This window comes from Zalophus californianus, chromosome 5 (assembly GCF_009762305.2).
Source record: "Zalophus californianus isolate mZalCal1 chromosome 5, mZalCal1.pri.v2, whole genome shotgun sequence".
Lineage (NCBI taxonomy): Eukaryota > Metazoa > Chordata > Mammalia > Carnivora > Otariidae > Zalophus > Zalophus californianus.
The window spans coordinates 108,991,754-109,063,842 of record NC_045599.1 but is presented as its reverse complement, the minus strand read 5'-3'; the positions used below and the strand labels follow the sequence as shown (position 1 = coordinate 109,063,842).

Genomic DNA, 72,089 nt, shown 5'->3' with positions numbered 1-72,089 from the left:
GAAGTCCTAGCCACAATAATCAGACAACAAAAAGAAATCAAAGGCATCCAAATCGGCAAAGAGGATGTCAAACTCTCACTCTTTGCAGATGATATGATACTGTATGTGGAAAACCCAAAAGACTCCACCCCAAAACTGCTAGAACTCATACAGGAATTCAGTCAAGTAGCAGGCTATAAAATCAATGCACAGAAATCAGTGGCATTCCTATACACCAACAACAAGACAGAAGAGAGACAAATCAAGGAGTCGATCCCATTTACAATTGCACCCAAAACCATAAGATACCTAGGAATAAATCTAACCAAAGAGGCAAAGGATCTGTACTCAGAAAACTATAAAATACTCAGGAAAGAAATTGAAGAAGACACAAAGAAATGGAAAAACGTTCCATGCTCATGGATTGGAAGAACAAACATTGTGAAGATGTCAATGCTACCTAGAGCAATCTACACATTCAATGCAATCCCTATCAAAATACCATCCACTTTTTTCAAAGAAATGGAACAAATAATCCTAAAATTTGTATGGAACCAGAAGAGACCCCGAATAGCCAGAGGAATATTGAAAAGGAAAAGCAAAGCTGGCGGCATCACAATTCCGGACTTCCAGCTCTATTACAAAGCTGTCATCATCAAGACAGTATGGTACTGGCACAAAAACAGACACATAGATCAATGGAACAGAATAGAGAGCCCAGAAATGGACCCTCAACTCTATGGTCAACTCATGTTTGACAAAGCAGGAAAGAATGTCCAATGGCAAAAAGACAGTCTCTTCAACGAATGGTGTTGGGAAAATTGGACAGCCACATGCAGAAGAATGAAACTGGACCATTTCCTTACAGCACACACAAAAATAGACTCCAAATGGTTGAAAGACCTAAACCTGAGACAGGAGTCCATCAAAATCCTAAAGGAGAACACAGGCAGCAACCTCTTCGACCTCAGCCACAGCAACTTCTTCCTAGAAACATCGCCAAAGGCAAGGGAAGCAAGGGCAAAAATGAACTCTTGGGATTTCATCAAGATAAAAAGCTTTTGCACAACAAAGGAAACAGTCCACAAAACCAAAAGACAACCGACAGAATGGGAGAAAATATTTGCAAATGACATCTCAGATAAAGGGCTAGTATCCAAAATCTATAAAGAACTTATCAAACTCAACACCCAAAGAACAAATAATCCAATCAAGAAACGGGCAGAAGACATGAACAGACATTTTTCCAAAGAAGACATCCAAATGACCAACAGACACATGAAAAAGTGCTCAACATCGCTCGGCATCAGGGAAATCCAAATCAAAACCTCAATGAGATACCACCTCACACCAGTCAGAATGGCTAAAATTAACAAGTCAGGAAACGACAGATGTTGGCGGGGATGCGGAGAAAGGGGAACCCTCCTATGCTGTTGGTGGGAATGCAAGCTGGTGCAACCACTCTGGAAAACAGTAGGGAGGTTCCTCAAACAGTTGAAAATAGAGCTACCATCCGATCCAGCAATTGCACTACTGGGTATTTACCACAAAGATACAAATGTAGGGATCCGAAGGGGTACGTGCACCCCGATGTTTATAGCAGCAATGTCCACAATAGCCAAACTGTGCAAAGAGCCAAGATGTCCATCGACAGATGAATGGATAAAGAAGAGGTGGTATATATACACAATGGAATATTATGCAGCCATAAAAAGGAATGAGATCTTGCCATTTGCAACGACGTGGGTGGAACTGGAGGGTGTTATGCTGAGTGAAATAAGTCAATCAGAGAAAGACATGTATCCTATGACCTCACTGATATGAGGAATTGTTAATCTCAGGAAACAAACTGAGGGTTGCTGGAGTGGTGGGGGTGGGAGGGATGGGGTGGCTGGGTGAGAGACACTGGGGAGGGTATGTGCTATGGTGAGCGCTGTGAATTGTGCAAGACTGCTGAATCACAGATCTGTACTTCTGAAACAAATAATGCAATATATGTTAAGGAAAAAAAGAAGAAGAAGAAGATAGCAGGAGGGGAAGAATGAAGGGGAGTAAGTCAGAGGGGGAGACGAACCATGAGAGACGATGGACTCTGAAAAACAAACTGAGGGTTCTAGAGGGGAGGAGGGTGGGGGTTAGCCTGGTGATGGGTATTAAAGAGGGCACATTCTGCATGGAGCACTGGGTGTTATGCACAAACAATGAATCGTGGAACACTACATCAAAAACTAATGATGTAATGTATGGTGATTAACATAACAATTAAAAAATTTAAAAAAAGAAAGGCCAGCCACACTACTCTGGATGATCCCAGATGACCACCTCCTGTTTCTCCAACCCTCAGAAATTCAAACAGAATCATGACTGCCCTGGGAGCTCAAGACCCAAGCAAGGAAGGGTTGCAGCCTCTTCAAGCTGCTTCTCTGGGCCTCACTCATTCCACGAGAGGCCATGGATCTGATGTCCACACAAGGAAAGAGAAGACACAGGGGCAAAATGATCCTCCTCTGCCTCCCCCATTACATGTCCTAGGTGTTTAAAGGCTGGATTCTGGATCAGCAGGAGAGCCTCCAAGATATTCTCTCAGATTTGTACTCACTCATCTTCCAGAAAAGAGTGGGATCTGGGTAAGAGGAGAGAGTTCACCTCTAGACTCTGCCAAGAGGCCCCAGATACCGAAGGCAGAAGATTAGAAGAATGGCCACCTCAGGTCCTCCCTAGGCGGGGCTGGAAGATTAAGTATTGCCTCTGTATCTACACCTTTCAAATTTCTCCAGCTCTCCACTCATCTCCCTCAGCCTTCGGGCTAACTGGGTTCCAGTCAACACGTGGGAACCTATGTGGCTTGAGGAGGACACAGACACATCTGGAAATGTAATACTTTAACAGAGGGCTCAAGAATTCACAATGCACCTGCATACCACCTACCTGTTTCATCTTTTCAACCATCTTGCCGGTGGAGGGGGTGGGTGGCACTGATTGGTTGTGTATCAGTTGGGGAAACTGAGGTGCAGAAGGCTGGGCTGGAGGAGAATGCATGTCTCCACCTCCCTCTTCCTTCCATGTCCCCAGTCCCTCAGGAAAGCCCAGGCTCAGAGAAGTGGAGGGACCACCCCACGTAGTCAGGGCTGGAGCTCGGACCAGGAGAGAGTGGGGCGTCTTGGCAGCAGGTGACAGGGCAGCGCACTTATTAAGCAGGTGGCTCCATCTCAGGAGGAAGGGGAGAAGTGACCAGCTGGGATGGACATCTTGGCAATAGGGGAGCAGCTGGGCAGAGGGGAGGCCAGGGAATGTGGGTGTCAGGAGATCTGGAACCTACGTGTGTGGCCTGGAGTGGGTCCCTGCCTCTTCCCAGGCTTTAGTTTCCCCTTCTGTACTTTGCTGGGGTAAGACTCCAGGGCCTCTAACATCCCACCTCTACTCTGCTCTACTCTGCCCTCAGCCCCCACAGTGCCCAGAAGTTTCCCAGAGGCCTCAAAATTACCTGTTGTCCATGGTGGATCCCAACCCTGCAAAAAGCTGCAGTGGTAAGAACTGACCAGAAGATGGAGCCAAACACCCTGGAAATCAAAACCGTTCTATTTCATGCGTTTCAACGGGTGCAGAAACTAAACCACAGAGGCAGTAAGAGATGTGCTCAAGGTCTCCCACCTGCTCCGTGTCAAGGCTGGGAACCAATCCCCATCTCCTGCCCCTGGGGCCAGCAAGTATCTTTCTATACCACTCTCCTCCCTGCTTATGCCTCAGGATTCTGGTCAAGCCGAGTTCACTCCAAGACGCCCTGATCTAGTTATAGCTCGTTCGTGTTAGGTTGATGGGGCTGTGGAGCACCCTGAGGGCGATTCAGGGAACTTTTAAGTGGATGAGGTCAGGGCTTTCACGTGTTTCACCTGTGGAAAGGCACTACTGTCAAAGACTTGCCTTTGAACCCCTCCTCCCGCCCCACCCACCCCACAGCTATGTTGACTCTGGGCAAGATTCTTAAAATTCTCTAGACCTGGGTCCTTGTCAGTAATTTAGAATGATAATGCTACGGACCTATTGGGTTGTTTGGAGGATTACATTAAATAATTGAGAAGAGCACCGAGCACCATGACTCTGGTATGGTAGGTGCTCAATAAATATTAGGATTTTATTGCTGTGAAGACACTTAATGTCAAAAATGATCTAAATGAAATGACAAAGACGAACATGAAAGGCTTTACTGGTCTAAGCGGACAATTCCATTTTGTGACATTCTTCCTTTGCTGCCCTTCCTCGCATCTCTCCTGGGCTCCAGCTCCTGGCTCCCCTGTCAGCCAGTTCCCGCAGTTAATTGACGCATTTCTTCTTTTTCATGGCGATCCCCTGCTGGTTCTGTGTGACAGGAGAAGACAAGTCAGACCTTGCCAAGGAGATGACACAGAAGGCAAGTAGCGGGAGCTGTGTGGACAGAGCATGTGGGAACTCCGGGGCAGGTCAGAGGGGTCCCCAGCCCTGACCTCAGACCCTGCTTCTTTCATACCTTGAATTTCTCCGGAATTCAATTGCTAATCCCTCTTTCCACTTCCCTCTCCACTCCAGGTGAAACACCCTCATCCTTCCACGCCTGTGACCCTCTCTTGCAGATTTTTCAGGACTCAGAACTTTCCATCTCCTCACAGCCCATGCTAATCCCTGCCTTCTCATGCAGGCTTCTTTTTATTTTATTTATTTGAGAGAGAGAGAGAACACAAGTTGTGGGGAGGGACAAAGGAGAGGGAGAAGCAGACTCCCCACTGAGTAAGGAGCCGACATGGGGCTCCATCCCAGGACCCCAAGATCATGACCCCAGCTGAAGGCAGCTGCTTAACTGACTGAGCCACCCAGGCGCCCCCTCACGTAGAGTCCTATAGCTTCTGCGTCACACAACTGAAGCTTCCTTCTGGAGACAGGGGGCACTTTCTTTTCTTGTCTCCTGCATAATGCTTGGGGCTCAAGGCCAGGAACTCGAACTCATCTGTTTAGGGCAGTAGAGGGAGCACTGTGCTAGAAGTCCAGAGACCCTGTCCGAGGTCTAGCCCCGCTCTGACACCTGTCTGACATTGGGCACCCTCTCTGGCACTCTGGGCTGACATCAGCCCTCAGTCAGAACCTCCCCAGTGAGTTCATTTCTGCCCTGGGATTTAGCAGCCTTGAGGACCAACCCTGCCCTCTTTGACTCTCAGTGTGACCTCTGGCAAGTCCCTTCCCCTTCAGGACTGTTTCCCTGGTGCTTTGGGTGCTTGAGTCCAAGACGACAGTCTGGTTGGTGCCTCTGACAGGCATTTTGTGTGGGGTCCGCATCACTGTTGCTGCCGTCACGCTCACTGCCTTTGTCCTCCTGCCAGGGAGACACGATGTCAATGTGGGGGTCCTGCGGCTGGGCCAGGGGTCCCACTGTGTCTGGAGCCCTCACTGCCCTCAGAGGATCTCCCCCTCCTCCAGACCCTCAGCTAGGTGTGGAATATGCGCCGGGCGCCAAACGAGATGAGTCATGAGGTGCGCTGAGGAGCCGGGATGGGCAAACAAATTCAACCTTGTGCAGCAAAGACCAGCGAAGAGGACATCGCAAGGGGGAGACAGAGATTTTCGTCCAAATTCTGACTAGCTTCTAAAAGTCTCTGACCTTAAACTGTAAATGGTTGCTATCAGATTCTTTCCAGCAAGCGTGGGAAAGGGAAAGATCGCTGGGCGCTGAGAGGCTACGAGGCGGAGGGGAGGGGAGAGAAGCCACAGAGAAATGATGGTTTAGCCTCTAACATTTCCTATTTTAGGACTTCTCCAAGAGCTGCCCGAGGAGGAAGGCAGCTGCATCAATTTATCTCTTCTTCACCAACTTCAAAGAGAAGTTTGTTTCAGAAGGTCAATTTCAGGGGAAAGGGGGATATTAAGCGGGAATGCTGTTGCTCAGACGCAAGATTTAGACACAGGACTTAGACAAATGACTTTGTTTCCCTGACCAGCTAAAGTGAGGCTGGAGTGGAATCAGGAGCAGAGTTGCTCAGTCCAGGGAGAGGAACAGTGTCACCCTATGAAGCCCATACAGTCCCTTTCCCCAGGCCTCTCAGCCCTCCTCAGTAATTTATATAGGTGGGTTTTGAACCCACGTATACGGCCCCTTGACCCCTTGATGTTGATTGGTCCATTCACACAGCACGGAAGTCTCTTCACAGTTGGTCAACAGCTTCATCCCCGGGTCCTCTTCTCCCTGAGCAGACCAAGACCTGACACATGCCTGCCAGGAGCAGCTTAAATCTGGACAGGAGTCACCCCAGAGAGAGCCTCCACCTGGTCTGGCGGCTGTGACCTGGGCAGGCTCTGACTCAGTGAGGGTACCGCGCCTCACCATCCTGCTCCACCTTTTGCTGCTAACCCTCACGTGGCTTACTCTTCACAGTCCCCTTCCCCTTCTGCTGTCCCTTCTCCCTGTCAGCATCTTTGCCAACCCTGGAGGGGATGGTGGAGAGAAAACAGGCTCCAGAGGGAGGCTAGCTTGCCAGTGTGACCTGAAAGTGTCTGAGTCGGCTTCTCCCCGTGTCCTCCTTTCCCGGCCCCACTCCCCCTTCCTGCACACGCAGTTTGTTCAGCTTTCTCAAAGCACGTTCACATCTATTCTTCCACTTGAACCCTGCTGCCATTTTCAGAACCGGGTGGGGAAGGGGTGATGGACCCATTGTACAGAGAAGGAAACCGAGATCCACAGAAGGAAAGGGCATCTCTATAAAGATACGTGGAAGTCGGTGCTGTGGTGGGGGTAGAATCTCAGATCGCTTCCTCCGGATCCAGGGTCCTTCCCCAGCCAAGTAGGGCATGACTGTCCATGAAGGAACTGTCCCAGCTCCCCCCTCACACTGGCTGGTGGCCCTATATGTATGCACTTCCCCAGGAAAGACCTGGAGCCCCTATGAAGCACTGCATAGGCTGGGGTCAGCCACTGGGGCTCCCGTGGGCTATGGGAAGGCACACATGGCGAGTGTCCCTGAGTGAGCTCCGTGCATACGGCACTGAGCGCGGAAGCTCCCCCAGGGCCATCTCTGCCGGCAGCTGGTGTGGCCTCTGGCCCCTGTACTGCTGGTCTGTGCGACCAGGTTTCCTGACAGTTGTTTCCTCTCTCCTCAAAGACTAGTCAGACCTCTCGCGACTCTGGGGAGAGTTTCCTGCCGAGCTGGCCCCTTTCCCTGTCACACCCCCAAGCCCGGTCTCCTTAACCAGGTGACCAGGATACAGAGAAAAAAATCCCAAGTAAGCAGGAGGCGAGACACTCACACGTTAGCACAGAAACCATCCTGACGGAGATCTCATGCTTATGTCACACCAACCTGAAAACAAATAGAAGAGAAGCCAGCCTCCGCCCGGCATGTAACAGTTCACAGAGGGTGATGAGGGACATCACCTTCCAGGATGAGCACATCAGCCCCGCGAGGTCAGCACAGTTAGCCCAGTGGACAGATGAGGAAACGGAGGCCCAGAGAAGTGAGAGCCATGCCCCAAGAACGCACAGAGTCCGTGCTCACAGGCATAGCGTTCTCTTTGCCTCAACTCTCAGATCACTCCTGACAAAAGAAGGAGATGGGGTCAGGTGAAGACCCAGGGTGTGTGCAGAAGAGGGATCCTTTGACAATCCATAGACCTTCCTTGTTTTCCTACTGTCTGTCTCCCTCGGCAAGGCCCACAGCCCCGGCTCGGGGACCCACAGCCCTCGACACCGGTAGCAGAGCAGGGACACCCGCCGGTGAGGCCCAGCCCTCAGGCTTCATGCCCCTAGCCCTGCCCTGCGCCAACCAGAGCCAGTCGGCTGCATGAGCCTGGTGCGCCCCTTCTCAGCCTACGTCTTGTCATTCTCTCCTAAGAACACGAGCCACACTCCTCCTGCTGCCCCAGCCAGAAAACTGGCGAGAGCAGCAAAGAGGAGGCCAGATTGGAGTGAGCCAGGCTTTGACAATGGGACCTCAGAATGGGAAGACGGGAAAGGGTGGTTGTGCAGATGTGAAAACCGTGCCTCCCCCGCAGGGAGGAGTTGGGGGCGACAAGGACTTGCTCAGAATCCACTGGGAGGTTAGAGGCAGAGCCGGGCAGGAGCCAGGTCCTGGAACTGCCGGCACCACCTCTGGCCAGGCCTCTGCTCAGCCCTCACCACCCCCCAACCGCAGGAATTGCTTTCACAGCCCTTGACCCGCCCAATGATGCCCTTCCTCCTCCCTCCCCAGGGAGTCTGCTGGTTGATTTGAAAGCTGCTCCTGAATTTGGAAGGAGGCATCCACCCCAGCAAGAAGGGGAAATGAGTTCTCAAAGCCCAGCCAACTCAGAAGCATAGGTGCTCTCTGCCAACACGACCTTGACTCACAGACTCTCAGGGACGCAGAATTATCAAGTCTGCCCACCCAAGGAAGGCTAGAGGAATTGGACTCCCTGCATGGCCCTGGTGGTGTGGGCCAGTGGCTAGAATTCATACAGAGGCGGATTCCAGCTCCACATAGCAGAACTTTCTTACAGATCTGTTCTAAAACGGAATAGGCTATCTCCTGAGGTGGTAAGCTCCCTAACACTAGAGGCAAACAACTTGCTTGGGATATTATAGAACGAGTTCCTCAAAGTGTAGCTCCCCTGCATCAGCATGAATGACCTGGGGAGGGGAGGGATTCTTAAAGGGGCAGATTCCACTCAAGACGCACTGAATTAAACTCTTGAGTGTGGGCCCGGGAATCTACCTTTTAATAAGCTCCCAGGTAATTCTGATGTAGGATTCTGACTCACAAACGAGTATCTGAGAATTTCTGCTCTAGGGGAATACCAGATGGGATTCATTCCCTTTCATCTCTGGAATCCTGTAATTCTACCATTCCATGAAATGCCTTCTTCCCTGGGTAACTGTGTTGTACAAGGGGCATCCTAAAGACAATTCCTTTTTAAGTTACAAAGCCAGAAACCCATGATGGAAGACAGTTGACAGGAGATATCTGGGGGCAGGCAGACCACCAAGGCAGCTGTTAATCCTCCCTTGCTCCTCTACCCAGTGCTGACCTGAAGTGACAGCCTAATATCACAGATCCCTGGTTACTTAAGACTCAATGGTCCCATCCAATTTCATCTCCACTCCCTTGCATCCAGGGAACCATAGCAGGAACCAAGGAAGAGAACACTGAAAAATATCCACTTAATGTTCTGGAGCTGGAGGGCAAACTTCTCTGTCTGTGCTGGGCTAGCAGAGCCTTTCTGGGTCGGGTTTATACTCCCTACACCTTCCTGTTTTCAGCCCTGAAGTGGACAGACGGGTTGTCTAAATGTCCTCAGGCATCACAGTCAGATCATGACAAATGTTTCCAGCCAAAGCCTGGGGCTCAATCCTACCACCCCCGTTGCCCCTTTGGTCTCCCTGCCAGCTACAGGGCACACCCTCCATAAATCATGGATGCATTCCATGCCAGCCTTGAAACACCCTCCCCTCAGACTCCATAATGCAACTTCTAGGAAATCATCATGTACATGTTCAAGGATGTGTGTAAAATGGTATCAACTCTAGCATTATCAAAGTAATAAAGCTAACAGAATGTTATTAACACATGCATAGTCCTTCTTCGTTTCATTTCTTAAGTGCTATTCCTGTATTTAATCTTCACAATGGCCCACAAGCCAGGTACGATGATTGTCCCCAGTTTAGAACTTCATACATTGCTTTTCAGTAATTGACAAATAATTAGAAACAAACTGAGTGTCTAATAATTGGGGATTGGTCAAATAAATTATGGAGCTTCCTTAAAATGGAGCTATTTTAAATAAGGTTAAAAATATTTAATAAGCCAGAAACATGCTCATAATGTTTGGTAATATTAAAAGCACAGGAAATAAGCTATATTCCATACAATCGAATTTGGGGTGAATGAGCACATGCAAGAAAAAGTCCTATGGGGAGGTCCTTGGCAGGGAAGCCTTTTTTGGAAAAGATTGGTATTGAGCAGTTTCAGGGAGCTATGGAAGGGGGCAGGGCAGGGGTTTGAGCTCCCCACAGGAGCTGGGTGAACTATCACCACTCATGATGCCCAGGTAATGTCAGGAGGCCCAGAGGGGACACTGAACTTGAGAAGCTCAGTATTGGCTCAGAGTCTAGAGATTACCACTGGCTTCTGACTCTGAAACTAATTAGAGGGTAAGCATCACCAAGTCTTATCTCCTCTCTGGGCCTCAGTTTCCCCATCTCTACAAAGGTGATCATAATACCTTCCCTGACTCTCCCATAAGCCAGGTTGCAGATGCAAAGCTCCTGTGAAAGCTTGAGCTGTGGGATTCCTGAGGTGACCAGGGAGGAAAGCTGTGAGTTTTTCTACTGACCATTTGCTGAGTCCTTACTATGGACTTGAGGCTGCGCTAAATGCTTACAAGCATGTTCAGGGCTAGCTTCAGGGGCAGGCCATCAGTGAAGTCACATAAGGCCCACATTCAGAAAGGGCTCTTTGGGGGGTTAAGAGCTCTGTGGTCACCATCTTGAAATGCTCAATAATTTTATCTTGAATTTAGCTTTGGGAAGTAAAGTCTGATAGGACAGTGAAATATGTGCTGGCGGCTTGGAGCCTTGGCTTGCACACGGCCCAGGGCACTTAAGTTTCGGGGTGGGATCCCAGGCACCTGCAAGGATCTGCACTCACCCAGAAAGTACCCCTGTGCCTGAGGAAGCACACGATTCGCTAGCACATAAAAAAACACCACGACAGCCCAAGAAAGGGACTGTGGAAGAAGGGGGAAAGCTTTATTCTTGCTTTTTGAACAAGGAGCCCTGCATTTTCATTTTGCAAATTAAGTAGCCAGCCCTGGGCAAACCCAAAACATCCCTACAAGGAATGTGCTTATTTGATTCCCTTTATCAGGCAAGGAAGTTGGGCTTAGAGGGTACATCGCCCAAGGTAAAACAGCTGGAAGTCGCTTAGGCAGAATTTGAACCCAGATCAATTTGACCCCCGAGTCTGTGGCCTCGACACTGTGCTACAGGAAGGCAGGTGACGCACAAGCGGGGCACACCTCCGGAGTGGCAGCCCCTGATGCTCTCCAGCCACGATCAAGGCCATCACCACTCACACCAGCGTCAGTCTTTCCCCTGGATGGAGAAGGCAGAGCCTAGCTAGGGCTTACCAGGGCGTTAGGAAAGCCCTCACACCTCCAGATCTTTTTTCTGTCAGCTGGGAGGCGCCTGCCTGACCCAGTAGGATGAGGCTTTCATCTGGCTGTGTGAGATTCCACTCTCTCCGGGAACCTAAGCGGGCTCTAAAGACCCACAAGGAGCACATTTCAGCAGAGCCACCTACAAACTGATTGACTTTGGACACTCCTCTTGACTCCCTCAGACCTCAAATGCCCCATCTTAAAATGGGAGTGAAAATACTTATGTGGAAGTTCTTTACAAACGGAAGGTGGTACAGTTCTCAGCAGACACCATCTGACTTTGCCTGCATTGACTGGCAAGGACTGGCCAGAAGTTGGCTACTTTAAGCCATGCAAACCTTGATGATACAGGAGAACCAAGAACCATTCCAAAGGTCTCCTCCTCTGATCCTGAAGACTTACGAAGTGCAGAAGGAAAAAAAACCTCGGCAGTATTTATCTGCGATTGTTGCTACTGTGTATTCTCTCTCCTCTCACTTTGGATCTTGGTATTTCTCTTCTACTTTGGCCTTTAGGGCAGCCTAAAACCTGCTACTAAAGTGCCTGCCTTTGGAGAGGAGCCTGACGGAGCCACATTTGCCACCATCCTTGCTTCCAAGGGTCTGCAATAGGGACGTTCACATAAGAGGCCCCTAGATCTTTGTTAAATCCAGACAGTGGGCAACATTTTTGGACTCTTTGACTCCCTTGGCACAAAGCTCTCTCCTTCCTCCCCACTCCAAGATTTATTTATTTATTTATTTGAGAGGGGGAGAAGGGCAAAGGGAGAAGAGAGAGAAAATCCTAAGCAAACTCCATGCTGAGCGCAGAGCCCAACACAGAGTTGGATCCGAGCACCCTGAGATCATGACCTGAGCTGAAATCAAGAGTCAGACACTTAACTGACTACATCACCCAGGCACCCCTGCCTCTATTTTTAATTGTAATAGTTATTGAGATAATTGTAGATTTGCATGCAATTCTAACAGAGAGATCCTGCATATCGTTTACCCAATTTGCAAAACTTGGGCAGCCTAAAACCTGCTACTAAAGTGCAAAACTAAAATTAAATTTTACAATTGGGATATTGACAATGATACAATACGTTGTTCAGATTCTTCAGTTTTTCTTGTACTCATTTGTGTGTGCACGCATGCGTGCATTTAAAATTCTGTACACTTGGGCGCCTGGGTGGCTCAGTCGGTTGGGCAACTGCCTTCGGATCAGGTCGTGGTCCTGGAGTCCCGGGATCGAGTCCCGCGTCGGGCTCCCTGCTCGGCGGGGGGTCTGCTTCTCCCTCTGGCCCTCTTCCCTCTCGTGCTCTCATTCTCTCTCTCTCTCAAATAAATAAATAATCTTAAAAAAAATAAAATTCTGTACACTTTATCACACAAGTAGGTCCGTGTGTCCACCACAGTTAAGGTACTCCATCACCACAAGAATCCCTCCTAGTGCCCTTTTAGAGCCACATTTAGCCTATCTCCTCCCCCATCCCCATTCCTCACCCCTGGCAACTATTAATTGGTCTCCATTTCTATAAATCTGTCATTTCAATGTTATATGAATGGAATATATAGTATGTAACCTTTGGGGATTGTTTTATTCAGCATAATTCCCTTGAGATTCACCCAAGTTCCTGCATGAACCAATAGTTTATTCCTTTCAACGTCTGAGTAGTTATCCACGGTGTGGGTGTACCACTGTCAGCTCTCTGCAGTTCCCAGTTTGGGGCCCTTACAGGTAAGGCTGCTGCGAACATCCGTGGACTCCTCTCTCCTTTTTGATTGCTAATTGATACAGATGCTCTTACTTCACGGAGATCTTCATTCCTGCTGTGGCAAACATGACTTGTCACCACACCATCCTTTCTATGCCAACTCCTAGTGGCTTTGGATAATGTGCCCAGATGCTCCCCTACAGGTATTTATCACTAGACAGGAACCTCCAAGCCTTTCCACTTAAAAAAATAAAATAGAACAAATGTGAGTTTGGGAGCCAGACAACCCGGGCTCACACTGCAGGAGCTCTGTCATTCAGAGCTGTGAAATGCGGGGCAAGTCACTGAGCCCTATGGGACTGTTTCATAACCATCGTAACAAAGGAGCTAATAGTCGTTACAGTGGCAGTGTGATGTCATAGCTGAAAGCAGAACTCAGGTGCCATGCTGCCTGGGTTTGCATCCTGACTCTACCACTTGTTGACTGTGCGATCCCAGACAAGTTATTTAACCTCTGTGCCTCAGTTTTCTCTTCTGTAAATGGGCATGCTAACAGTGCCTCTCTCATGGAGTTGTGAGGATTAAATTAGTCCATGTAAAACGTTCAGAGCCGTGTCCAGCTAGTAAGCATCAAGCACATATTGCCATGTGGCAGGTGCTCTTCTAAGCACTTCATACAGATCATTTCATTTAATCCTATCAGGGAATATAATACCAGCGCTGTTCGAGATGATTTCACAGATGACAAAACTGCAGTTCAGGGGATTAAGTCACCTGCTCATAATCACAAGGCTGGAATATGAGGGAGCTGAGGTCCATTTTTGAGTCAGTCTTCGCTCCTAACTTCTACGCCATCCTGCAGGCCCGTATGCTAGGGTGCCACCGCCCGGCCCCGCGCAGCAGCTGTGACGATTACAAAGGAAAGTGTGTTCTGTGGTGCCTGGTCCTTAAGCTGCTCCACACATGTTAGATTCCTCTTTTTATCTACTGGTCGTTGATGAACAATAGATCATTCTGCAGTTTTTATAAATGGCAAAAATTGGTCTCTTAAGACACAAGCCACCAAAAGTAGTGATTTGAGAGTTTTGATGGATTCATTTGGCAAACATTTGCAAAGCGGAACCGACCCAACAATTACAACTAGATTTGAGACCTGTCCATCCAACTCAGCCACAATTCATCTCAAGAGAGCCTCTGCCTCACTCCCTTTCTTGGACAGCTCTGCAGCTAAAAGGCAGAGATTGCTCAGACAGTGGCACCAGCATGAGCTTACAGGACAAAAGAGTTCAGAGAATATTTCAATTGTTAAAAAATTTCCTAAAGAGTTGACTGGGGAAGCGACAGCTAGACATGAAGGGACTTTGGGGTTTGGCCAGATGATGCAATCACAAGCAAGAAAGTGGTAACACGGGCTGCAAGTAAAATGGCGGAAATGAGTGCATGGTGCTTGTCGAATATCAAGGTGCAGCTGGAAAGTGATATTACTGGGCAAGTTTTCAAAATCCTCCTCATATATTAGCCCGAGACCTTGACGACACATCAATTAAGGTTTGCTATTTTTAGAACTTCATTTCTCAAATGCTTCAAGTCTTTTATGAAAATGAACATCACGTTATATTGTTAAGACTTAAAGAGATTTCAATCTTTGACATTTGTGAAATATCATGCTTATTGAGGGCCCCCTGTTTTAATCTGGGTTTTTCCAACCTGAAGAATATTCCCACCCTTAAAATTCAGAATACATCTAGAAATAAAGATGTCTATTTCTCAAATAATGACATCAATAGCTATTTATAAACATCTCTCCTTCAAAGAGGTCTTTAGATAAAAACAAGTACAGAAGAGAGGGTCCTCACTTGGGGTGGGACTGACAAGGCCTTGTTTCCTGATTATAGGCCTAGAAAAATCCACATTTGTGCATCACACTTATTTCAGACTCCTCTGAATGCCAGCTACGTGGATTGCAGATTCACATTTCACAAGCCTGTGAATTTAGGTGTCTATGCCTTAAAAAAAACCTATCAAAAGCAAGTAGCTTGTCCTTAACACATCTGCAAGGCATTATATAAAGGATAAACAAGAATTAGTTTGTAGATGTTTCTATTCTTTTAGACCAAATTAATGAAGTCTCTTTTAATCACAGCCTTTAAAGATCCGAATAGTAGAAAGAGAAGCATCTTACCCCAGTAGTAACTGAACATTTTACCAATAAGGTGTTAAGTGAATTAGGAAGGGGGGAGAGTGTAGCACATACTAGGACACAGCAGTAAAAGACACGAGAAAATTTAAAAGAAATAGCACCAAAAGACGAGGTATCATCAAGAAACTACATCCTATACCCACCCCAAACAGAATGAAGCACACACCATTCAAAAATCATCGCCACAATCCAGGAAGTTCCAAAGTACCCCTGAATTTACCTTTTCACCTGCCAACGAGTTTTTATGCTCTCATCTTTCTCTCTCCTCAATCAAGGAACTTTCATTCTTTTTCATTGTATTTTAGGTGAAAGGTAGGCAATTGTTACTCGGAATTAATTGGTCCTTTCACCACTGTTTCACTGATGGTCTCCTAAATCCATTAAAAGACATTTGGGTGGGTGGGGGAAGCTGACGAGGGGGATAAGTAAGAAAAAAGAGGCAGTGAGTCACATTTGCCTTTTGTAAGATCTAATCTAAAACTGGTCATATTCAGGGTTGCAATCTGGATAGGTGCACAAAGAGTCACTGTTCTGCCCCCTGTATTTACATCCCTCTTCTTGAAAGAAAAACCTGGGGGCGCCTGGGTGGCTCCGTCGTTAAGCGTCTGCCTTCGGCTCAGGTCATGATCCCGGGGTCCTGGGATCGAGCCCCACGTCGGGCTCCCTGCTCGGCAGGAAGCCTGCTTCTCCCTCTCCCACTCCCCCTGCTTGTGTTCCCTCTCTCGCTGTGTCTCTGTCAAATAATAAAAAAATCTTAAAAAAAAAAAGAAAGAAAGAAAAACCTTAGCTGTTTCTAGATCGAAAAGTAAAAACTGCAAACCACCATTGTACAAGTGCCTGAACAGGTGGTAGGCAGTGTGAGCAGCTCCTAAACCAGGTTCAGACCCAGCAACTGGGCTTGAGGCAACAAATCAAGACTGGCTACACCAGCTTTAGTAACCAGAGGCAACTGTTTTCTCTGAAAATTCAGAATTACTCACTTTGGGAAGGGTGAGATTTATCTCAAAAAAGGAATGTTCAAAAAGTTTTCTGATCATATTAGAATATAAGCAGAGTAGCATTTTAGTGCTAATGGGGTATACATTTTTGGCCCAAATCTATCTATTTCCTCCTTCTTACAAACTGCCCCCTACCCCCAAATAAGGCAATTACATAGAAATAGTGTTGAGATCAATGTTAGAGCTTTGCTTTGCTATTTCTTTGGTCTGAAAAAGATATTGCGGCTTATGTTTAGAAAAGTAAGTAAAAGGATCAATTGATATAATTATTACATTTTATTTAAAGGTTTTAGTAGATGAATGGTAGAGCTCACAAAGTTACCTCCAACCACAAAGTTGGAGAGGTTTTTTTTTAAAAAGAGTGGATACCAAACAGCTTTTCGGAAGATAACACCTTATTAGCCTCTTACATTGTTGAAGAGAGCAAAAGAAGGCTTAAGATTTAAAGGATAAAAGTTATATTTATAAACATGCTAAGGAATACATTAAAACAAAACAAAAAAGAATAAGGAAAAACATATTGTGTCTTTCAGGTTAAATTCTGTTATAAATGATTTCTATGGGACTCTATAATCCCCTTCAACAATATTCAAATAACAAAAACCCCATCACTAAAAGAGCTTCAATACTCCTTTGGAGCTGGCTATTACAGAATTTATCCTGCACATATGGTATGCATGAAAAACATCCTGGAAAGACTCGGATACCTGCAAACATGGAACTGTTTCTCTAAGTTGCACTTGTTGGTCTGGAACCCAGTTGAGTGGGGTTCAACTACAACTTGAAACTTGTCACCTTAGGGTAGGAGAACAATTTGAAGCCAAAGGGGACTTTGCCATAGTTAATTCATGTGGCTTCGAGTACATTTCAGATGTTTCTCCTCCATGCCAAATAACTGCTGAGAATGAAAAAGCACATGAAACTTTCTAACCAAGTCCAAAGAATTTAGGTAATCATTACAGTTTCTATATACTGTTTTCTTAAAGCCACAGATTTTATCACAGAAAGGAGAAAGGTCATGGCATCAATAGATCAAGCACAGGAATTCTAGAATACTAAATTAAGTTGTTTCTCTCTTCACAACCAATTATATCAGTGGGCTACAAAATCATATGGAACCATAACAAAACTGTTAGTGTTTTGCATCATGTCCAAGAAAAACCAATATTTTTGCCTGAGTATCCCATTAACCTTTATCTAGAGCTATTATTCTTGAACTTTCTATAAAAGTTTCTTCTCAAATAATTTAATAATTCTAACAACTTGGAAGGGCAATGTGAAGACCTGAATAATTCAGCCAAGCAGCGAAGGCAACAAACCTCATTTAAACCTGCTCTCCTGCCTAAATTTAAATACTAAAATAATCCTTTCTCCTTCACTTCTTCAGGGGTACCCAAAAGAGAGTGCATTTCTTGGCTGTCACAAGTTTTGCGTTGAATCTTCTCTGTTCTTCCGTGCTCTAAGGAAGGCCCTGGGCCTGCAGCTCATGCCTCTGGCAATTCAGTCTTATTCTCAATGAGAGAGATCTCCAGCACAGGTAAGAGCAGCTGAAAGGCATCCTGAATATAGGAAGCACTGTTTGAAGCCTGTCAAGATTGGAAAAAAAGAAAATATCACAATCACTTAAAAGAGAAAATACGCTAAAAGACAACAAAAAAACAGATTTTAACTTGTACAATCTAACTGAATCTGTAGCTTGGCAAACAAAAGCACAAACTAACCATGTTAGTTAAATTTAGAGAGGAAAGAACCATCTAGCTCTTAAGATAGGACAGTACCAAAGAATATCAGCATTTTTGTCCAACTTGCCCATCAGAAATGGAAGCTGTTCTTTGACATCCTGCTCGAGTTCAGCCTTTGACGCTTATTTATTCCTCTACTAAATGGGTAGGTTCTGTCACAACATTTTAGTCAATTACTCAAAGGACTTTAGACGGCTACGAATCTTACATCAATAGGATTTTCAGTCCATTAGGACAGCTCTTCTCCCATGGACTCAATACAATTAGTGAATATAAGACAGGGACTACAAACACGAACAAGGAAAACTGCTTTCAAAGATGGTAAGTATAGATATATTTCTATCTGGTACAACAGTCATATTTATGAGAAGCATCATGGAATCAATCACCATGCTCAGAGTTTTCCAGACTTCGTTTATATCTAACAAGTTCTGATCTTCCAGAAGAAAAATAGAGTTCATTACATTAAGATAAAAACATGTAATTTCAAGGACAAGAGTGTTTCAAATATGTAATCAAGAACAACCAAATCCAAATAGCACTAAGGAAAACCTATTAAGTGACTTTACCTTCTTTGGATTTATCAATAGCATGGACTCCTAGTTCAACTTTAATGTGACATTTGCTGCCAATTTTTCCAACCAAAAGAGACCTCAGGGATCATCTAGTTAAATCTCTCATATTGCACATAAAGACAATGAGATAGTCAAGAAGGTAATGCCTAGTCCAGGGTCGTACAGCAAATAAGGGGGTCTAGGACAAGATGGGGCTCCTGGTTTGTAAAGTTCTCATCTATACCACTCTGCCGTCTACTGAATCACAGACTTTTAAAAACTCTATTTAAGTGTTAATTACCAGAATAATTACCCTGATATTCAACGGAAACTGTGCAGTTAAGGAATTAAAGGCATTTCCTTGGTGATAATTTTAAAAGAATTTAAAACTAAAGAAGTAACAGTCCAATAGTTAAAAATTTTTTTCAATTCATATTTAAAACCTAACCAATTATCTCCTCTGACTTATATATTTTAAACATATCACCAAACATCTAAATTGTCTGCACAATTGACAAGACAGAGTTTTTAAAATATGGAATGCAGAAAGTGTCACACAAGGAGGCAATATAATCGATCATGTGATCCTCTTACATCCCCATTTTCCATGGACTTAAACCACCAACCTCCTTAGACCTAATGGACTGATGAGGATTCTATAAACACAGGTACCTTTGACAAAATAAAGCACATTTCTTGGCAAGGAAATGATACAACAAAATGTTTTGTCTTGTTTTGTAACAAATCTCCCCTGTATAAACCTCAGTCCTTTCAGAAGCAGTGTTCACCTGTTTGTAATTTTCAGCCCTGCAAATTTACCCCTGGTCTCCAGAAGGTGTTTCATTACTAAGGATCGTCCATCAGCTGCCAGTGGATAGTACTAACTACTGACAGCCTACTGCTGGTCTGCACTTTACACGGCAGCTGCATCATTATGCTTTGTAATAATGAACAGGGAATTTGCATCAACTACACACCATTTTGGTCATAGCTGCATCAGTATGCCTAAACTACCAATCTGGTGAAAAGCAAAAACAAAAAACAAAAAATAAAGACTGAAGAAGAGCTCATTAATAATACATGATACCCTACCATTAACTACTAACCTCTAGAAATACTGCAGTGATTAGGGGATTAAGGATGTCTGCCTTTTCTTTGACCTAGAATAAAAGACACACTGTTAAGTGAGCACCAGTAGGCAGAGTGTGATCCCACTTTGAAACACACACACACACACACACACACCCGTACATAATTTAAGTATCACACACACACACACACACACACACACACCCGTACATAATTTAAGTAACACACACACACACACACCCGTACATAATTTAACACACACACACACACACACACCCGTACATAATTTAAGTAACACACACACACACACACCCGTACATAATTTAACACACACACACACACACACACCCGTACATAATTTAAGTAACACACACACACACACACACACACACACACACACACACACACACACACACACACACACACACACACACACACACACACACACACACACACACACACACACACACACACACACACACACACACCCGTACATAAGGTCTGGACTGACAAAGAGCAAAATATCATCTCTGGAAGTGTTTTAAATTTCCTTCTTTATATCCTCCTGTGCCGTCCAATTGACAGTGTATTCCTTTGTAGTTTTTTATTGACTTTAAAACGTATCTTCATTTTGGAAGAGGGGATAGAAATGATACACATGACCCGAAACTTTAGAACAATTTTAAAACAGAATATGCAGATATGGAACATGTGCTCAAAATACTCAATGGTTTTTAAGATGGCCTGTTTGAAAAACATGGAAATAAATCATGGAAATTTATAACTCCCATGTATTAGCACTTTATAGTTCACTTGCTGGGTTAAAGTATCTTTATGAAACACATGGAAAGATTTGGCCTCAGAAGATTAACTTCAGGAATCCCAGAAGCTCTTTTAAAGACAATATTAAGGGGAAAAGAGATAATTCCAGGATTATCCCTTACAGGAATAATCCAAACTCATAAAGTAAAAAAAATTAATTTGGGCTACACTTTTAAATAAGTTTAAGGGCCCAGAATTTTGCTGCCACACCTGACACTTATATACTTATCACAAAGTGATTTTTTTTTAAATTAAGGTATAATTAACATACAAACCAGACTAGTTTCAGGTACACAACAAGATTTGGTATCTACGTAAACTATAAAATGATCACAATAAGTCTAGGTAACATGTGTCACCATACATAGTTACAAAAATATTTTTCTTGTGATGAGAAGTTTCAAGATCTACTCTCTTAGCAACTTTCAAATATGCAATACAGAATTATTAACTATAATCACTACGCTGTACATTACATCCCCGTAACTTATCTATAACTGGAAGTTTATACCTTTTAATCCCCCTCACCTATTTAGGCCATCCTTCACTCCCCCACCACTGGCAATCACCAATCTGTTCTCTGTACTTACGAATTTGGTTTTACTACAAAGTGATTTTTATTTGCTCATTTAAAATGCCCTTGATTTTATCCTAATTCATGGTTATTTCTGATCATGTTCTATAGTTTACACACCTTCAGTAAACTTTTACAATTCCTTTAAAAAGAAAAAAAAAACTTTTTTTTTTTTTAAGATTTTATTTATTAGAGAGAGAGCGAGCGAGAGCAGGAACACAAACAATGGGGAGTGGGAGAGGGAGAAGCAGGCTTCCCGCAGAGCAGGGAGCCCAATGCAGGGCTCGATTCCAGAACCTTGGGATCATGATCTGAGCCAAAGGCAGGCACTTAATGACTGAGCCACCCAGGCGCCCCAAACTGTATCTGTTTTAATTACAACTCTCCTCCTGATTTGCAAGTGCAAAGTATAAGGATTGTCACAGTCTAAGTAAGGCGTTGCTCCTTAAAACTAGAGCCAAACTTTGGGGTTTTTATTTTATCAGTATCCAGTACAGGTATCAAAGAGTAGCACAAAACATACTGCAAACTTCATAAAAAGAGAAAACAAAATAAGTTGCAAAAATCAGCTGAGCAAAAATCAGACAAGCTGATCCTAAAATTCACATGAAAATGCATAGGGCATAGATAAAAGATCCCGAAAAAGAACCAAGTTGGAAGATTTACACATCTTAATTTCAAAACTTACTACAAAGCTACAGTAATCAAGACAATATGGCACTGGCATATGGATACACACATATAAAACGAGTAAAATAGAAATGAGAGTCCAGAAATAAACCTGTATATCTATGGTTGTTTTTGACAAAAGGGCCAAGACAATTCAATAGGGAAACGTTTTTCAACAAATGGTGCTGAGACGACTAGCTATCCACATGCAAAAGAATGAAGGTATAACCCCCACACACCCTACATAAAAAATTAACTCAAAATGGATCATAGACATACATGTAAGAGCTACTACAACAAAACTCTTAGAAGAAAACACAGGAATAAATCTTCATGATCTTGGGTTAGGCAATGATTCTTTAGATATAATACCAAAAGTACTGAACAGTGATAACAGAGAACAGTGACAAACTGGACTTCGTCAATATTAAAAACTTTTGTGGAGAGACACTATCAAGAAAACAAAAAAACAACCCATGGCCTAGGAGAAAATATGTGCATATCATGTACACAAACTTGTAGCCAGAATATATAAAGCATTTTTACAACTCAATTAACAGTAATAGAAAGGCAAATAATTAAAATAATAAATGACAAAAGATAATGAAATAACCCAATTTATAAAATAATTTTTAAAAGAACCCAATTTGGAAGTAGGCAAAACTTTCAAGACATTAAGACACCTCTTAAATTTCTTAAAGACATTTCTCCAAAGAAGACATAAAAATGGCCAACAGTACATGAAAAGAAGTTCAACATCATTAGCCATCAGGGAAATGCAAATAAAAGCTGCAGTGAGATACCACTTCATACCTTTTAGGACGGCTAAAATTTAAAAACAAAACAAAACAAAAAACAATGGAGAATAGCAAGTGTTGAGGAGGATGTGGAGAAACTGGAACTTGCATACACTGCTGGCAAGAATGTAAAATGGTTCAGCCACTTTGTAAAACAGTTTGGCAGTTCTTCAGTGGCCCATATCACCCATATGACCCAGCAATTCCACCCCTACCTATCCACCCAAAAGAAATGAAAACACGCATGTTTGTAGCAACATTATTCATTATAGCTGAAAAATGGAAACAATCCAAATGTCTATGAACTGAACAGAAAAATGTGGTATATGTCCATAAGAGATTATTATTTGGTAATAAAAATAAGTACTGATACATGCTACAATGTGGATGAACCTGAAAAACATTAGACTAACTGAAAGAAATAAGACACAAAATATCACATGCTGTATGACACCATATATATGAAATGTCCAGAATAGGCAAATCTATAGACAGAAAGCAGATTAGTGTTGTTTAGCGCTAGGAGTGTGTGGAGGGGAAGGGAATGGGAGTGACTGCTAATAGTATGAGGTTTTCTGGGGGATGATGAAAACTGTCTAAAATTAGATATGGTCACGGTTGCACAACTCTGTAAATATACTAAAAACCACTGAATGGCACACTTGAAATGGGAAAATTTTATGGTACGAAAACTTTATATTCATAGAGCTGTTCTAAAAAAGCCCACAGAACAGGAATGCCTGGGTGGCTCAGTCGTTAGGCGCCTGCCTTCGGCTCAGGTCATGATCCAAGGGTCGATCGAGCCCCGCATCGGGCTCCCTGCTCGGCAGGAAGCCTGCTTCTCCTTCTCCCACTCCCCCTGCTTGTGTTCCTGCTCTCGCTATCTCTCTCTGTCATATAAATAAATAAAATCTTAAAAAAAAAAAAAAAAGCCCACAGACCAGACATTAGCACAATAAAAGGCAAGAATTCTTACCCCGGCAGTTGTTAGGCAGGTGGTGAACTCTTTAGACAGAGAAGACAACTCTTTACACAACACAACTGTCATCCTAGGAAAAGAAGTGAGCAAAGTTTTGTTTTACACAACACAACTGTCATCCTAGGAAAAGAAGTGAGCAAAGTTTTGTTTTTCTTTTTTTTTTTAATAAGCACATTTAAAAACTATAAGAAAACAAATCACTCCTGGTAGTAAATGTGAAAGAAGAAAGTTTTTTTTTAAAGGGGGTAAATATGCCTTCATCAGCTCCTGAATGTATCTGGGGACCCATTTGAGCAGACATTCATGCTACAGGAAGAGGAGGTTCAGTCCTTGAAAAAACATTTTTTCTGCAAAACCTTCTAGCAAGTACTAGATTTTCAAGTTAAATCAAAGGAAATAACTTAAAAGATCCTAAATTCCATTCACAAATGTAGTTAAAATAAATATGCATTCATTCATTCAACAAATATTTACTGGTCTATGTACCAGGTACCGTTCTAAGCACTGGGGACTTATCAGTAAACAAGCGAAGGCCCAGTTTCCACGGATTCTAACTTACTTGATAATTAATAGGGAGACTATATATGTGTGTGTTTATACACACATATAGCGACTGTACACACACATATATATGTATACGTGTAATATAAACACAGATATATAAGTGGAAAAGTGGAAATAGCCACTTTTCCAAAGAACAGGCTACTGTGAAGTTGTGAGTCCCTCATCCTAAGGATATTGAAGACAAAACCAGCCCCCTGTTGTGGGATGTGGTAGAACAGTGAACCAGGAGGTGAAGAAGAGCTCTGGAAAACATCAAGGGCCCCTCCCAATCCTAACACATTAGACACTCCCACACATTTTTTTTTTCCAATGAAAATTCTCATTATTTAATTAGATTTATTTAGAAAGCAGACCTTTTTTTTTTCTCTTGTGACTATCCACTTTCTATTATTTTTGAAATTTTTATTCAAAATCAGCAATACGGTGGGAAAGGGGGCTTGGGGACTTAGCCTGGCCTGGGATTAAATCCCAGTCTGCACAAACTGAGCAGATTATTTCATTTCTCTTGAGTCTGTGTTTCCTCATTTTCTTTAAAGCAGGACTAATCACTTACCTTTAGAGTTATTGTAAAAATTAGAAATGATACACATAAGTCCCTTAGCATGGTGCCTAGCACATAATTAGCACTCAATAATGAATATAACCATTATTAAGAATTGAGGTTCTTAGAACTATTCTCTGTTTTGGGGCGCCTGGGTGGCTCAGTCAGTTAAGCCTCTGCCTTCGGCTCAGGTCATGATCCCAGGGTCCTGGGATCGAGCCCTGCCTCAGGCTCTCCGTTTAACAGGGAGCCCGCTTCTCCCTCTCCCTCTGCCTGACACTCCCTCTGTTTGTGAGCTCACTCTCTCTCTCTCTCCATCAAATAAATAAATAAAATCTTAAAAAAAATTTTTTTAAAAAGGACTATTCTGTTTTTACTTATATAAAATTTAATTTTATTAAAACCAATAATCTGAGAACTTGTTTTCAGATTATCAATAATACAAAACAATTAATAAAACAACCAGCTAACAAAAACATAATGTAGACTTATGGCTCAATGAAAAGAAACAACCCCTTTGGCTACTTAATAACTAAAACCAAAATGAACAAACCTCTAACCTGTGAGTAGCATCTTGTTGAGAGGAAAGTTTCTTAAAACTTTGGAAGGAAGCTGAGAAAACTCAGCAATTTGCATCCTTTACAGAGATACCCTTTTATACTTACTGGGAAAGAGTTCTGCTCCTTTCTATGGCTGTCACTTCCTGCTTCTGGCCATGCAGAACCAGAGCTGCTGTTTTGTGAAACAGTTCAATTGAGCAGGCAGTCAGTTCTGCTAGGCTCCGGATTGCAAATGCATGGATATCCTGAAAGGAAAAACAAAACAAGACATTGGGGTTTTTTTTTTTTTTTTTTTAGCCCAGGGGACATGATGTCAGCTTGCTTTTCTCATACTGAAGGATTCAGTATCTTGAAAGCAGCAGAGACCAATGGCTGCCCTTCAATAAACCTCCTCTTGTACCACAAGCAGGGATGTCATTTTACAGCTAGGCTTCATAACTACAAAAACAGCACCTCCCCCAAAGTCAGGTGTGACCATGTGACTATATTTTGGCCGAAAGATTTAGATAAAAAGTGGCTTGTAGCAGCTTCTGGGAACTTTCCTCATGATACAACACACACAAACCCTTAGTCTCTTTTTCTTCACTCCTTCTTTCATCCTACAGTCTGGAACAAGGTTGCTACAATCGTGGATTACAAGGTTGAAATGACGAGTAGTGATGCAACAAAACAGAAGGTGCCTACGTCCCTGATCATGATACCCACATCTCCATACTGTTAAAAAAGAAATAAAGGGTTTAGTTGCTTTGGTACCTCTACTGAATTTTTATTGATTTTCTCAGTTTTTTCTGTTTCCAACTGTTTTTCTCCTTCTTCCTTCTCTTCTAATGGCTTGGCCAGAGATGTACTGATCCATTCGTAGGCAGTATTTCTTGCCTAAATAAGAAAAAGATTACTGCCCATCAACAATTCAATTCAGCTCACCAAAAGGTGACTGTATGCATTGTGCACCTACCAGGAACATGTTAGCATCATGTAAGTCAGCACTCTTGTTCTCACCCAAACATACATTTATCATACATGTATCTACTTACCTTACTACTTCTCTTGACAACACCTAACACTACTGTCCACTCATTCCTTCTTGAAATTCTCTAATCCTTTGGCCTTTTTGAAAATTGTAACTTACATAAAGTGCACAAATCTTCAGAGCACAATTCAAGAAATGTTCACATGTGTATATGCCTTTGTAACTGCAACCTAGATCAAGATCCAGAACATTTTCATCACCCTAGAAGAGAAGGTTCCCTCCTGTCTCTTCCTAGTCAATAACTGCTCAAACCAAGTCACCATTCCCCTTGCCCAAAGGTAACCATTCTTCTGTCTCACTGTAAATTAATTTTACCTGTCCTAAAGTGAAACCTTAAGTCCATTCTAATTTGTGTCTGGCTTCTTATGCCCAACATACTGTCTGTTAGGTTTATCCATGCTACTGCAAGTATCAGTAGCTCATTCTTATTTCTTGGTGTGTAGTAGTTCATTTTATACATATACCATAATTTACCATTCTCCCAATGATGGGCCTTTGAGTTGTTTCTGGTTTTGACTTTTATAATTCCAATTCTTGCCTCCACCCTTACAAGCATTCCTCCTCAGGCTCTTGTATGTATTGATTCTTCTTTTTCAGCCCCTTAAACACCAGCAGCACCTGGAGTTCTAGCCTGGCTCTCTACTTGTCTCACCCTACTCCCTCTTCCCTCAACCCATCCTATTTCTATAATTTTAAGTATTCTCTACCTGCTGCAAACTCCTAAATCCTTATTTCCAGCACTGACCTCTCCTGAAAACTGCTTCCTGGACATACATATCAGGATATTTTATAGGCTGATCATTCCTCTTCCCTTCAATGGCTCCCCATCAACCAGATCATGTTCTTTTACATAACTGAAGAAGTACCCATGACCTAGCCCCCACTGACTTCTCCAGCTTCATCCCTAACCACTTTCCATTTTAAGATCTGATAATAATTATCTATAATGTGCCTGTTCTTCGTTCATGCTATTCCCTTAGGTTAGAATGCCCTTCCCCACCCTTTTCTTTTCTCTAAATAAAGGCAGCTCTTAGTTTTCTTTCAATCCTCTACCCAGACATTGTTTCTTCCAGGTTACTTTCAAAAACCTTCCAGGAGACTAGGCACCTAAACAACCCTTTCCTGTGTGTCCACAGTCCCCTGAGCACCCCTTCAACTTAGTACTTACCAAAAGACACTGAAATTAAATGTGCCTATCTCCTACATAAACATTGCTATAGGATAGTTACAGACTGTCTTATTTGGATTTGCACACCCAGTGCCGACCACACTATAGAGGACACCTACTGTTTTTACCTAGCCAGCATCCATATCTCCTTTCTTTCGGTAGTAGGTTCCAGATTTTTCTCAGGTCATGTGGTTTGGGTAGGATTGCTTCCATCCTCTGGATCCAAGGGTTGGCAAACAATTCAGGTTTAGTTACCAAGAATATTAATCCCATCTATACAGTGATTACTTCATGGATGGAAAAGTGACCCCAGCCCAGGTCAATGGGCATCAGCTTCAGGACATCTGATAAAATTATTGGGGAAGGGAAGCCCTCCTTCTGTTGGAGTTACTCAATTGGGAAAAAAAGTCACCCTAACGTTGCCAGGAGTCATCCTACCACCATGTGGAAAAGATTCTCTAAGAATAAAGCCAAAACAGAAGAAAGCAGAGTCAAGAGATCCACGCAGGGATTAGGGTAGAGGGTGGGTGGGGGTTCCTGGGTAGATAACCATGCCTGAAGCCAGTCTTGCCCCTTGATTTTCTAGTTTCTTGAGCTAATGAATGCCCCTTTTTTCTAAAGCCAGTCTGACCAGAGTTTCTGTCATTTGCAACAGAGAGTGTCCTGGCTTCTAAGAAAAGGTTTATTGTCATTAAATGAAGGCATTCACTTGAGGAACTTTATATAGACAGAATGTGCTCAGAGCTGTAACGAAGCAATAGGAATCCAGAGAAGACCATGAGAGTCATTCCAGCTAATCACAGGTTTTAATACATACATAGCACTGGGGTTGAGCCTTTAAAATGAAAAGATGGGGCTATACCCAAGGCTATAGCATGTATGAGCTAGAGCAGAACCTATGTACCCAGACATTCATTTCAAGGTTCTTTCTCCTATGGCACAAGATCTCCCATAAAAACCCTCAAGAACAATCTGGCTCTGATCTATAATTTCCCTATGCATTAACTTCTCAAATTAAAAAAAAAATAATAGCTATATAAAAGACTGGAAACAAGAAAACTCAATGTGTGCTGAGAAAACTGTGAAGCAACTAGTAAGACCAGAGCAGACAGTGCATTTATTAATTAGTTCATCCATTACAAATATTTACTACACACTGTCCTAGGTGCTGGGAATACAGTGGCGACTAATATAAACCATGGTCCTGCTCTTCTTTACTCTAGTGCAGAAAGACAATTAACAAATGAGTGAAGCAAATAAAATGGAGAGATGGAGAGTATGGACTGGATGAGAAGGCAGACTTGGCTTAGGGGGTCAGGAGGGGTCTCGAGGAGTGAAATTTGAGCAGAAATCTGAAGTTTAAAAGGAATCAGCCATGCAAATATTTAGACAATGAGAGCTGTAAGTAGAGGGAAATCAGGTGGGTGTACTGAAGGAACAGAAGGAAGACAATATGGGAGAAGCATGGTAGATGAGGTTGGAGCGGTGAGATTTTGAGAGAAGAGAACAGTGAGAGATGAGGCTGGAAAGAATCCTAACAGATGACTAACAGTCTAAATAGTATGTGAAATGCTCTGCAATTCTTTTGAAGAGATAAAATAAGAGAAAAACCAGGGATTGATTTATCTCAGATTAAAAGAAGAAAAATGGAGAGATAAAGCCACACAAGAGAAAAAAACTGATATCATAAATGTAGTATACTTGAAGGAGAGGTTTTAGTAGGCATAGTACACACTCAAAATGACCACTCTTGTAATAAATACATCAACTGAAGTCATTATGAACTACTGTGCCAACTCAAGGTAATTTATCATATCTTTTGAAAATCAGCAATGCTACCCAGGCCTCACACCCAGAATTCAGTCTGGAACTTCCCACTGGAGAGACCTGGAGACTTGGGAATTAAAAGGCACCTTTGAGCTTAGCTTCTCTAACCACTTATTTTTTATCAGTTGGGGGAGAAAAATAAAATGAGGCCTAGAAAAGAAATGGGATTTGCCCATATCACATGTGTCAGAATAAGAATCAGAACTGTGTACCCAGACTCCTGCTTCATTGCTTTTCCCCTATATGACACAGTCTCCCATATAAATCCTTGGGGAAAATCAGGCCCTGACCTTTTAACTATTCTACTTCTCATGACTCAACACCCAAAATGTAAACAATGTGAAGACTGCTTTCAGAGAATGACCAGTACTACCAAAGAGCTAAGGGGTTACTTGCCTTTTTAAAATAACTTATTATGATCTCCTTGAGTACACAAATTATGTCTTTTTCATTACAGCTTCCCTAGCACCTAGCAAAACAAAAGTTACTTGACATATGTATATTTATCAAATACCTAAATGTATAATTTAGGTATTCATGGGGCAAGCTTCTATAGATAGGACCATCAATGGTAAGCATTTGCTATGAGCCAGGGACTCCATAAAAGTTTTGTATGTATTAACACATTAATTCTTCACAAGGACTCTACATCATCCTTATCTCACAGATAGAGGAACTGAGGCAGAAAGGTTAACCAACTTACTCAACACCACAAAGTAAGAAATAGTCCATCTGGGATTTTAAGGGCCAATAAGGCAAAGATCCGGCCTTGAAGAAATTTAAGATTTAGGATGGAAGGTGGGGCACCCAGGTGACTCAGTCGGTTAAGGATCCAACTCTTGATTTCGGCTCCGGTCATGATCTTAGGGTCGTGGGATCAGCCCTGTGTCAGGCTCCGCGTTCAGTGGGGAGTCTGCTTGAGATTCTCTCTCTCCCTCTGCCCCTCCCCTCTGTGCACATTCTCCTTCTCTCTCTCTAATAAATAAGTCTTTAAAAAAAAAAGATTTAGGATGGGAGGTAAGATATACACATTTAAAAAAACAAAAACACTTATGATACATTTATAAAAATACATATTCATAAGGTTAAGTGAATAAAGCAAAATGCTAAAGAACATACACAGTATGTTAACTTTTGTATAAGCAGAAAATATAACTAATTATCTTTAAAATATATTTACTTATATAAACAAAGAAGCACAAGGACATGCCAGAAAGCAAGAAAGTTTAATATCTAAAAGGAGAAAAAGCTACAGAAGATGAGACCTTCTGCCCTCAGCAACCTTAAAGATTTAAGGGTCAAATTGTTCAGGGGGGAATGATGTGGGAAACAAAAGCAGAAGAAAAATTATTAAATTTTCTTACTACCTACAGCCCCTTGACAAGTCCTTGAAACAGGCAGAGTGACATTCCTCTAGGGACTCAACTGCCTCGATGTTAATACTTGGCTAAGGGCAAAAGGCAAGCCTAGCCTGACTACCTTCCCCCCCAACCCCACTGACACCAGGATCCTGTAAGTCTACTTTAACATATAAAAATTCCTTTGGAAACTTCCTTTATCTCTAAACCCCACCAAGATACATGTTGGTAATCATCCCCCAAGCATACGGCCCACTGATATACATCTGAAGGGTCTCATGACTAAGGTTTTATTAGATGGTAATAAATGACCTTTTCCCGGCAACAGCTAGCCCCCTCAAGGTCCTGGAAACCTTGCTTTCAAAGTTCCTTAGAGACTTACACTATCCCTAACCCCCTCTCCCAACTTGAAAGTATATAAATGGGCCACTCCTCATGACCCCAGTGCAGCTCTTTCTGCCCACGGGTCCTGTTCCCGTGCTTTAATAAAATCACCTTTTTGCACCAAATAAATAAATAAAGAGAAAATGGAGTAGATGGGAATTATACAGTTTTGACTTTCAGAAACAATGATAATACCCTATATATTCAAAAACTAAATTAACAAGGGGGAAAGCAAATAAATCATACATTCTTTCCATAGGTTGATTTTATAGTAGCATGGGCAAAGCAATGAAACTATTTCAGATGCATTACAGAACTGAGGAAATAAGGACATGTGCTAATGTTGGGGGATGGGGTTCTTACTGTGGAAGAAGAGAACACAAACGTGTCATGAGGAAAGGCAAGGCAGGAAGAACCCTGTAGGGATGGACTGAAATTGGAGTTACCAGGATAAACTCATGATCTCCAACTTATGTATGCATGTACACGTACAAATATAGGGGTGTGTGTATCTGAGTACATTTCCTAGCTTTGCCCACAGGGCCTAGAAGCAAAGACACCACAGCAGTGAAGAGAACTGCTAGCACCCACATCTTAGCCTGTCCTACTAAAAAGGAACTATGGCTCCTTGAAGAAATGGCTGATTCCAGGGCTGACATATGGAAGGTACAAAGTGAGTCCAGGATATCTTGCTACAACAGAAAATAAGGAAATACTCCAAACAATGATAAGTGCGTGTCACACAGGAGTCCATCCGAGGACAATTTGAATACCAAACTAACTAAAAACAGTAATGAATTATAAACCAAAGGAAAAAAAAACAGAAACCCATGAGATCATATTAAATAAAAGATAATAAATAAGTAGGAGAAGGGAGAGCTCTTAACTAGAGTAGAATGCCAAGAGCCAAATGATAAATGTGGAGCAAGTGCTAGGGTTAAAATACGTAATCATTTTGCAACCAGCACAGTAAATATTGATACAGCAGGAATCATGGATAGATGCTAAACCTAGGAGGGACATTATGATGAGGATCAGGATATTTGTTGGTCTTAAAATGTCTCCCCACAGAAAGTTTATTAGTAACACAGGGAAAAAATCACAACCATACAGTGAAAAACCAGGCAACACATCACAATAAGGGGAAGATGGACATCGTGTGCCCTAGGTATGACAGCCGGGGAAGGATACAATGTTACTGATGAAGTGTCTTACCTGGGAAGGCACAACCTAACTTTAGTCATGAGAAAACACCAGACAAACCCCAAATGACGAATACTCTATTTTTATACAGGGGGAAAGGAGTTTGTGTATCTCATCATAAAAGACAAGGAAAAGTGAGGAACTACTCTAAATTAAAAGAAACAGAAATACATGACAACTAAACACAATTCATGATTATATACTGGATCCAATGTTAGAGGAAAAAATTTGATACAAAGGACATTGTTAGGCCAGCTGCCAAAACCAGAATGCAGACAAGTGGACAACAGATTAAATAAAAATATGCTTGTAAGGGGCACCTGGGTGGCTCAGTCAGTCAAGCATCTGCCTTCAGCTCAGGTCATGATCCCAGGGTCCTGGGGTCGAGCCCCAGGTCAGGCTCCCTGCTCAGCGGGGAGTCTGCTTCCCCCTCTGCCTCTGCCCCTCCCCCTGCTCATGCTCTCTCACTCTCTTGCTCTCTAATAAATATTAAAAAAAAAAAAAAATGTGTCAATGTTCAGTTTACTGCAGGGGATAACTACTATGGTGACATAAGGGAATACCCATATTCTTAGCAGGTACATATTAAAATATTTATGAGTGAAGGAATCTCATGTTTACAATTAATTCCCCAATACAGTCCCAATAGTGACAACATGCACGTGCACATGTGTATGTGTGTGGTGCTGCATGGGGAAGGGACAGGAGAGAGAATGAGAGAATAAATGCTCAAACACGAATGATTCAACATATGGTGTTAACTGTCAACAATAGGTGTATCTGCATAAAAGATGTACGAGTGTTATTTGCTTTATCTGTGCAACTTTTCTCTAAATTTGATATTATTTCCAACTCAAAAAACACTATGATGATACAAGCTAGAAAGCGCTGTAGTCAAGTTGAGACGAGGAAGACAAACGGCCAGGGGGTGATCTGAAAAGCTTTCTTGCGGAATGCGGCACTTTCACTGCGCATAAGGGAGTGGGATAACAAATCAAGCATCACATTCCTTACCCTGAGGCATGCAGGTGACTGTAATGGCCAATGCATGCCTGCCGTTAACTGGTCCAGAGACGTTTCTGGAGACCAGGAGAGGAGGGTGAAGAGGCAGCAAGCAGCCCAAGAGCCAGTGGACAGTGTCCCATGAGCTGGCACTGGCATATATGCTATGTGAGTACTGCTCTGAAAACAGAGCCTCCTACCCACTCTGACTAAAGCCCTTCCACGTTCCAAATGTGTGAAGATAGCTCAGACATCACCATCAAAGACCAAGGCCTAGGCCATGGGACCCTCACATGCTAAGTGGTCACTGGGCTCTGGGAAATGATAACCTCCATCCAGGTCCATAAGGGCCGGGGCCAGATTGCATCATCTCTGAATCACTCAGAGCCCTGAGAACAGGGAGACCTCAATAGAGGCTAACCCACTGGTCTCACGAAGGCTAGGGAGCACTGCCAACACTGTGGCCTAATGTGAGCTTTCAGAGAAGCAAGCATTCCAAATGAAAACAGGTGAGGATAGCAGAAGTATGAGGCAGGTAGGGCAGATGTGAGATCTGCATGCTAACCTGTGAGAGCAGGAGGCAGTCAGAAGGGATGGAATTCAGAATATACCCCCAATTTGGTGACTTCCTTGCCAGGAAGTTAGAATCTTATATTCTTTATCCACTAAATCAACACAAGTAAAAAAATGAAAATCACCAAGAAGTAGTAACTTACCCTGGCAAGTTTCTCAGGTTTGGAGGAGACCTGCAGCTGGGAAAATAGCTCTGTTATCTCTTTGGTAAAGTCTTCATCCCCTAAAAAAACAAAAACCAAAAGCTAGGTCCCATTGAAGACACTGAAGACAGACAGATGGGGATGGGGGTTGGGGGTGGTAAGGAGGAAGAGGGGAGGCATGGCAGGAGCGGCAGCACGAACAGTCACAGCAACAGCAGTCTAAATGAGCATGGTGCCTTAGTGCTTACAGAATCCTGCTGTTATGCCAATGAATCCTTTCAGTGGGCTTCTAAAAAGTGTCATTATCCCATTTTAGAGATAAAGAACTAGGGCTTCAAGGGGTTACTTTCCCCAAACTCTCATAGAAAAGATTAGGAGTCAAACCTTGGCCTTCCCACCCCAGTCCAAATCCTGTGCTCTGTATATCATATTCCAGATGTAGGAATGAGAACTGGTTAAGGCAGAGTACTAAGCAGGTACTATGTCTGTGCTTCCAAGAAAGTGGAATTTAAGTCAGGACATAAAAAATGAGTACAACTTAGCCAGGAGAAAAGGAAGAGTCTCAGACAGTGAAAACAAGGAAAAGATGCAGAGGTGAAAGAAAGCATGGCAACAAGTTTAATATGTTTGCAAGTGTCTTAATGTAAAGGGGAGAAGAGAGGTAAGAATGAAGCTCGAAAATCAAGTAGGATCCAGTTAAAGGGGGCCTTAAAAATCATGGTGAGGAATTCAAGCTTTTTATTGAGGAAGTGAGGAGACACTGAATGATTTTAGAGAGACAGATATATCCAACTTACACTTTAGAAAGACCCACTTTGGCTCCTGGGTGGGGGATGAACTGAAATGGAAACAAGAAGAGGGGTAGGAAGGCTGAGGCAACAATCCAGGATCCAGGTAGGAAATAATGATGGATAAGAAGGAAGAGGAAAAGGGACTCCGGAATGTCGGAAGGATGGTAAGAAAGCTGTTGGTTAAGAAGCCTAAGACACAGTGGGAAATAAAGAATGCTTATATTTGAGAAACATACAGGCAAACAGGTGAGTCAATATAAAAAAACAAACAACACATCCAAACAAATGGCAAGAAATGCTGTTTTCCTTTCTACTCATCTAAATCTTACTTAATTTCCTCAGACCAAGGCTTCTCTTAACTGTACAATGTAGGGAGAACTCTTGTATAGACATCTTCTAGCACTTATAATCCATATGAATATTTCTTAGTCACCAGTTCATGGTTTACCAGGGCAAATGATTACTTCCTCATACCTGTTTTCTCCCCAAAATCCTTAGAAAAAAAAATCCATCTTCGTTCGCTCTCCATCGGCTATCCTTTCATCCTTCTCTCTTGGTGTTTGAGACAGAGAAGTCCAATGGTTTGGTGATCCCAGGTATAATATGATTTGGGAAAAGTTGATCTCCTAAGTACTACAGCTATAACCTATCAAATCCTACTGCCTAAAAATCTAAAATCTGACAGGCATTTCGTTTTCCTAGCAAAGCTTCTACATTGTTTGGGAGCAAGGGAGTATCTGAATCTATACTGGGACATATGTACCCCAAGGGGTTCACAAAATAAGCCAATGGAGTACTGGAGGAACAAAAGAACTTTTATTTGTAGACATTTATCTCATCCTTTAAAAACATCTATTTTAGGGTATACTTTAGAATGTAAGTAATATATTACTATAGAAGTACATGTATATAATTTATAAACATCAAATGTACATACATTAAGTCTAAGTGCTCAAAAAACCTTTTACTGCTAAGGGTTGATCAAAAAAATTTGGAGGTCCTGTCATGTACTGCCCACAGACCAGAGTATAAAAAGTAGTTGCTGCGATAAGGTCAAAGTTCAAGGATGGAAAGGAGGCAGGGCTAGTGCTTTAGAGGGACTCAAGAGAGGCTGGGGTCTCCCTCTTCAATGGTTTTCTCTTCCCTCTGCTACCACCTCACCTTTTTTTTTTTTTAACATTTTCATTGAGATATAATACCAAGGTCAGTGTTGCATTTTCATCCAAAATCCCTGGGAAAAACTGTTGGGGAGGGTCGTACGCAGCACTTCAGTGCTCTCTTTTCAGAGTCCTAATCTCTGGCAAACAGGTAGGGGAGAAAAATGTCATAGACACAAATCCATCTGTTCAGAAATGCCATCAGAGTCCTCAGAATGGTACTTAAAGATCAGGATTTCTGATTACTATGCCAAGCCAGATGTTGACTAAATTGAACAAATACTGTTAATGGTATTATGTACAAATATATTAAGTTTATAAATAACTGGGGATTGCCACACTAGGACTTAGTTAGGAACAACAGAGCAACTTAAGTAAATAAAAATTAATTTATGGATTTCCTGCTAAGCGTAGATCTTTATTTACTTATGCCACCCTGATAATGAAAATAGCAGCCACCATTTGTTGAGTGCTTACCATGTGTCACACCTTAAATATTTCATTTAGTCCAACCTGAGAGAAATTAGCATCTTCTTCTTACAGATGAGAAAATAGAATTTCAGTGTTAAGTAATTTTCCAAGGTCACATGGCTTAGGAAACAGCAATCTTGATTTTGAACCCAGGTCTAACGCCAAAGCCCATCCTTTCATTCACCATGCTATAATGTCTTCTCAGTACTTCAGGAAAGCTTTTAAAAACTTTTATTCAAGAGCCATTTCATATCAGGACCAGTATCTTTACAGAGAACATATAGCAAGATGTTATATAACCAGTCAATGTGACTTCTTAGAATTCAGTGCAAAACACAAATGGGAACAAAAAAGAGTAAGTTCTATTCTCTTAGTATAGAATCCATACATTCTAGTTTACTTCCTTCTCTCACAAGAAAGGCCCTAAGACTCTCAAGACTCTCACTCCAAGTACCCTTTTAATACACAACTTGAATAAACTAGTTAACTGGTTTTCCACCCAAAGCTGATTAAAGATAGAAAATGAGATTCGTAGGGTATCAGAAGGAAGCTCACTGATAGTGAAGAGCATTAAAAGATGGGCAGATAAATGCACAGAATATAAAGATGTACAATTCTGGAAAGCAACAGAGACATTTCTAAAAGCATAGCAGTTTAAGATAATTTAATATAGCAGCTCTCAAAAACACTGTGGTCTCAGGACCCCTTTATACTCTTAAAACTTTTTGAGAACCCCAAAGTCTTTTTTAATGTAAGTTACATACCTGTCAACACTCATATTAAAAATTAAAACTGAAATGTTTGAAGTATTTCATTCTTTAAACACACCTGTTGACATAATTTTTAAGAAAAACAACTACATTGGGCGCCTGGGTGGGTCAGTCGGTTAAGCGACTGCCTTCGGCTCAGGTCATGATCCTGGAGTGCCGGTTTGAGTCCCACATCGGGCTCCCTGCTCTGCGAGGAGCCTGCTTCTCCCTCTAACCCCCGCCCCCTCATGTACTCTCTCTCTCTCATTCTCTCTCTCTCAAAATAAATAAATAAATCTTTCAAAAAAAAAAAAAGAAAGAAAAACAACTACATTTTCCAAAAAAAAATTTTAGTGAGATGAATTCCATTGTTCTATATCTCTGCAAATCTCTTTGATGCCTAGCTTAAAGACAGCTGGATTCTTTTACCTGCTTTTACATTCAATCTGTTGTGATATGCTTTTAAAGTACACGAAGAAAATTCAAGCTCACATAGTTGGAAAGAGGAGAACAATTTTAATAGCCTTTGCAGATAATTGTGGATAATCTTTAATACTACACCAAAACTCAACAAATAGTTATTTCTTAAAGGTTAGTTATAATGTAGAACCTGAAATCAAATCATGAAATTTTGAATGCAGTTACATTAAATTAAAATCCACTGGTCCATCTCTTGCCCAGGCATGACTTTGTAACACCACCCATTAGTCATCTGGAAAATACTGGTTCTCTGAATTACACAAGTCTTCTAAATGCTAACACATTTAAATACCTCTAGGAAATCAAATTTGTTACTCTCACCACCAATTTCATCAAAAGACTCTGTACTGGGAAGTGGCCAAGCTCACCACAGCAACAAAGAGAAGTTTTACAAAATTCTAACTTTTGCTTAGTTTACGTTTTACTAGTCACAAGTATTTCTTTACTTCAAGTGAAGGCTCCTTTCATTCATTTTCAAGAAAATTTTTACCAAATATCCTACTCTGAACAGTCTGTGTGACTGAAATCTTTTTAAATAAAAATGGCGTTCCATTAAAAAACAGGTACTTCAGCTTATGACTCAAACAATAACAGTGCTTTTCCTTGAGACAGCTTCAGTATGCAACACACAAAATATGAAAAATAAGTGTACTCAAGGGTCAAGACTTAGTAAGATTAATCACTGTTACTGTTTCATGAGGATAAGGTTAAATGAAACTGGCACTTTAAAAAATTTTACTTATTTATTTATTATTTACTATGAATACGTGGCAGTGAAAATATTAGTACAGTTTGGTACCACTGTCTTGATCTGTGTTAAGACACCAGTAATTTTACTCACCACTGCTTCTGCACCATCAGTGCAAATGTTAAAATGATAAATTTTTTAAAAAGAAAAAAACATTTTGATATTATGATGCAAAGAGTTTTGACTCATGCATTCCCTCAAGAGATCCTGGGGGACCCAAGAATCTGTAGATCACACTCTTCAAACCACCGACTTAATCTGATTGGCTCATGTGTCTTGATGGACTGTGAAGGAATTTTTCTAGTCACTTTTAATATTTATAACTGATCGTTTCATCAGAAAAAAAGTCAAAAAACTGTATTCATTAGATTCTACTAAAAAAACAGTTAGTGTGTAATACATATTAGAAATATTTCCAACTAAACTGTAAAATAAAACTCTTAAAAGCTTAAAATTCAGTTGACTAGAAATTATGCTTTATGTAAATGACGTTGTTTCCTGATAATTTTGCAAAAATGAGTAGTTACTATACTTACATTTTCAGGACTACACAGATACTAAGAATATTGCATAAAAAAAAAAAGCTTTCGAAAATAAAAAAGGCAAATTATCACCCACATTTTGGATAACTGCCACCCTGCCTGCCTGAATTCAAGGTGAGGACAGGGGTCACAGGACTCAGAGAGGCACAGGAGCAGTATCTAGGGACATAAAAGCTCACAGGGATGACCATCCAGACTGAGGCAGGAATCTAACAAGGGCAATTCTCTAACCAAAAAAGCAGGCAGTTTTGTGAGTTGCAAGATGAGACCTGGAGAAATCACCAACAGTTCGAGGGGCAGAAGCAGGGAGTGGAGCAAAGATATGCACTTAAGACCAACTGCTCATATCAATACCTACTCAGGGGCAAGGCAGCAAAAAGTAAAATCTGACTAGTGTAATCGAAGAGCAAATTATTTCAAGGGCAATAGACTGCATATAAACATGCTACATCCCTTCCACTCAAATACTGGATTGTCATATTACCTTTTTTCTCCTCTTCCTCTTCCTCACAGAACTCTGCTAGGGAAAATGCTTCCTTGAGTTGCTCCAATTCAAGTTTTAGAGTCTCTAATTCTTCTCCACTTAGAGAATTAAGAATAGATTTCACCTGAATGGATATAAAATAATAAAAAGTTGTGAGAGTACAAAAGAAAAACATTTTCAAATGGAGAAGAGGCTACAGACCAAATTAAAATAAAAATTATGAGCTCACCAGCCAATACAAACTATTCCTTAAGAACCTCAATACAAGACGCTAGTCATTACAGAAAGATAGGGAGAATTTATACTTAAAAAAAAATTAAAAGCCAGAAACATCCAGAAATTATTAGTGCTTAACAATGGCTAAGAAATTAGGAGGAAGTTAAACAGTCTTGAATCAATTAAAAACTAACAGGTAATTTTATCCAAATTGGCAGCTTAAACCAGAGAAACTACCAAAAAAAAAAAAAAAGACCAAGGCAAAGGCAAAATACAAATGTGCTATTAAGACCTCCTGGTTAACCCGTCCTTTTCTATTTAAATTGAAAGAAATAACACTGGATTCATTATATTTCTAGCAATTAGTTCAAACATTAGTTTGTTTGTCTTGGTGTAGTATTTTCAAAGAGTCTCAAGCCACCATGTCAAATACATTTCATCTTCCAACTGTACAAACAGTGAAGAAACTATGCAGCACTCCTTTGCTTGAAGACCATCCATTTGAAATTGCTGGTTTGGAATTACCTTTATTTCACTTTCTTGGGAAAGCATCTCCAGAGCTTCCAGATGTGAAAGGCCTTGAAATTCATCAAAGAGGAGCCCATAATGAGTTTTCTTGTCCGTTTCCAAGGTAACCTCATTGGAGGTCCATAGCTCTTCTTTCTCCTTTGCCTCTCGTAAAACCTGAAAAAAAGGTGGAGGCTTACCCTGCAGCAAGTAATGAGAGCTCAAGGGTGAGTTCTGAGAGCTGAGGGAAGCAAAGCTGAGATGGTAACAGGACAGTGCACTGCCCTTTCATTCCTAGCACTGCAATTCAAGTCTGATAGGCTAAGGAGCTGCTGGGAAAAAATGGTCACACATAATTCAATCCTGGACAGGGTAAATAACACCTAAGGAACCAGGTGGAAAGTGCTTTAAACATTAATGTACTCAACGACTCTGAAAGGGCTTGTCACCTTCTACTGCACTGATAGGAGGCTCCTACAGAAAAGAAAGAGGAGGAGAAAAAGAACTGGGCATTTTTCTAAACATGACAGATCTCACCAGCCACCCCCCACCCAAAAAAGCCTTAATAAAAGTATCACTGAAAACTTTTCAAAAGGCATTATTAATAAGGTCTACCACAGGCAAAAATACAGATCAAAACAGAAACATGAAGTAAACAGGTAAAGACAAACAGTACCTGAGACAATGTAGAATTCCGGTTCATCAGACCCTTGGTTCTTTTAAATCCAGGATCCCCTTCTGCTATTACATCCATTGTCTTTTTCCCAATGAATTCTAAGGCATCCAAACCCCCACTGATTACGCTCTTTCCCTGGGAAACACATGCAACTTCATTACAGTAATACTGAAAAAAGACATCTGAATGTTTTGATTACATAAAATAGTAGCTAATAATACCAAGCACTAGCAAGAATGTGGAGCAACTAAAACAATCATCCACTGCTTGTGGGAATGTAAACAGGTTTAAACACTCTGGACAACTGTACATCAGTATCTACTATAGCTGACCATATGAATATCCTATGACCCAGCAACTCTACACATCGTTGCATACTCAACAGAAATGTTGAGGTTCATCGAAAGATAGACAAAATGGGGCACCTGGGTGGCTCAGTCAGTTAAGCAACTGCCTTCAGCTCAGGTCATGATCCCAGGGTCCTGGGATCGAGCCCTGCATCGGGCTCCCTGCTCAGTGGGAAGCCTGTTTCTCCCTCTGCCTCCCACTCCCCCTGCTTGTGCTCACTCACTCTCTCTCTGACAAATAAATAAAATATTAAAAAAAAAAGGGGGGGGAGCCTGGGTGGCTCAGTCGTTGGGTGTCTGCCTTCGGCTCAGGTCATGACCCCGGGGTCCTGGGATCGAGCCCCCCATCAGGCTCCCTGCTCTGCGGGAAGCCTGCTTCTCCCTCTCCCACTCCCCCCTGCTTGTCTTCCCTCTCTCGCTGTCTCTCTCTCTATCAAATAAATAAATAAAATCTTTTAAAAAAAAAGAGAGATACAAAATGTTCATGGCAGTACTATTCATAAGAGCTAAAAACTGGAAACCCCAGTACTCACCAACCATGGAATAAATAAATGCTACATAGTCACATAATGGAATACAGCAAAAAAAATGGAATACACCATACCGACTACATGATGGAGAAATAATACAAATATAATGTCGAGTGAAAGAAGCTAAATGCAATAGGGTACATACTGTATGATTCCATCTATGTCAAGTTTAAAAGCAGGCAAAATTAATCTATGATGGTAGAAGTCAGAATTGTGGTTATCTTGGTGGGCAAAAGGAAGCAGCACAGATGGCTGGGAGAGGGTACAGGTGGAAAACCTATGATATACCATCATGTTGGTTTCTTAGTCTGAGTTGTAAAAATTCCAATTGAATACTTATGATTTCACTTTTCTGTATATATGTTTTACTTCAAGAAATTAAAAATTAAAAAAGTACTAGTTATCTATCTTAAGAAAGACATTAAGTTTCCTATAAAACCCTTTTTTAAAAATGTTTCTAATCATCTACAGTTATGAGAAAAATATTTTTGTAAAGTAGGAACATTTTCTAGGGCCACCAAACTCAGAATTCATAGTCCACTAAATACTATGTATATTGCCTCTCTGTTACTCTTCATCTTCTGCTCTCTACTTCTTTAAAGAAAGTTTTCAAGTAGCTCTCACTCTACCCCTAAGATCAAAGTGATTGATCTTCAGCAATTTGTGGACTCCCATAACAGTAATCAGTCCTCATGGCTTTTCAAGAAAAGGGGGGAGAAAGAGATTAAAAACAAACAAACAAACAAACAAACAAAAAACCCACTATATTCACAGAGGGGTACAGTCTACCATGCATTTTACTCACTGTGGTCTGAACAGCAGTAGAGATGGTTGAGAATACACCAAATGGCCCAGTTAATGGGGAAGAGTTTGCATTTTCTTTGGCATTTGTCTCTCCTACAGGAGGAAGGGGATGTGTAAACATGAAGGGATGATCCATAAATAGTTTTCTTTATCAGCATCTATGTGAAATTTTAAAAATTAGACCCTGCTTCCTATACACAGTATAGCCTTAGCCCTTTTTGTTTTATTATTTTAAACTATTTACCTATTTTAAAATGAAAACACAGCTTTTTTCATTTTCATTTCATTTCAAAAATAAAATCTAGTCGTTTGAACAAACTACTGGTATATGTAACAATACATTTTATACCGTATGATTCCACGTATATGATCTTCTGGACAAAGTCAAACTTTAGGCGGAAAAAGGATCAGCAGTTGCCAAAAACTGAGAGTAACTGATGGGAGTGACCACAAAGGAGCAAGAGGAGTCTTTTAGGGGGTGATGAAAATATTCTTACATTTTGATTATCTATACACATACAGGAAATATTCTATACTGCATAATCACAATGGACTGTGATTATACTGTGTAAACAGGATTGTATGTTCACCGAAACACATAAACTGTATACCTTAAAAGAGTAACCTTTACTATATGTAAATTATACATTTACATATAATTTACAATTAATTATACATATAAATTACAAAATCAATAAATCTGACTTTTTAAAATATGGCCTATTTTAAATTTTATCCTAGAAAATTATGCTTATTGGAGAAAAAAAATGAGACGATCAAAGAGGAAACAAGAGTGGGAGACAATAAAGCCCCGAGAGATGGAGAAAGCAAAATCAGGGCCCGAAAACTTCCTGTTTTCTGGTCCCAGGCCATCTTGATCCCTGGTTATAATTCTGTCTTTTGTGGCTTAAGTGAGAGTATACTGATCAAAGCAGGTATCCAAAATTAAATTTCACCCTCATAAAAATCCAAACACAAAAAATTAAACCCTTAAAACTAAACACATTAAAATATTTTTTCATGTCACAACAAAGTCAGATTCAGCTAATTCTTCTTAGGCTCTTACTCATTTGTGCCAAACACAATGGTAGGCAATTCTTATATTCTACATTCATGGCTTTATTTAATGTTTTTAACAGTCCTTTGACACAGATCATCCCATTTCATCGATGACTAAAGTGGCTAAAGGATACAGACCTCTGTTAGTCAAAGATTCCAAACCCCTTTCTCACCAATTCCATGATGCCCTGAATATCACTCAATAAATATATACTGAAAAATGAGCTCAACTGTTCCATTTTGACCCATAATTCTAGGTCTTAATGTTTCCACATACTGACCTGTTGCATACTGGACTTCAGTTGAAATTTCACTGGGACTAGGAATTCCAAGAGAAGTCTCTGCCTTCTCAATGACATTTGAAATACCTTGTCCTAATGAGGAAAATGGTAACATTTTTACATTTGAATATTACTTACTATTAATCACCAAAACTGAAGAAACAAACCAAAACAATCCTGCAGATTTTTAAAATCACTATGGTCACAGACATTTTATTCTGACCATATGTAACTAATGTTTGGGAGTGTAATCTTACCAAAAAACAAAACCAACAAAACCAACAAACTTGATTTACCACCACACAATACTTTTATATTAACAATTTCTGGTTAATGAGAAAACGAGAAACTCTAATAAGAAATGCTAATGAGAAAATGCTGTAAACTCTAGCTATACTATAAATCAGCCCATCATTCCTAATGAATTCTGAAATTATAAAGCCCTTAAGTAAACATGGAATAAGAATTATTAACCAAGTCATTTTTAAAACACATCTGTAGCAACATACACACAAAAATTAGCAAAATGATGGATGATCTTACCTACTGTAGCTACTGTAGCTGAGGCTGAAGAGAGTAAGGACTTGCCCCAGCTGCCCCAATATCCCCAACCGGTCTGAGGCACATCTTTGGAAACAGTCTCCTATTCTTCCCAGTAGGCAGAAAAACAAAAGGCAAAACAAAAGGGAAAAAGTAGAGAATAAGAGAGTGTACAGACAAGGTATCTAATTATTAGTCCGAAGTACAGGTGAAGAAATACCTATCATTAAGCTAAAGAATTATATTGCTTGCCTGACAGATGTTATGTCACCTGCATTTAAGCACCATGTAGCAAAGGCAACTACTCATAGTCATTTATAAAACTGAGAAAATTGTGTTTTATGGATTTTAAAAGAAAAGAAATAGATACAATCTTAAATTGGTTTTGGTTCCAAATTCCTTTTAACCCTAACTTTTAATCCCAGTGTTTTAATAGATACTCTACTTTGCCTACAGCCTGTGATACCTCAACAGGGAGAATTTCTGAAGTCTCAAGGTCACTGGAAGGTTTGGACTCTGGTCTTTTCCGAGTGATAGCTACAGGTTCGGATTTACTCTCTGGCTTGGCACTTTGGTCAACAGACTCAGAATTCTTGGCTGGTTCACAGTTCCCATCTCCAAGAGTGGAGGATGCTTCAGTTATCACTGGAGTCTCAATATCATCTTTCTCTGACATGATTAGATCATTGCCTGGTGAAAAAAAGTCAAAGAAAAAAATTAATCTTACAGGCTTTTTTGCTGTAAGTTATATAAGCTATTTATTTTGAGATTATCATAGAGTCACATGCAGGTGTAAGAAATACAGACAGTTCTGTGTATCTTCCACCCGGTTTCCTCCAATGGCAACAACTTATGTAACCACAGTGGAATATGACAACCAGGAAACTGACACAACCCACTGACCATCTTCAGACTTCATCAGTTTCATAGGCACTTATGTATGGTTACTTAGTTCTGTGAAATTTTATCACACGTATATAGATTTGTGACCATCACCACACTAAAGATACGGGAACAGTTCAATCACAAGGATCCCTTGTGTTGTCCTTTTTCAGCCACATCCCTCACCCCCCGCCGCCCACCACCAACCCACAGCAACCACTAATCTGTTCTCCATCTCTATACAAGATGTCATATAAACGGATTCATACAGTATGTAACCTTTTGAGATCCAACTGTTTTCACTCAGCATAAGTCCCTCGAGATCCATCCAAGTTGTTTTATCTATAGTTTCTTCCCTTTTTTGCTGAGCAGTATTCCTTGGTATGGATGTATTTCAGTTTGTTTTACCATTTACCCATTGAAGGATATCTGGGCTGTTCCCAGTTTGGGGCTATTACAAATAAAATGGCTACGTACATTAACATACAGGTTTTTGTGGAATATAAGCTTTCATTTCTCTGAAATAAGTGACCAAGAGTGCAACTTCTGGATCATGTTAAGTACTTGTTCAGTTTTTTAAGAACTGCCACTCTTTCCATTTTACATTACCATCAGTGATGTATGAGTGATCAAGTTTCTCAACATTCTCACCAGCATTTGGTGGGTTTTTTTTTTCCTTTTCTGAGCCATTATGACAGGTGTGTAATAATAATCTCACTGTGGCTTTAAGCTGTATTTTTATAATGGCTAATGATACAGAACATCTTCTCATGTGCTTATTTGCCATCTGTATATCCCCTCTAGTGAAATACCTATTTGTATCTTTTGCTCATTTTCTTTGGGGGTTTTGTTTTTTTCTTTTGTTTTGTTTTATTACTGCTTTGAGAGTTCTTTATATACTCTAGATTCAAGTCCTTTGTCAGATATGTGGTCTGAAAATATTTTATCCCAGCCTGTAGCTTCTCTTTTCATCTTCTTCACAGGGTCTTTCACAGAGCAAAAGTTTTTCATTTCAATGAGGTCCAATTTATCAATTTTTCCTTTTATTGACTGTCATTAAAAAATCTTAGTCATTATTTCTACCTCAATTTATAAATTATAAAATTTAAGCCATCAGATAGAATCTAAATCAAACTAGCTTTTGAGCAGCAATGTTAACCAATTCAGTCCCTACCATAAGTACAGCTCTTCAGCAATTAAAGCCAAGATACCACTGGTGTTTTTACAAGAGGCAGATGCTGGTTTCCAAGATAACCAAGTAGAGGAGAAATAAAGATAACCAGAGGAGAAATAAATGTATATATACCAAAGCCTTAGGTATATATAAGCATTTATTTTATACCAATATTTACCAAGTGCAGAATTAGACCCAATTCAAGCCATCAAATGCTTCCAATGTACAAGAGAAAGTCATATTAAGAACTAAGGCAGCTTGGCAGGTGCACTGGGGTAGTTCAGTCAGTTAAGCATCTGACTTTTGATATCCACCCAGGTCACAATCTCAGGGCTGTGAGAGCAAGCCCCGCATCAGACTCCATGCTGGGTGTGGAATCTACTTAGGATTCTCTCTCCCACTCTCACCCCTGCCCCTGCCTCTGCCTCTGCCTCTGCCTCTGCCTCTCAAAAAAAAAAAAAAAAAAGACCTAAGGCACCTTGGAAACAGCACTATCAGTGAGGTATATATAAAATGCTAAAAGAACAGAGAAGAAAAACTCTGCTGGGATCAGAGAATATGATTCATGCACAAAGTATCTGAAATAAACATAGAATAGTGGCCACAAACTGAGAATGTGACTGCTAAATCCAGCCTTTAAATGTTATTTGGCCTGCACAGTGTTTAAACTTTTATATTCATTGCTAACATTTAAAAAGCAGACTTCATACATGAATAGATTTTCAACTTCTCTAGTAAAGTTGAAATATCTGGTGACACTGGGCCCACTTTTAACATGGTAGTAATTAGCCCAAACCAAAGAGTTGCTGAGCCTTTTTAGGCAGGATAATGTTCTCTATAATCTCCACCTAAATCTACTTGACTCATTTGTTACCTTATTAGCCCCTGTATACAGTTGAGCTTGCAACACCTGTCTTAAAGGGCCCTTGGGATTTTGACAGGTAAAGGAGCCAATGAGAAAATTCAAAGGTGTGGAAACAAAACATGGGAAGTGTGAATGGAATGGACAGACATGGAATATCGAAAAATAACAGTAGTTAATATAGCAGGGAGAATAACAAAAAGGCATAAGGCTAGAAAGGTAGGTTTACACACCATGGAGCCTAGATCATATGGATATATGATATACATACATTATACATTCCCAAAACACACAGAAAAAAAAATCAGACGCAACTACCCACACACATGCAAACTCTGAAATATTCATTCATTTGCAAACATTTTTTGAATACCTACTATGTACCAAGTTTTGGAGATTGAGAATTTTTTTATGACACAATTTCTGCCCCATTTACTCCAAGAACCTAATAGGAAAGACTACACAGTTCTTGCATAAAGTTCAATCAATGTTTTGTGTGGCTAAATAAATATGTACTTTTTTTACACTATCATTTTACTTACTTTAGATGCGCTTTCCAAATTACAACACATAATACATATTTTATAAGCAGTATACCATATACAGCAGTCCCCTTTATCTGAGGTTTTCAGTTACCTGTGGCCAACCAGTCTCGAAGCAAATGATTCTCTTTCTGAGGTGTTGTCAAAAGGTCAACAGTAGCCTAATGCTACAGCACAGTGCCTACATCATTCACCTCACCTCATCTTACCACACAGGCATTCTATAATCTCTCATCTTGGAACATATCACTGGCAGATGAGAGGCAACTACTATATAGTATATATAATAAACATATTACATAAGTAATTCATATAGTTTTATAAAAGGCTGGAAGGACATATTTCAAAATATTAAACACTGGGTCTACTCTTTCATTTGTGCAACAAAGATTTAATGAGCATCTAGAATGTGCTAGACATTTGGCTAGGTGGAAAGGTGGTGGCTGTTCATATTCTCATTACCATCACTTTCATCATTATAATGGCTGTGCTATCCCTGCTCTCAGTGGATTCACACTTCAACAGGAAAAGCAAAAAAAAAAAAAAAAAAAGGAATAAATTTCAGGTATACAGAATCGCACTATTTAATGTTTTTGTAAGTTTTCCAAGTATCCTGGTAGTGAGTGTAGGTTATTTTCATAATTGGAGTGGAAACACTCCAAGAACTGAAACATTACAAGTAAAATTAAATGGCTGAGTCCTTTCTTAAAAATAAAAATGCACACATTTCTATGTACACATATACCTCCCCCCATTTTCCTTGGGAACTTCCAGCCACACAGTTCCCAAAATGGAAGGGGTCTAGTTTAGCAGCTAAGAGCACGGGCTCTGGAATTCGACTTTCTTCCAACTTTCCTGAGGGCGGTAACTGCTAGGAAGTCAGTTCACCTAGCTGCTTCTCCGCTTCCTCAACTGTAACACGGGGCTAGAACACCTGCCTGGCAGGATTACTACAAGGATTCCACCACATGAGGTACGCGAGGGGCTTGGAACAGAGACTGGCACATAGCCTCGCATAAATAACAGTTGCTATTAAGACGGAGGAGATGGTTTGTGTCATTACTGTCGTTATTGACATTGGCTCTCTCTAGACGGACAAACAGGCGCTCTCACTTGTTCCCACATACAAGACCAGTCCCAAACGGGACATCTGAGGTCAACAAGCGCCCCCAACTTCTCCGACGCTGATAAGGAGAGTTCCTCACACAAACGTAGCGCTTCAATGACCAAAGCGCTTTACAGCCTGCGCGTCCAGCCGGGAGGTGTCGGCAGCCCAGCCCCAGACCACCTCCTCCCACTCCCCAGCCACCTGGACTACTCGGCCCCGAGTCCCGAGCCCCCGCACCCCGCCGGCCTCCTCCCTGGAAGCCCCGAACCAAGCCCACCGCCACTGCCACCCTCACCGCCGCCACAGCCGCAGAGAAGCCACGCCTACTGGCCCGGAATACTCCTTCCGTGCGAGGCGGTCCCGCCTGCCCGAGAGCACTTCCGGGTCAAGCTTCCGCTCGGGCCCGAGCAAGCTGAGCTACCAGTCTGGTAAGTGAGGGTTCTGTCGGGGTCGTGCGGAAAGGTACTGGGGCTGCTGAGACATGGGTTTGAGCCGATGGGTCGGGTTTCGACGTGAAGGGGGCTAGGATATCCCAGGTCCTTTTTGAAGGCCAGGGCTGAGCTGCATTTCAGCCGTCGTCCGTTTCCTGAGCGTCAGCTACCTGCCAGGGGCTACCCTGGGAACCTGGGACACACGGGTTACAAGCCGACACTGGCCCTGCTCCCAAGTAGTTGACATTCTGGGGCGAGGCCGACTGTAAACAAGTAAGCAAGCAAACAGTGTTATCTGAAATGGGGGTGGGGGAGATGGTTGTGAGTACTGTAAAGAAAATTAAACAGCATAATGTAATTGAACAAAGTGAGGGAGTAATCCTTATGAAGATCTTGAGGAGAGCATTCGAGGGGGGAGGAATAGCAAGTGCAAAGGCCTTATAGTGGTAACAAACTTAGCAAGGTCAAGGAAAAGAAAAAAGGCCACTGTTACTGGTGCAAAAAGAGGAAGGAAGATGAGGCCAGAGGCTTAAATGGGCCAAATCTTGTGTCTATGAGTCAGGACAAGGAGTTGGACTTTTATTTGGAGAGCAATGGAAACCATTGAAGGTTTCTATGCTGAAGAGTGGTGTGCTCTGATTTATGACTTTAAGACTGGCCTTCATTAGAAAGATGCATCTCTTCAACTGTCTTTTAGCAGTGAAAATGCATGAAACCCAGGCTGAAAGCCAGAAAGAGGCATTACAGACAGCTTCATTGTACAGATGTGAAAAACTAAGTCCCAGAGAGGTGAAGGGATTTGGTCTTTTAAGAACCGAGGTCTTCCAACCCCATCTGTTGCCTTCAGAATTATCATCTCAATGTCCATATATAATAATTGTCACTTCCTAAAACCCTTCAGATAGTTTGCTTTTTATAGTGGTTCTCCATACTTAAGGGCATCACTGTCACCTGGTAGCTTGTTAAAAATGCCTATTCTAAAAACAAAAACAAAAAAAATCTGTATAAGTATAAAATAAGTAATTTCCTCTGGTTTTCTGTGGTGATGGAAATTGCATAGAATTTGTGGTTTAATTATGGAATCTCTGGTAAATCACTTAACCGTGTCTTAATCTTACATTTAAAATGCTGCTGATAATTATAGCAGCAGTTTTCAAACATTTTGGTCTCAGGATCCCATTACACTTGTAAAACTTACTGAGAACACCAAGGAGTTTGTGTGTGTGACTTACATCTATCAATGTTTACCATTTTAGGTATCAAAACAACTTTCAAAAATTTATTTAAGATAATAAATTCATTATGTGTTAACATAAGTAGCATTTCTATGACGAATATTTTACAAAACAAAAAACTTAAGAATGGCATTGTTTGGGGCGCCTGGGTGGCACAGTCAGTTAAGAGTCTGATTCTTGATTTCAGCTCAAGTCATGATCTCAGTGTCATGAATCGAGCCCCACGTCGGTCTCCGCACTGGGTGTGGAGTGTGCTTAAGATTCTCTCCATCTCCCTCTGCCCTTCCCCGACCTCCCCCCGACTCTTTCTTTCTCTTTCTCTTCCCACCCTCCCCTCCCTCTCAAAAAAAAAAAATATTTTTACAAGTCTTTTTAATATCTGGATTAATAGAAGATAGCTAGATTCTCATATCTCCTGCATTCATTCTCTGGTGATAACACTCATCATGTAGCATCTGGAAAATTGCACCATACTGTGTGAGAATGAGAATGTAAAGGCAAATAAGATCCTATTATTATTATGAAAATCATTTTGAAAAAGTCCCAGGGACCCCAGAGGCCCCAATACCACACTTCGAGAATCACTGGATTGCAATATTGTTATGACAACCAAAGGAAATATGGGCTCAATTTTTAGGTCATTAAAACTATACACACATTAAAAAGCAGATGCTCAGGCCTTGCCCTTAGAGATGCCAATTCAGTAAGTCTGTGTGGGGCTGAGAAATACTCATCTTTAACAAGCACCACAGATTAATTTGATATAAGTTCTCAAAAATTGCAATTTGAGAAAACCAGTTACAGATCAAATTCACTCTAGAGTGTTTTCCCCACTAAAATTTTAAAAGCTCAATTTCCATATCTTCAAAAACCTCCATTACACTTTCCAGAGACTGAGACTCTGGAAAGTCAGCAAGAAGTTTGTAGCAAGTACCTTTCTAACGGCCAGGTTGATGAGGATCTGAATTCAAATTGTTGAATCCAGTCCTATGCCAAAGACTGAGAAAGTTTTTAGACTGTGATCTGTAGCTTACAGTCTTTTGGACAAATAGATAACTGATAGAAGAAGGAAACTGTTAAGTCTTACAATTGAGTACTCTCAGTGTGCTAGGCGACTGACAGAGCAAAAGAAATTCATCCAAAATGAAGAGGATAAAGGTTGAGAGGACTTCTTGAATAAGGTGAAATTCGAGTTGGATACTATAGAGAGGGTGGAATTTCTACAGGAAGATATTGGTGGGGAGGAGCGGGAAGTTTCAAGCAAAAGGGACAACTAAAACCAGAACTTTAAGGTAAAAGGTTACTTGGAGAGATTAGAGTGAAACAAGTGTAGTTAAGGCTTTGAGCCATGACAGGAAGCTGGGAAGATTATCAAATTAAGCAAAGAAGGGAATGATAACGATAGTCAGCCTCCAGATGAGGAAACAGACCACTACAGATCATAGCTAATTGGTGACAGAGGTGTAACTGAAGATCAAACTTCTAGATCCATTCATTCCTTCAGCAAGCAATTATTCTGCACACAGATACTACTGGGCTTCCTCCGGCTGTTTCTGTTCTGCCACCTGAATCTTTCTGAAAATTATGGATACCTGACCAAAATTTGAAGCTTATCTCTTGGGCGGTGGAAAATCAATAGATTTTTAAATCATAATGACTTTCTTGGATTTGTGTTTAGGACTAGTTCTGAGAAGAGCAGTGTTTGGGGTATAGTTGGAGTTAATGAGACCCATTTAGAAATTAGAAGAATAGTATGGTGCCCAGGTAAGGTAAAAGGACTGTGACCTAGGGTGGGGACACAGTATGATTTAATTGAAAAACATCTAGGAAGTGGCATAATAATAACAACAGCATGTATTTATAATATACCCACAGTAGTTCATCTAATGCTCATAACTACCTATGAGGTCGTTACTGTTAATTACCTTATTCAGTAGATGTGAAAACTAAGGCCTCACAATCCCATGGCTTTGTGCAAGGATAGGATCAGGCACTTCAGTCCATGCTACTAAACAAGAAGCCATGATGATCTTGTAACTTTGATCTTGCAAAACTGAAAGAATTATATTTTGTGGCTATCATGCAAGATATGTATATACTTGACAAATAGGTCTGAGGGTAAGAATGAGAAGTTCTGTTTTAGTTATACTGAGTTTAATTTTTTAGACTGCAGAGAAAAAAAAAGTGGGTAAGGAGATCGTAAATCTAGGCCCATTACATGCTACATCCAGTAGGTATTCTTTGTCATTTGCATCCAGTAGCTTCAGCAAATGCTTATGGCAAGAGGGTATAAGCCACAGTTATAGGAAATAATCCTGAGTTTAAAACAAAGCTCCAGTAAATACAGAAGAAGGTGTTTTTCAGTGCGCCAGAAAATATGTTGAAGTTTCAGCTGAGTGCCCAAATGCCAGATATGAAGTGTGCGATGGCTCCAAGATATGACTGGGAGCGTAAGGGCTATTTTAATTAGGATCTTTTCAGAAAATGATCCTCAAAATGGTGATTTCTGTTGGAGTATTACTAACCTTTTTATGGTTCAAATCTCTATAATAATGCTTGAGTATAAGCAGAACAATTTTATGTTTGTTCTTTTCAAAGAATAGGGGAGTAGGAACAATCTGCTCTTCGTTGCTTTTTCTCCCCCTTGCCAATTCGGAATGCCACTTTGACCATTTGTGTACCTGGCATGGGGGATCTTCTCCATTTTCCAAGTGTAACAGTGCAGGCAGAGAAGAGTAGATGAACTGTAAATACAACCTAGGCCACATTTAATTATGGAGAATAAAGCATTAATATCCCAGTATACTTGAAACCAATACCATCTGGGCATCAGTGTTTTTCCCCACTTTGTGTTATCCCAGGACTATTTCTGCAAACAGTAGTTTCCTCAGCCAACTTAATATTGAGCCATGAGAATGGAAATCAGCACATTACTTCCTTATTTACTTCTGTTGAGAATTGGAGCAGAATGGAAATATTTCTTCTCCCTGAAGTTGGCAGGAACAGCAGCAAGGCAATCTGTTAGGGATGACAGCTTAGGGGCTTTTCTTTGTTCTTTGTTTCTTTCTTTATTTTTTTATGATATAGCCAATATTTAGAATGGTTCTGTTGGGTAAAATCATCTACATTTCTGATTATTCATGATCCTAGAAGAGCTTATATTTTATTGTACCTAAAAGATGAAAAAGGAGCTGGATTAAATTTGAGCATCACTTTTCTGTGGTGGCTAAAGAAAGGTTATAAAACATTCTACCAAGTAACTTCACCCACAAGCATAGCATAGCCCTTTTTAACTGTTTGTAGGAAGGTGGCACTTTGATTTTCCTTTTTGAACTCTTTCCTCTTAGCCTCAGATGTCAACTGCAGCATTAAGAAATAGCTGGCTCAGCAGCAGTTTAAGAGTGTTCATAGTATTTTTCTAAACCCTGTCTTGTAGGTTTCTCTAAACTTCTAATAGAGGCAAATGGTTGTGTCTGTACATAATAGGAACCACAAATATTGACCACGTGGGTAGTTTGTGCGCCACACTCTGGTGCCTAAGGAGGAGAGGCAGTGGAAATCCATGATGAGGATTGCCTGGTAGCCACAGCCACAATTCAGTCACTTTTGCTGAACTTAATCTTTTTACTCCTACCTAACCATTTCTCCATTTCCTTTCTTGTTTTTACATTTAGTGTTAATTTTTGTGGTTTTAATTTTGAATGAAATTGTATAAAGATGTTTATTTCTTTGAAAAGAAAAAGTCATACTGGAAGGAGGAAGTAGAATTCTGTCAGGAGCCAGAGCAACACTTGAGTGAGTCTCTTTCTCTTCCCCTCTGCTCCCCTCCCACTCCCCCCTCCACTTTCCCCTCTCCTCTCTTCTTTTTCACCACTCTCTTTCTCTTCTCCATCCCTGTGGTCCTGTCTCTCTGCTTCTCTTTGTATGTGGCCCAAACCTGACTGCCTCAACCCTTTCTCTTTCTCGAATGGCCCTAACCCACCATGTCTCAAATCTAAATTCCAAGATCAAAGCTTCTGATTAGTTTAGTTGGCCAAAGGGTTGACTTCTATCTTGGGCCCCAGAACATAGAGGCAGATCTCAAAAAAGGGAAAGGTAAGCTAGGCACATCACAACAAAGATTATTTACCACAAATTCAGAATGCACTAAAACAATGTAACATATCATGGTTGGACTCCCAAGTTCAGTTTACAATGCCTGTTTGATCCATATTATTACTTATTGACAATGAGCAAAAGGAAAATGTGAAATTTAAAATTACAGATTGAAATTATAGTGTTTCCCCTCTCCCCTCCAAGATTTTTAAATGGTTGCATAGTATTCTGTTCCATTTATCTTAAATAATGGTTTTATTATCAGATGTAGATTTTAGCACAGTATCTAAAAGAACAATCAACAATAATAACTAGAGGTTATTCAGTGATTACTACGGCCAGGCCCTGTGTTTTATACAATTTCCTTCAAGCGTCACAACAGTCCTATAGAACAAGTAACTGTTAATTTCCCTATTCTAAAGATGAGGGGACTGAGGCACAGGGAGATTAAGTCATTTACAAAAGTTGCAAGGCTCATTAGAGTCCCATCAAAATTCAAATCCAGGAAGTCTGACTCCCGAGACTGTACTCCAACCCTCTCTGCTACCCAGCCTTTCTCAGAGGCCTACAGTTCCGCTGATCCAGGGTATCTAAGTCCGAATGGAATGTGAGTGATAGTTCTCTCTTCTTGGAAGTGCTCAAACAGTCTGCAGTGCTGGTGTAAAGGAAATGAGGAACTATAGTCATAGTCTCTGGATGCCAATCCACGGACCCTCGGCCTCAGAATCATCCAGGGAGCTAATTACATATCATAAATTCCAAAGTCCAAGTCCAGAGGTTCTTCACGAGGGCTGGGGTGGGACCCAGGAATCTGTATTTTTAACAAGCTGTCTGGATATTAGTAGTCAGCCTGGGCTTGGTAATCTTTTTATACCCACTGTGATATTCTAGGACATGGTGATTGAAGATTTTGGGAGTTGGGGTTGACTCAAGGACTGCATTAGGCATTATGCCTCTTAAGTTCTCTGGAGATCTTTAGCACTGCCTGTCTCAATATAATAAGTGCTAGTAAATGCATGTCAGTTCGAATAATTACAGTCCCTATTGCATAACATTCCTCAGTTTACAAAGATATATCACATGCTTTATCAAATTTAACTTCCATGAGTAAATATTTATTGAACATGGGCTAGTTGTGAAGTATAGCAACAAAAAATATAGTCCCTGTGCTTCAGGAACTCCTAGGTCAGAGGGGTGGGCTGCCTAGCAGTACAGAGAGGCACATACCAGAGCCAGTGAGTAGTGTAATGGTGACGGCTGCAGGAGTTCGGGGAAAAACCAGCTTGCGTCCAGATATACTCTGGACCACGTGTGCGGGAGAGCCAGGACTTGAGAGGAGACTCAGGGAAGCTGCATGAAGGAACTCCACGCAGCAGCTACACTGCCAGGACCCGGCTTGCCCCACAACCCTCTCATGTGGAGGCTGTTTATTCTTTCAAAGCTCCTGCATCTCAGGGAGGGAGAGTCTGGTTTTTTTTGTTTTTGTTTTTGTTTTCCTATTTCCAGGGTCGTGTCCTCTAGCTGCCTTGATCCTGGGGGGACATTCCCTTTCCTACAGGTGGTCTATCCCACTCTTGACCCTCCACGTTCTTGGACCTCTTCTTGTTGGACAGCTGTCTCCTACACTCACTTTGGCCTCCCCCTCCAGTTCCCAAAGTCCACCTCCAGATGTGCTGTTGGCCCAGACTGCTCCCCTCCAGAATCAGGAATCAGACCCAGCACTCTGGCCACCTCTTCTCATTACCACAACTTGTAGCTCTTTTTCCTGAACACCTCCTAACCAGTGATCCCTCTGCTTTTTCCTCTGTCCATTTACTACAGCACTTCTCTTCCATTCTCAATTCCTATTTATCCCTCAAGTACTGTTGCACACCTCACTTTCTCAAGGTGGCTCTCTGTGACACATTTAGCTCCCCACATTGGGTACTACCATAGCATCCTGTACTTTACCTTGGGCAGCATTTACCATATTTTGCATATGTTTAGTTAGTGTCTGTGTCTTTTGCCAGACTTAGCTCCATGAAGGCAGAGACGGTGTCCTTATACAATAGGTTGGCACATAGAAAGTGCTCAGAAGATACAGGTGAATAGATGAAAATGTATACCTCTAGTCTAAAATTGTGGTTCTGGGGTTCGTGGGTGGCTCAGTCAGTTAAGCATCCAAGTCTTGATTTCAGTTCAGGTCATGATCTCAGGGTCATGAGATTGAGCCCACCTTCAGGCTGAATGTGGAGCCTGCTTGAGAGAATGTGGAGCCTGCTTGAGATTCTCTCTTCCTGTCCCTCTGCCCTCCTCTGCTTGCATGCGTGCTCTCTCTAAAATGGAATGAAATGAAATAATAAAATTGTGGCTCTGACTCGGTGGAATAGGTAGGGAAGAAAAAGATGATGGCAGGATAAGAAATGAGGTGGTATTAGAATAAAGTAGAGTTGTGGGTGATTTATTTGTTTTATTTTTGTTTTCCTGACAGAGAGGGGCCTCCAGCTCAGAGCCTTTAGCAAATAGCAGTTAATAATAACTGCTTTGTTTTCATCGTATTTCTGTGTACAGTTACTTTTATTTACAGAGGTAATATAGACTTTTCTTTTGAAATAAATGTATGAAAGTAAAATAATGAGTTGACTTAAAAAGCAAAAAAAAAAAAAAAAAAAAAACATGCCAATAGAAGAATTGAGTAAAATTGGGAAAATGCTGACTTGGATAAGCCACAGGAACTCATTATCGAAATCCTAGGGAAGGCCTAGAGCACTTTTTCAGCACAGTCATTTCCTCTCACGATTGGGAAGCAGTAGTCTAGAATAAAGGAGAAAAGTTTTGTCCACCAATTATATATATTGTACTGAAAAAGAACTTGGGAGCTTACACATGTCAAGCTCCAAGCATGGTGCCTGGGTTATGGCAGTCATTTACTAAGTGTTCTTTCCATTGTTTGCACTCACCACTCTTGCCCAGTAGAGACCAGGATTCTCCTACTAACATAAAGTTTAATTTAAAGGAGCAAGTCACTGTAAAGTGAATGAGTTAGATCATTTTTGAAATCCCCTCCAATGCCCAATTTCTTTGTTTCCTGTAGTGTCAGTTTAATTGGGTTTGGGGAAGAAATAGAAATAAACACATGTGGGGCGCCTGGGTGGCTCATTTGGTTAAGCGACTGCCTTTGGCTCAGGTTATGATCCCTGAGTCCTGGGATCGAGTCCCACATCGGGCTCCCCCTTCTCTGTGGGGAGCCTGCTTCTCCCTCTGCCTCTGCCTGCCACTCCCCCTGCTTGTGCTCACTCTGTCTCTCTCTCTCTCTCTATGTCAAATACATAAATAAAATCTTTAAAAAAAAATAAACACGTGTTCAATCTACTATGTATAACAAAGTCTGAAGTCTTTTGTTTTACTCTAAATAGTCCATTCTTATATTTTAAAGATATAGCAAGATATAGAAAATTATTATCTTTCAACCATCCTTTCAAGGGCTAATGAAAATTAAATGACATATACAGCTTACTGTGATTCAGACTCTGAGGGGTTTAATGACTGAATACAATGATCCATTGCTTTTTATGTTCTGTGATCAAGCAGCCTTCGCCTAAGTACAAAGGAGAGTCATTTCCAAAACTAATTATTTTGGGCCTTTATAGGAAATAAAGCAAGGCATTTCATCCTGTCTTTTATAGAAAAGGAAGTTGAAATTTTTCTTTGAGAGTCATTGATTTAAAAGAGGAATCAAATTACCAGGAAGATGATCATAATCACATACACTCTTAGGCTGGGATATTTTGTTCTTTGTTCGTGGTATTTTATTTGTCCAGCACTCTTTCCCTGTAGTTTATATTTGCATTTCTACTAACTAGACGTTGAAGATGTCAATTCCTCCCTGAGCTGGTTTTGCAGACTTTGAGCTAAAATTTGGTATTTTCATGAACTGTTAAATATACTGTATTTTGTCTCTTGATACTAAAAAAACTGTTAAAGGAAAATTCTTTTGTCTGACATTCTTGCCCAAGAGGGAGGTTCTAACTTCTCAGGAGTCAGTAACTGTTTATGTGTATGTAGTAATGCAGTTTTCTTTCTGATATTAAAACAAACAGAAAACTGCCTTAAGTATCCCTGCATTATTTAAAGCTAATATATTATGTACTTGGATTGCTCAAATTTTGAGCTTCATGGTTATGATCATGATGTATCAGTTGATTTACAGGTGCAGGTTGAAATAAAAGATCATTAAGCTAAATATTTTAGCCTTCACTGGCTCCCTGTTGCATAAGATTTGTCAGAGTAAAATAGAATCCTAGTCTTTCAGAACTAGAAGACTCTGTAGAGAGGTCTCATCTAGTCTCTCATTTGACAGATGAGAAAAATGGCCAAGGGAGGATGCTACTTGCCAAGGTCTTACAGCTTGTTAGTAGCACAGCCAGGACCAGAATCTAGGTCCGCCTGCCATTTCCTAATTCAGTACTCGTTCTGCTGTCTTTGTGTGCGATTTTTAGGTGGTGGTCTTTCTGTTTTGCTCCCTGATGTCAGCGCCAGTTATTCTAATCAATTTCACATCTGTTCATTTCTAGAACATAAGAGTTTCACCCCATTATGAGTCTTTGTTGGTTAAACTTTATATCTGGCTTTCTTTTAGGTTGGTCTCCACACACATCTTTTAATCTTGAAGATTTCAAAATACGCCTGAATCTCCCACTTTTTTGGAAAACTCCCAGTACAAAGCAATAAATTACCCACCGTGCTCTTGTTATAGCATAGAAGCTCTTGAGTTCTCCAGATCTAAACAAGACTTCCTTCTGTTTTTCCATGAAGCCACATTGTTGCCTGTTCACTTTAGTGGTGAGTGTTACTGTTCCAGCTGCTTTTGTTTTGGAAGATGTTGGCTTCACCCAAATGGCCCCACTGGGAACAGATCATAGTTCTTTCAATTCATCATTTCCTCCAAGCTTTGAGCTCTCAGGTTCCCACTCAGGGGACGATGTCATCATAGCCAAAGAGGGAACTAGTGTTTCACTCGAGTGTCTTCTCACAGTCGACCACTATGAAGATGTCCATTGGTACAACTCAAAAGGACAGCACCTGGATGGCAGAGGCAGAGGTAACTATACCAGCGTATAATTAATCAAGGTCACTCATTTCCTGTTACTTCTGTCTCCTTGGTTTGATGGCATATGCATGTGATCTTGAAGATCCCATCCCATCTCAGTGATCAGGTGCCAGGGGGAATAATTAAAACTTTTGAAAGGCCTGGAGTGTTAGAACTATGAGAAAAAGCAAAATAGTTACAATTACTTAACCAGAAGAAAGAAGGAAAGAAAGAGTAGTTATAAATTTAAAAGATGTTCACATGATGACAGGGAGCGATCGTCTCTCCTGTTGGTGAGCTGGTTTCCTTCTTCACTGAAGGTAGATGACATCAGGGCTGCTGCAGACAGCTAGCCCTGTTCACCTAGACTATAATATGAATAATACAGCGTGATGGCCCTTTGTAAATACAGGAGGAAGGGTTGTGGCTAGACATATGTAAATTTGTCATAAATTTAAAAATTTTTTTTAAAGATTTTTTTATTTATTTTTTAACAGAGAGAGAGACAGCGAGAGAGGGAACACAAGCAGGGAGAGTGGGAGAGGGAGAAGCAGGCTTCCCGCCGAGCAGGGAGCCTGATGTGGGACTCGAGCCCAGGACCCTGGGATCATGACCTGAGCCGAAGGCAGACGCTCAATGACTGAGCCACCCAGGCGCCCCTTAAATTTAAAAATTTTGTTTGGAAATGAGTCACTAAAAATTTTAGAGGAAATCCAGGACGGTTTTTAAAAGATTATAGCTCTGTGCATAAAACTTTTAAGTCCCTCTGAGAATTAGAAGGGCACTGAGAAAGAGCTCTATAAGCCCTTCCAGCTCAATTTTTTTCTATGTTACACCTTAATTTACTTGAAAACAGGAGAGCTTCTCTTGTACCTTTGCCTCTCCATCTTAAAAATCACCCAGACATAATAATGCAACCAAGATCCCCTTTTCGACAGTTTTTTATTTGATTTTGCTGTTTGTGAACCTGTGAACACATCTTAATCAGAATATTATTTCCCTAACTAGTATTCTGCCAGAAAGATCTTTTTGAAGACTACTTGTATTAAAGTACCTCAAAAAGAAATCACCATGAAAAATCAATGGGATAAAGATTAAATGCTGGGATACTCATAAGCTACACTTTCAGAAAAGGCCCTTCTTGTCTTTTTTGCTAGAAAGATAGTCTAACCTCTTGGAATAGAAAGGATATTTGGTTATTCATATTAGAATGGAAAACAGAAAAGGAGACAGATGGTGTTTTCTTCTAAAGTATACGTGAAACATTCTAACTTTGTAAAACTGAGTAACTGGCCACCAGGAGATTGAAGAGTTTAAACTGTTAGAAAGAACAGAATATTTTTAATCATCTTCTTAAGAATGTAGATCTTTTGAGTCGGGATCTCTAGAGTAGTGCCCAGAATGTATATTTTGAACATGATTTAGGGTTTCACATTTGGATGCAATGATCTAGATTCCTATTTCCTTTGGGCTCTAGGATCCTAACCAGACACATCTGAGAGCTGAATTATTCAGTCGGTGTGATCGTACAGACTGACCACATCAACAAAGCTTAGGTTAGGATGGGACCAACCAAGTGGAATGGCAGTTTCATTTTCCTTTTTGCTTTCACTTTGAAAAACCACTAACATCTATCATTGATGCTTTCAGTAGCGGCTCTGAAAAATTGTATTAAATTTTATGAATCTCCAGTGAGAGGAGTTTAAAGAGCCTGTCAGTTTAGCGTAAGGTTCATAAATCTTGAGCTATTATCAGCAAGTAAGCTAGAGAGTTTACATTGTGGTCGTAGTACAGTGGTTGATGAATGGAGTGTATGTACTTCACCATACTTTGGATTCATAGGATAGCCTTTTCATAGCTCCAGATTCATAGAACAGAAGCTTGTGGAATAATGAATATATTCCATAGCTATATATTTTCCTCTTTTTTTTTTTACATTGGTGAAGTGATGTCTTTTAAAAATAGCTGTAGCATTTAAATTTTGATGACGATAAAATGGGCATAATCCAGAGTGCTTACTAATTGAGTACCACTAAGATAATCCAGAACTGTAGAATCTCAGGGATGAAAGAGACCTTGAAGATCTCTTAACTTCAAGATCTTAAGATAAGGCACTCAGGTGGTGCTTAAGAAGCAGTACCCCAGCCTCCTCCAGGACAGTGCCTCTAGTCATTGGGACTCACACCTACACCGCAGGTTAGCCCGTCCATCCCATCTTTGAATGGCTTTTGTAGTTAAAGTACAGGATACACTGAGAATTGACCACAAACAGAATTGTGTGGGCAGAGCCAAGTTACTAAAGGGTGTTGAATCAAGGTGGATAGTCCATAGGCTTTTCTTTTCATACTCTTAGATACTTTTGTGTACGTGTTCCCTGAATGAAGATACCTTCGTATATGGAAGACAGGCAGCATGGCTTAGGTTTAAAACAGAACCCAAAGATCCTTTAGGCATCTTAAGGGCAACTTTATTCTCTTTACCAAGCAGTTTGTTTACCCTGACTTGTGACACATATCTTTTGGCTTGTGCTTCAGTTACTCTTGCCAGAAAATCGAGATATCATCAATAAACCTTTTCTAACAAAACAAATTAAGTGTGCAAGCCATGCCAGATTAACCAGTTAGTAGTTGAACAATGCACTAAATTGGTGGGGTGGGTTGTTTGTTTTTTTTTAACTTGTCTCTTGTTATCAAAAGTAAATAAATACAGTTATATAAAAAGAAGAAAATGTAAATCACTCAACACATTACCCCAGAAATAACCATTGTTTGGTATTTCTGAGGCATTTCCTTCTAGTGTATGAAAATGTATAGGTTAGAGATTGTGGTGTACACACACACACACACTTCTTTTTTTTCTTTTTTAAGATTGGTCACTTAGCATTATATAGTCATACCTATCTCCCTGAAAGGCTTGTTATATCTAGCCTCGAAATGTAGCTATGGTAATCATTCACGTCAGGAAGGAAGATCTTGATTCCCTTTTTAACTTCCAGGCTGTTTAAATTCCTACTCTGGACATAAAAGTCCTTTCTTACATGATTTAAACAAGTAGCAGAACCTAAGAGATGAGGTAAAGCACTCCATCATGAAGAGGTGGCATATTTATGGTAAGACAGTTGGCTTTTTCAGTAACAATATTCTTTATGCTCTATTTTTTTATTTCTGTTGGGTTATCAGGTGGAAAATGGTTGGTTTCTGATAACTTCCTGAATATCACCAGTGTAGTCTTTGATGACCGAGGGCTCTATACATGTTTCGTCAGCTCTCCAGTTCATGCCTCCTACTCTGTCACCCTGCGTGTTATCTTCACCTCAGGAGACATGAGTGTCTACTACATGATTGTTTGCCTGATTGCCTTTACAATCACCCTCATCTTGAATGTCACACGGCTGTGCATGATGAGCAGCCATCTTCGTAAGACTGAGAAGGCTATCAATGAATTCTTCAGAACTGAAGGGGCTGAGAAACTTCAGAAGGCCTTTGAGATTGCAAAGCGCATCCCCATCATCACCTCAGCCAAGACTCTGGAGCTCGCCAAAGTCACACAATTTAAGACCATGGAGTTTGCTCGTTATATTGAAGAATTGGCGAGAAGCGTCCCTCTTCCGCCCCTTATTCTAAACTGTCGAGCCTTTGTTGAGGAGATGTTTGAGGCTGTGCGAGTGGACGACCCTGATGACATGGGAGAAAGAATTAAAGAGAGACCAGCCCTGAATGGTCAAGGTGGCATCTATGTCATTAACCCAGAGATGGGCCGGAGTAATTCACCGGGAGGAGATTCGGATGATGGTTCTCTGAATGAACAAGGCCAGGAGATAGCAGTTCAGGTTTCTGTCCACCTTCAGTCAGAAACCAAAAGTATTGATACAGATTCTCAAGACAGCAGTCATTTTAGCCCACCTGATGATATTGGATCTGCCGAATCAAACTCTTACTCCAAAGATGGGACATTGGAAAGCCGTCAGTTGTGAGCTATGCCGGTACCTTAAAAAAAAAAAAAAAAAAACTCTCACAAAAGGAACCTGTTTCATGCAGGAAATAACATTTTTACCAAAAGATAACTGGGGGTTTCCCCCTTGTTAATATTAAGCACATCAGAATGTGAATTATTGCCAAAATCTTTGTAAAAATTCAGTGTTTTTCATACCTGATATTTCTCAGCTTGATTAAATGACACATATTAAGATTTAAAGGAGTTTGAGAGGTAAGCATAATGGACAAAGTACCACACTTAGAGTTCCATGGCTTCTCTTCTGGTCGTGGTTCTTCCAATGGTTAGGACTGACACCCTGAGGCCTCAGTTTTCCCACCGGTAAAATGGGGGATTTGCATTAGATGATATCTAAAGTCATTTCTAGCCCTGTAACTTACCTGTCCCCTTTAAACCACCAGAACCATTAGCACATCTTGAAGTAAACCCTTCCCTAGACTTTTAAGTCCCTTTTCATGGAAAGGATAAAGCTGAAACTTTATTTTGTGATTTAGATTCCCATACTAATGCCATAGTGCATAGAGGTTTGGGTGTTTCTCAGATGTTTTGCCATGTGGAACGTGCAATTATATGTGCTAGGTTGGGTCTCTTTGGTGTAGCCAATGTCTGTATTGTTATACAGATATCAGGAAGCTAACTGCTCATTAATAAAATACTTTCCGTGAGTAAATTGGTCCTTTTGGGGGATAGATCGTGTCTTTTTAACTTACTGGAGTATCATTTAGTTCATTGAGCTGGCAGTGATTTCCCAACTGATCTCCAAAAGTGAGCAATTTGTTCTTAAGGAATAATGTTGAAGACATTATTGAAGACACTGAAGGTGCTTCTAGAATAAGAAACAATGTCAAATCATCTCTCTCTGGCAAATCATGGATTTTTGACATTTCTGTTAATAGAATTTCTCAGGCTTCCCCTTTTTGAAAGTACTGGACTCTGTAAGAGGGTTCTGTGTTTGGGATCCCGTTCCAGGGGGAAACTCAGAGCTGGGTTCGTCTTTAGATTTCTATCAACACTCTTGCCCTCCTTGGTTGTTAATATGGTGCTAAAGGCTGCATGCCTCCTTATCTGGTTTATTTTGTTTATATTTTGTTGTTGAGGTTTTTATTTTTGTGTACTTCAGATATAGAATGCTGAGCTAGGGCTGCTTTTGTGGTCTTCCTTAGAAGCACTAACCTGAAATAAGATTAGATAATGGTGTGTGGTATATACGAATATATTAAATACATAGGCACAGAGACAGGTACCAGTACGTAGATACTTATACACACAAATGATCTAGAGACAAAGAGGGAGAGAAATTATGGATGATGCCACCTGATTCAGCTGTGTACAATGAACACTTGAGACAGTATTTCTCGCCTGGCTGAGGCCTGATACAGAATTGTAAATACTCTTCAGAATAATTTCTTCAGCTACCAGAAGCTTGGTGTCATACGATTTTTAAGAACTTGGCAGTTGATCTCCATTTGGTGCTTCATGTTTCTTCATTTGGCTTCTGATTATTGAAGCATTACTTGAACTAGAGGCTCCTGAGGGAAATGTTCAGAAGGGGCTTTACCAGGATTTTAATTTAAGGTTTCAAATGGAGAAAGGCAAGAAAATGGAGCGCATAACCAGATAGAGCTCACACCTCCCTTTGTCCAGACTCACCACAAGTAATACGTCTCTTCTGGATCGCATGAATGAATCGGTGTGCATTCTTATCAGATGGCTTTATGGATAAAGAGGATAATGCTGCCTTTTCTGTCTCTCAGGCTGTTTCCATGGCAACCTCCAGAGCCAAACAAAAGCTACCCATCATTTAACCAAAGCTTGCCTCGGCTCATGGACCTGCATGGCTTTAAGGAATAATGTTTTCATACAGTTGGCTATGAGAGCAAGGGCTCTTGCTCTCTTCACCATACCCTAGATTATAGAACACTTTTTCCCTTCCCAGGCTGTTTCTCTTGAAAAATTAAAAATGCTAAAAATCCCTTGTCTGAGGTCCGTTTCCTGACCATCCCTCAGATCTTTAGGTAGTACCTCCAACCCGGTCCCAGTGTAGTGAGTTTAGGGTCATTTCTTAGAATAACGTAGCTTCTCACACTAGAGAAAATGGATTTATCCCGCATGTTCTCACGATGGACATGAGTGTTTGGAACCTTAAGGTAGACCTATTTAACAGTCAGAGTCCTGGGAAATGGGACTTTGGAACAAATACAGTAAGTTTACACAATACTGTATAACTGTAGGCTACTCTAGTGTGTCACCTTTAGAAACATAATGGTGACTTAATTTGGCAGCCCAAATAGCTGGATTACTTTGAAGATTCCAGATTATGGTGCCAGTGATTAAAGAATTACATAGTCAAAATTTAATTGGAGTTGGTGTTATTTTCTAAAGCTAGTTTCCTAGAGGAAGAAAACCACACATTATTATTTTCTGTATCTAACCAAATACTCTTCATATATAATTAATAGTCTCATGTTATGTTTTTGTAAAATCCTTAACCTTTTGAACTTAAACTACAGTCAAACAGTCTTTTGACAATAACTGTGGTGTATTTAATCTTTTAAAGTTTCACTGGATTTTATAGTTAGTAAAAATGCCTTTACTCAGCAAATGTGTTTAAGAAGTCCTGTCATCTCATTTATAAATTTTGTATTGTGACCTAATGAACCTTATTGTCCTTATGAAATGAAATGGTGGCTTTGTGAAATAAATTTACCAAAAATAGATGTAAACATTTTATAGATTCCTTGCCAGCTGAAACCAGGAGAGGCATCTTTTGAACTGATACCCGACTTGAGTTTTAGGTAGTTTGATAAGCCTATCCTCAAAGTCGCATCTGTTCTGATAGTTAAATTTTTGATTCAGGACCAGTGAGCATTTGTAGTTCTCCCAACTACCTTGATATAAATACCTTAGGAGTTGCTGATCTGAAACAGTTGTGAGAAGGTTCTTGGCTTCTTTGCCTCACTTAACATGCATTTTGAAGTCAAAGCACACTGCTTTCTGTTTGGTCCTCCAGCCTCAGTGAAGCCCTTGGTGCACTCCTCTCCACACCCTGCACGTAGTTTCACCCTTGATCAGACTCTGTCTCGCAGGTCCCAGAGTGGCCAGAGCACAGCCGGCCGTGGGTGCCAGCTTTGTCTCCGCACACCAGCACTTAGAACACAAGTAGACCCTAGCTCCTGAGTCACCAGTAAGAGAACACAATCTTGTCTCATCTACGCAGGGAATTTGGAAAATGCTCAGCTTTATACATAAACCCCTAGGTTCTCAACACATTTCATAAAAGTGAGTATTATTTGGTATGATTCAGATGACGTTTAAATGGTCACCATTTTAATGAATACTTACATTATGATTTTGTCCTTTTTAAAAAAAAGTGATGCTTGAATATATTTATTAAATGTTCAATTGACTATATTTCATTTGTCTGAAATCTTTTATTGAGTATATATTCATTTTTATGTGTGATGGAATTTGATGTCAACGATTTTAAACAGGAGTAAATTTGATTCAACTTGGATTCTTCCATAGCTACGCATTTTACTTTTACAAATATTTAATAAGCATCTATGTTTTTGGTGCTATGGGCCATACTAAGATGGATGTCTTGCCCACAGTTACCATGAGGATGCAGTTAGCAGACCGAAGTACAGCAGTTTTTCACTTCTGAGGTAAAGCATTCCTGGCAAAGGCCTAAAGAGGATTTAGCACATGTTTTGGAAAACACAATTAGTGTATAAAGTCTGATGAGATTTGGCATGTGGGAGGGGTACCTGTGGTACAAGCAAATGCCTGCAGTCCCATGGGAGTGAAGGGTGATGATGGAAAAACACAGGAGCTCAAGAGACAGGCAAACGGAACAGGTAACCCTACAACTAATCACCTAAATACCACAGTTGCACTTGGCTGCATGCCATAGAAAACCAGTTGTGGTGGCTTACCCAAATAAGACCTTTATTTTTCTCAAATAACAAGAAGTCCAAAGGAAGCCAGTCCCAGGCTGGTGCAGGGCTCAAGTCCAGCATCAAGAACTCAGGCTGCTTCTAGATTCCTCTCCACCCATAGGATGTGGCTTTCATCCACATGGTCACAAAATGTCCTAGATTGGGTTCCTCCAGGAGTGCCTGAGACAAGGATTCATCGGTAAGTAGTTTATTTGAAAGGTGATCCCAAGAAGATAGGCGAGTAGGGAAGTGAGACAGGGAAAAGGAAGCCAAATCCAGGGCGCATTAATGAAGGGCTTACTGCTTTGGGCAACTGCTGTTCAGTCCCACTGGGGACCTCAGGGAGCTCTGTCTGCTCCCAGTATACGTAGCTCATGCCTCAAAGGTCTCACCTGAAGGCCAAGGAGCTCAGATGTTTATGCACCGACTCCCACGTCATTGAGGGCTGCCCCCAAGTTCACTAACTCCAGCACTTTCAACCTGCCACACATAGGCTAGCCTGATTCTATAACTGGCAAAGCTCTCTGAGTCACAGGAGCTTTCAGGAGGGAAGCCTGTGTTGAATACAGGAATGGTGAGTGTCGGGGGTCACGGGCGGAACGCTGATAACACCTTCCACTTGAGACAACTGCACCTTCAGCATCATGGCTACGTTCCAGGCAGGGACAAGAGTAGGTCAAAGGGCAAAGACACATAGCTGAGTCTACCTTTTAATCAAGAAGATAGCTTTCCTGAAGGCTCACTTGACTCGTGTCACTCCATTGCCAGAGCTGGATTACATGGCTACCTGCTGTCGCTGTAAGAAAGCCTGGGAAGAGGAGTGTGTGTGTTTTTTAACTGGACACATTGCCTTAAAGGGTTCTATTATGAAGGAAGTAGGGATAGAGTGGAAGTTGTAGGCAACTGGTAATGTGCAACAAGGTCATCTTCACATGAATTAACAGGAGCAAAATAGGGCTCTATAGGGGACAAAGTTGCATGTTCCTTGAAGATATTCACATGCACTGACAAAGCAAGAATCAGAAACAATAAATCTTAGTCTAAATCTTGAAGCCGGGACACCTGGGTGGCTCAGTGGGTGAAGCATCTGCCTTCAGCTCGGGTCATGATCTCAGGGTCCTGGGATTGAGTCCAGCATCAGGCTCCTTGCTCAGCGGGGAGCCTGCTGCTCCCTCTGCTTGTGCGCTCTCTCTCTGACAAATAAATAATAATAATAATAAATCTCGAAGCCATCACTTATGTTGTCTCCAATACACATGGCTCAAATAGCAGACAGATAAGTTCTAGGATCCTGCTGGGACATAATTGTCTTACCTTAAACTAGTTATTCATTAACAGATGTTGATTGACCACCTGCTATATGCCAGGTGCTTCCAGGGGCCAGGGACTCCGCAGTGGTAGTAACTGGTGGGTGGCATCTTTACTCAGGGTCAGAGAACCCTCTCCAAAGAAGGCATTGGGCTGAGACCTAACTGATGAGGGCCCAGACATTCAAAGTTTAGGGGAAGAGGTACTCCAGGCAAAGGAACAAGCAAAGACAAAGCTCCTAGGGGACAAGGTTGGCCTGCTGGAGGAAAGAGAAGAAATAGGCCTGTGTGGCTGGTGAGGTGAGAGGGAGAAGTAGGCAGGGGCCAGAAATCTGGTTAAAAGACTTCAAAGCTTGTTTTGGCTGACCCCAGAAACGCATTTTTTTAATGAAGAAATGCTAGAAGTACCGAATTTGGAAGAGGAGATTTACATATTTAGAGAGGAAAGTTTGATCATTCAATAGCACCATTTTGTCCTGAAGTCATCTGCTGCTAAAGAAACAATTGTGCTAATTTTCTTTAAGGAATTAAACTCCTTCAGTGTTCCTTAAATTCCAGTCATGTTCTTGAGTGTTCATGTTTTCGCTGGAACCTATTGATTAGGAAATATATATGTAAATATACATATGTCACTCCATCTGCCTAGAAGATCTGTGGCTATTGCCAGCACGTTTATTCTTCCTGACAGTTGGGAACTCTGCTTTGCCTCCTGCTCAGCTGTGCGAAAGGGAGGACTCAAGTGCCCTGAGTGATGATAAATCAGCCTTCGAGGGGCTTCCTTCCGCTAGAAGAGCCACCCCCTGAGAAATAGTTTGTCCCAAAGCAGAAGGGAAGTTCATCAGTAGAAACTCCCTCTGTGCAGTTTTGCGTGTGAATTTCATTGCTCTTTCAGAAGCCGCCAGCAGACAGTCCGACCCTGCTGAGGCTGCTCCACTGGAGCCCCGTGACCCCTTGAGCACCACAGGCCATGCCTATTCAGTTTTCCAACAAATGTTTGTTGCACACACACTAGGGATGCTACCACAAGCAAAATCAGAGGTGATCTGTGCTCTTGGGAACTTAACAACCTTATGGGAAGACAGAGCCTATTCAAATAGTTACACAGAGGGTATATAATTAAAAACTGAGAGGTGTGCTAGAAAACAATTCAGTGAGAGCCTAGAACAAAGATGCCTGATCTAATCAGAGGTCAGAGAAGAATTCCCTAAAGAAGGGACACGTGAAGCAATAGGCACTGCTTGAGGACTTAATTATGTTCCTATCCCCGAGCAAGAAACTATGGATTTAAGTCATGGATCCCACTTAGAAGGAATTTATAGATCCATGGGAAAGGTAAGATATTTCTACAGTAAGCCACCTGAAAGAGACAGTGTGTCATCAAGTGCTAAATGGATTAGCACTAGATAATAAATGCAGAAGAGCTAAAGATGAAAAGTCAGTAGTAGCAGAGGATGGGCAATACTTTGTGGTTGGGGGGAGATTTGAGCTAGACACCAGAAAGGTGAAGAAGTCATGGATGGGAAGGACGTGGGTTAATCTGATCATGGAACTCAGGAAACTTCAATAGTGTCCTATCATTGAAGCAGGAAACAAATCCAATTTCTTGACCCTCCAGGATCTGCTCCCAATTTGTCTCCCCAAGTTTATCATTTGAGGACGCTTCCACCCCCTTAGAAATACACTAACATATCCTTCCTTTTATGTTATAGTTATTCTTTCCTTGCCAGTTTGTGACCAGGTTGAGAGATGGCATCGTGTATCAGTCACCTATCTTTGTGGCCCTGAGGGTAACACCTTTCATATAGAAAAGGCAGTAAATGTTTGTTTAATTTAATGCAATGGGAGGGGTGAAACTCTCATGTTATGGTATATGACCATGACCATTGGTCAGTTTGGGACTGAGGGGTGAGGGCTTGGGGGGTGTGCCTGCCCCTTCTCCAACAGCATTCTCTTCTTTGGTGACATCACCCACTTTCAAAGTTTTAAATGCCATTTTCACACTGGTGACTCCCAAATGGATATTTTTGGCTCTAAATGCTTTCTTCCAGACTCGTGGATCTAACACCTCCCTACTTGGCATCTCCACTTGGCCAGCCATCTCTAAAAGGCATCTCAAAATTAATACACCCAAAACAGAATTTTTGATTCCCTGCCCTGATAACAAAAGAATACATCAGTTTCTACCCCCACCATCTTCTCTCCACAAGCAAATGGCACCACCATCTACTCATTTGCTCAAGCCAAAAACCTGTGTCATCCTTGACTCAATTTGCCTCGCTCTTCATATTCAATAGATCAGCAAGTTCTGTTGTCTCACTTCAAAAAAATATGTATCTATCTGATCCACCCACTACTCTCTACTTCCATTGACACCATCCCAGTCCAAGACACTATCACCTCTTGTGTGTGCTATTTGAGGCCCCTCTGAGCTCCCTGCTTCCACTCTTCTCCCCAGGTTATCCATTCTCCACACTACAACCAGAATGAACTTTCAAAAGCATAAGTCACATCATGTCATCCTCTGCTTATATTCTACAGTGTTTCCCATCATTAGAAGAAAATTGTAGAAGAAAATCCAGACTCTTTCCCATGGCCCACAGGCCCTGTATGAGGTAGGTCCTTCCTGTGTGTCTTGAGCTCATCACCTACTACTCCAACTCACTCATTACACCCTAGTCATCCTGAGCTCCTTGCTCTTCTTCAAACACACCAAGCTTGCTCCCACCTCAAAACCTCTGGTCTTGTTGTTCCATTTGCCCACAGTGATCTTCCCCTACATGGGCCTTTCACTGGCTTCTTCTTGGTGTGCAGATCTCAGCTCATTTGTCCCCATTTCAGAGAGGTCTCCCTGACCACACAGCACAGGAGGTGCATCCAGGGCTGAGGTTAGAGTTGGGGCTACCTAACTCTCTTTTGTTATTATCACAGTGTTGGTCACTGTCTGCTTTAGTCCATTTGGGCTGCTAGAACAGAATACCACAGACTGGGTGGATTAAATGACACACACTTATTTCTCACAGTTCTGGAGCCTCGGAAGTCAGATCAAGGTGCCAACAGACCGAGAACCTGCTTCCTGGCTCACAGATGGCTGTCTCCTCGCTGTGTCCTCACAAGCTGGAAAGGAGTGAGAGATCTTTCTGGGGCCTCTCTTATAAAGGTACTAATTCCATTCATGTGGGTTTCACACTCATGACCTAATCACCTCCCAAAAGCTATGCCTTCTGATACCATCACACTAAGGGGGATGTTTTAACATATGAATTTGTGGGGATACAAACATTCAGTGTACAGCACTATTTGATATTAGTTTTTTATGTCTTTGTTTACCTCTCAGTCAGCAATTTTCCCCAGCTAGAGGATCAGTTACATGAAAACAGGGACCTAATCTATCTTATTTTCTATTATATTTCTAGCAACTAAAACAGGGCTTGGCACCAAGGTTGGCAGTCACTAAATATTTGTTCCATCA

At 41.3% G+C, this 72,089-nt stretch overlaps 2 protein-coding genes across 2 annotated transcripts; one reads left to right on the top strand and one right to left on the bottom strand.

The window, feature by feature from the left end:
* Window positions 1-16,294: 16,294 nt before the first annotated feature.
* Window positions 16,295-48,896, bottom strand: FAM114A2 (family with sequence similarity 114 member A2). The gene is made up of 14 exons (XM_027606763.1): window positions 48,849-48,896; window positions 44,452-44,675; window positions 43,989-44,088; window positions 43,446-43,538; window positions 42,107-42,198; window positions 40,425-40,559; window positions 39,767-39,925; window positions 39,026-39,149; window positions 33,604-33,683; window positions 25,669-25,791; window positions 25,021-25,160; window positions 23,248-23,320; window positions 19,427-19,480; window positions 16,295-17,610 (listed from the first exon to the last, which is right to left on the bottom strand). Exons 2-14 carry the CDS (start codon window positions 44,659-44,661, stop codon window positions 17,509-17,511), a joined length of 1,485 nt encoding a protein of 494 aa, XP_027462564.1. The 5' UTR covers window positions 44,662-44,675; window positions 48,849-48,896; the 3' UTR covers window positions 16,295-17,508.
* A 30-nt stretch (window positions 48,897-48,926) lies between these two features.
* MFAP3 (microfibril associated protein 3) lies at window positions 48,927-66,786 on the top strand. Its single transcript, XM_027606515.2, has 3 exons — window positions 48,927-48,981; window positions 58,933-59,394; window positions 62,562-66,786. The coding sequence occupies exons 2-3, from the start codon at window positions 59,103-59,105 to the stop codon at window positions 63,353-63,355; spliced, it is 1,086 nt and encodes a 361-aa protein (XP_027462316.1). The 5' UTR covers window positions 48,927-48,981; window positions 58,933-59,102; the 3' UTR covers window positions 63,356-66,786.
* Window positions 66,787-72,089: the final 5,303 nt, after the last annotated feature.

What these genes read in the sequence shown, in the direction of transcription:
- FAM114A2 (XM_027606763.1), bottom strand. Translation starts at nt 44,661, where the DNA reads ATGTCAGAGAAAGATGATATTGAGACTCCAGTGATAACTGAAGCATCC. An exon ending in GGAATTCTACATTGTCTCAG is followed by an intron (nt 39,926 to 40,424) that starts GTACTGTTTGTC and finishes CCTTTTTTTCAG; the next exon opens with GTTTTACGAGAGGCAAAGGA. An exon ending in AGGAGCAGAACTCTTTCCCA is followed by an intron (nt 23,321 to 25,020) that starts GTAAGTATAAAA and finishes TTCTTTTCCTAG; the next exon opens with GATGACAGTTGTGTTGTGTA.
- MFAP3 (XM_027606515.2), top strand. Translation starts at nt 59,103, where the DNA reads ATGAAGCCACATTGTTGCCTGTTCACTTTAGTGGTGAGTGTTACTGTT. An exon ending in CCTGGATGGCAGAGGCAGAG is followed by an intron (nt 59,395 to 62,561) that starts GTAACTATACCA and finishes TTGGGTTATCAG; the next exon opens with GTGGAAAATGGTTGGTTTCT.